Source organism: Pseudorca crassidens, unplaced genomic scaffold (genome assembly GCF_039906515.1).
Source record: "Pseudorca crassidens isolate mPseCra1 unplaced genomic scaffold, mPseCra1.hap1 Scaffold_46, whole genome shotgun sequence".
In the NCBI taxonomy this organism is placed as follows: domain Eukaryota; kingdom Metazoa; phylum Chordata; class Mammalia; order Artiodactyla; family Delphinidae; genus Pseudorca; species Pseudorca crassidens.
Window position 1 is genome coordinate 7,630,227 of NW_027136299.1, and position 72,089 is coordinate 7,702,315.

Consider the following 72,089-nt stretch of genomic DNA (forward strand, 5'->3'; position numbering starts at 1 on the left):
GGCAGCCTTACTTCAGTATATTTTTGGACGATAGCTGTCATTTATAACTCTGCAGGTTTGTGAATTACAGTGCCCCTGAGCTCCTTTCTTCAACTCGCTTTCTTTTGAGCTGGCCGCAACACCGCAGGATGGCTTCAGGCCCTAATCTGGTTCCGGCACGGCATGCTGAGCCTTTGGTTAATTCCTCTTCCTGGTGGGAAATGAGAGTTAAATTTGCCCGTCCAGACACCTCCAGCTAGTCTCTCATTGGTTCTCGCTATTCCTGTTCATCTTCCGCAGAAATTGCAAACTGGGCCAAACAGGAGGTTAAAGGGACTGACTCTCCAAGTCGGGAGGGTGTTAGTAAAGCGTCTGGAATGTTGCACCCGAGTACCAGGGGAGGAAAACTGAGACATATTTGAACACGTCTCCCGTTCACACGGTTGATCATACTCTGGGTTCCACATGCATGTTTTAGCTGAAGGAAGAATACCTTAAACCTGGAGAGTTGAGACCCGTGTAATGGGTACCATGCAATATGACTTCAAAGGGTCTTCATTTGCTCACCGAACTTCTCCAATCCTATCACTGCTGCGTTTATCCCCCTGTACAGACGCTTGATTCTCTTTTGGAGACATAGCAATCCATAGGTTTTAAGATACTTACTAGTCAGGTACATTCTTAGGCGTTTAATATGCGGTGTTGAGTCCATTTCGTTGAGCAAGGAGTAGCTCTTGTCTATTCCATATTTGGCTTAAGGAACTTTATCTGTGCTCATTTCAATCTCTGGTTTTATGCAGCACCCCAACTCACCTTTACCCTTAAGCAAGCATAAGTTGGTTTTCTAAATTTGAGACCCTGTTCTGTTCTGTAATTCAGTTCCTGTGTAGCCAAGTTTACATTCCGTGTATTACTGATATCTTATGATGTTTCTTTTTCTGTGTGACTTATATCAGCTAGAATCATCATACCTGAATCCACTCATTGTGCTGCTAAGGGCCTGATGACATAGATTTCATTGCTGAGTGATATTGCTTTGTAAGTAAATACCACAACTTCTTTATCCATTTTTCACTTTCTGCGATGTTGAACTTGTACTGTAAACGAGGTTCTTGTAAACAGAGGCGTCCCAAATTTTGGGGTGGCTGTGTCTTTTTGATTTTAATTTCCCTAAGCTATAGGACCATAAGTGGAAGTGCCCTAGGCTCTGTTGCTTTGTTTTTTAGATGTTTCAGGAAACACCATACACTTCTCCCGAGTGGCTGTTGGCAATTTACATCCCGCCCATCAGCATAACAAGGCTCCCAGTTCTCCATGGCCTGTCCTGCCTTTCTGGATTTTACACTTTTTTCAGATGGCCCTTTTGACCGGGGGGAAGTGAGACTTCATTGTAGTGCAGATTTCCTTTGCAAGCTTGCTTGGTTGGCCAAAAAGGGCGTATGCGTTTTTTCCTGAATATATTCAGGAAAAAACGCATACGCCCTTTTTGGCCAAGTGCATCATTGTGGACGTTCTGCCTCTTTTCCTATGCTTTCAATGCAATTCCAGTCTACCTCCTGAAATCGGTTTCCTGCAATTCTGCCCCGCTTTCAAGTCCTCTTGGCAGCCTTACTTCAGTATATTTTTGGACGATAGCTGTCATTTATAACTCTGCAGGTTTGTGAATTACAGTGCCCCTGAGCTCCTTTCTTCAACTCGCTTTCTTTTGAGCTGGCCGCAACACCGCAGGATGGCTTCAGGCCCTAATCTGGTTCCGGCACGGCACGCTGAGCCTTTGGTTAATTCCTCTTCCTGGTGGGAAATGAGAGTTAAATTTGCCCGTCCAGACACCTCCAGCTAGTCTCTCATTGGTTCTCGCTATTCCTGTTCATCTTCCGCAGAAATTGCAAACTGGGCCAAACAGGAGGTTAAAGGGACTGACTCTCCAAGTCGGGAGGGTGTTAGTAAAGCGTCTGGAATGTTGCACCCGAGTACCAGGGGAGGAAAACTGAGACATATTTGAACACGTCTCCCGTTCACACGGTTGATCATACTCTGTGTTCCACATGCATGTTTTAGCTGAAGGAAGAATACCTTAAACCTGGAGAGTTGAGACCCGTGTAATGGGTACCATGCAATATGACTTCAAAGGGTCTTCATTTGCTCACCGAACTTCTCCAATCCTATCACTGCTGCGTTTATCACCCTGTACAGACGCTTGATTCTCTTTTGGAGACATAGCAATCCATAGGTTTTAAGATACTTACTAGTCAGGTACATTCTTAGGCGTTTAATATGCGGTGTTGAGTCCATTTCGTTGAGCAAGGAGTAGCTCTTGTCTATTCCATATTTGGCTTAAGGAACTTTATCTGTGCTCATTTCAATCTCTGGTTTTATGCAGCACCCCAACTCACCTTTCCCCTTAAGCAAGCATAAGTTGGTTTTCTAAATTTGAGACCCTGTTCTGTTTTGGAATTCAGTTCCTGTGTAGCCAAGTTTACATTCTGTGTATTAGTGATATCTTATGATGTTTCTTTTTCTGTGTGACTTATTTCAGTTAGAATCATCGTACCTGAATCCACTCATTATGCTGCTACGGGCCTGATGACATAGATTTCATTGTTGAGTGATACTGCATTGTACGTAAGTACCACAACTTCTTTATCCATTTTTCACTTTCTGTGATATTGAACTTGTACGGTAAATGAGGTTCTTGTAAACAGAGGTGTCCCAAACTTTGGGGTGGCTGTGTCTTTTTGATTTTAATTTCCCTAAGCTATAGGACCATAAGTGGAAGTGCCCTAGGCTCTGTTGCTTTGTTTTTTAGATGTTTCAGGAAACACCATACACTTCTCCCGAGTGGCTGTTGGCAATTTACATCCCTCCCATCAGCATAAAAAGGCTCCCAGTTCTCCATGGCCTGTCCTGCCTTTCTGGATTTTACACTTTTTTCAGATGGCCCTTTTGACCGGGGGGAAGTGAGACTTCATTGTAGTGCAGATTTCCTTTGCAAGCTTGCTTGGTTGGCCAAAAAGGGCGTATGCGTTTTTTCCTGAATATATTCAGGAAAAAATGCATACGCCCTTTTTGGCCAAGTGCATCATTGTGGACGTTCTGCCTCTTTTCCTATGCTTTCAATGCAATTCCAGTCTACCTCCTGAAATCGGTTTCCTGCAATTCTGCCCCGCTTTCAAGTCCTCTTGGCAGCCTTACTTCAGTATATTTTTGGACGATAGCTGTCATTTATAACTCTGCAGGTTTGTGAATTACAGTGCCCCTGAGCTCCTTTCTTCAACTCGCTTTCTTGTGACCTGGCCGCAACACTGCAGGATGGCTTCAGGCCCTAATCTGGTTCCGGCACGGCACTCTGAGACTTTGGTTAATTCCTCTTCCTGGTGGGAAATGAGAGTTAAATTTGCCCGTCCAGACACCTCCAGCTAGTCTCTCATTGGTTCTCGCTATTCCTGTTCATCTTCCACAGAAATTGCAAACTGGGCCAAACAGGAGGTTAAAGGGACTGACTCTCAAAGCCGGGAGGGTGTTAGTAAAGCGTCTGGAATGTTGCACCCGAGTACCAGGGTACGAAAACTGAGACATATTTGAACACGTTTCCCGATCACATGGTTGATCATACTCTAGTTTCCACATGCATGTTTTAGCTGAAGGTAGAATACCTTAAACCTGGGTAGTTGAAACCCGTGGAATGGGTACCATGCAATATGACTTCAAAGGGTCTTCATTTGCTCACCGAACCTCTCCAATCCTATCACTGCTGCGTTTATGCCCCTGTACACATGCTTGATTCTCTTTCGGAGACATAGCAATCCATAGGTTTTAAGATACTTACTAGTCAGGTACATTCTTAGGCGTTTAATATGCGGTGTTGAGTCCATTTCGTTGAGCAAGGAGTAGCTCTTGTCTATTCCATATTTGGCTTAAGGAACTTTATCTGTGCTCATTTCAATCTCTGGTTTTATGCAGCACCCCAACTCACCTTTCCCCTTAAGCAAGCATAAGTTGGTTTTCTAAATTTGAGACCCTGTTCTGTTTTGGAATTCAGTTCCTGTGTAGCCAAGTTTACATTCTGTGTATTAGTGATATCTTATGATGTTTCTTTTTCTGTGTGACTTATTTCAGTTAGAATCATCGTACATGAATCCACTCATTATGCTGCTACGGTCCTGATGACATAGATTTCATTGTTGAGTGATACTGCATTGTACGTAAGTACCACAACTTCTTTATCCATTTTTCACTTTCTGTGATATTGAACTTGTACGGTAAATGAGGTTCTTGTAAACAGAGGCGTCCCAAACTTTGGGGTGGCTGTGTCTTTTTGATTTTAATTTCCCTAAGCTATAGGACCATAAGTGGAAGTGCCCTAGGCTCTGTTGCTTTGTTTTTTAGATGTTTCAGGAAACACCATACACTTCTCCCGAGTGGCTGTTGGCAATTTACATCCCTCCCATCAGCATAAAAAGGCTCCCAGTTCTCCATGGCCTGTCCTGCCTTTCTGGATTTTACACTTTTTTCAGATGGCCCTTTTGACCGGGGGGAAGTGAGACTTCATTGTAGTGCAGATTTCCTTTGCAAGCTTGCTTGGTTGGCCAAAAAGGGCGTATGCGTTTTTTCCTGAATATATTCAGGAAAAAACGCATACGCCCCTTTTGGCCAAGTGCATCATTGTGGACGTTCTGCCTCTTTTCCTATGCTTTCAATGCAATTCCAGTCTACCTCCTGAAATCGGTTTCCTGCAATTCTGCCCCGCTTTCAAGTCCTCTTGGCAGCCTTACTTCAGTATATTTTTGGACGATAGCTGTCATTTATAACTCTGCAGGTTTGTGAATTACAGTGCCCCTGAGCTCCTTTCTTCAACTCGCTTTCTTGTGACCTGGCCGCAACACCGCAGGATGGCTTCAGGCCCTAATCTGGTTCCGACATGGCAAGCTAAGCCTTTGGTTAATTCCTCTTCCTGGTGGGAAATGAGAGTTAAATTTGCCCGTCCAGACACCTCCAGCTAGTCTCTCATTGGTTCTCGCTATTCCTGTTCATCTTCCACAGAAATTGCAAACTGGGCCAAACAGGAGGTTAAAGGGACTGACTCTCCAAGTCGGGAGGGTGTTAGTAAAGCGTCTGGAATGTTGCACCCGAGTACCAGGGTACGAAAACTGAGACATATTTGAACACGTTTCCCGATCACATGGTTGATCATACTCTAGTTTCCACATGCATGTTTTAGCTGAAGGTAGAATACCTTAAACCTGGGTAGTTGAAACCCGTGGAATGGGTACCATGCAATATGACTTCAAAGGGTCTTCATTTGCTCACCGAACCTCTCCAATCCTATCACTGCTGCGTTTATGCCCCTGTACACATGCTTGATTCTCTTTCGGAGACATAGCAATCCATAGGTTTTAAGATACTTACTAGTCAGGTACATTCTTAGGCGTTTAATATGCGGTGTTGAGTCCATTTCGTTGAGCAAGGAGTAGCTCTTATCTATTCCATATTTGGCTTAAGGAACTTTATCTGTGCTCATTTCAATCTCTGGTTTTATGCAGCACCCCAACTCACCTTTCCCCTTAAGCAAGCATAAGTTGGTTTTCTAAATTTGAGACCCTGTTCTGTTCTGTAATTCAGTTCCTGTGTAGCCAAGTTTACATTCCGTGTATTACTGATATCTTATGATGTTTCTTTTTCTGTGTGACTTATTTCAGTTAGAATCATCATACCTGAATCCACTCATTGTGCTGCTAAGGGCCTGATGACATAGATTTCATTGCTGAGTGATATTGCTTTGTAAGTAAATACCACAACTTCTTTATCCATTTTTCACTTTCTGCGATGTTGAACTTGTACTGTAAACGAGGTTCTTGTAAACAGAGGCGTCCCAAACTTTGGGGTGGCTGTGTCTTTTTGATTTTAATTTCCCTAAGCTATAGGACCATAAGTGGAAGTGCCCTAGGCTCTGTTGCTTTGTTTTTTAGATGTTTCAGGAAACACCATACACTTCTCCCCAGTGGCTGTTGGCAATTTACATCCCGCCCATCAGCATAACAAGGCTCCCAGTTCTCCATGGCCTGTCCTGCCTTTCTGGATTTTACACTTTTTTCAGATGGCCCTTTTGACCGGGGGGAAGTGAGACTTCATTGTAGTGCAGATTTCCTTTGCAAGCTTGCTTGGTTGGCCAAAAAGGGCGTATGCGTTTTTTCCTGAATATATTCAGGAAAAAACGCATACGCCCTTTTTGGCCAAGTGCATCATTGTGGACGTTCTGCCTCTTTTCCTATGCTTTCAATGCAATTCCAGTCTACCTCCTGAAATCGGTTTCCTGCAATTCTGCCCCGCTTTCAAGTCCTCTTGGCAGCCTTACTTCAGTATATTTTTGGACGATAGCTGTCATTTATAACTCTGCAGGTTTGTGAATTACAGTGCCCCTGAGCTCCTTTCTTCAACTCGCTTTCTTGTGACCTGGCCGCAACACCGCAGGATGGCTTCAGGCCCTAATCTGGTTCCGGCACGGCACGCTGAGCCTTTGGTTAATTCCTCTTCCTGGTGGGAAATGAGAGTTAAATTTGCCCGTCCAGACACCTCCAGCTAGTCTCTCATTGGTTCTCGCTATTCCTGTTCATCTTCCGCAGAAATTGCAAACTGGGCCAAACAGGAGGTTAAAGGGACTGACTCTCCAAGTCGGGAGGGTGTTAGTAAAGTGTCTGGAATGTTGCACCCGAGTACCAGGGTACGAAAACTGAGACATATTTGAACACGTTTCCCGATCACATGGTTGATCGTACTCTAGGTTCCACATGCATGTTTTAGCTGAAGGAAGAATACCTTAAACCTGGGTAGTTGAAACCCGTGGAATGGGTACTATGCAATATGACTTCAAAGGGTCTTCATTTGCTCACCGAACCTCTCCAATCCTATCACTGCTGCGTTTATGCCCCTGTACACATGCTTGATTCTCTTTCGGAGACATAGCAATCCATAGGTTTTAAGATACTTACTAGTCAGGTACATTCTTAGGCGTTTAATATGCGGTGTTGAGTCCATTTCGTTGAGCAAGGAGTAGCTCTTGTCTATTCCATATTTGGCTTAAGGAACTTTATCTGTGCTCATTTCAATCTCTGGTTTTATGCAGCACCCCAACTCACCTTTCCCCTTAAGCAAGCATAAGTTGGTTTTCTAAATTTGAGACCCTCTTCTGTTCTGTAATTCAGTTCATGTGTAGCCAAGTTTACATTCCGTGTATTACTGATATCTTATGATGTTTCTTTTTCTGTGTGACTTATTTCAGTTAGAATCATCATACCTGAATCCACTCATTGTGCTGCTAAGGGCCTGATGACATAGATTTCATTGCTGAGTGATATTGCTTTGTAAGTAAATACCACAACTTCTTTATCCATTTTTCACTTTCTGCGATGTTGAACTTGTACTGTAAACGAGGTTCTTGTAAATAGAGGCGTCCCAAACTTTGGGGTGGCTGTGTCTTTTTGATTTTAATTTCCCTAAGCTATAGGACCATAAGTGGAAGTGCCCTAGGCTCTGTTGCTTTGTTTTTTAGATGTTTCAGGAAACACCATACACTTCTCCCGAGTGTCTGTTGGCAATTTACATCCCGCCCATCAGCATAACAAGGCTCCCAGTTCTCCATGGCCTGTCCTGCCTTTCTGGATTTTACACTTTTTTCAGATGGCCCTTTTGACCGGGGGGAAGTGAGACTTCATTGTAGTGCAGATTTCCTTTGCAAGCTTGCTTGGTTGGCCAAAAAGTGCGTATGCGTTTTTTCCTGAATATATTCAGGAAAAAACGCATACGCCCTTTTTGGCCAAGTGCATCATTGTGGACGTTCTGCCTCTTTTCCTATGCTTTCAATGCAATTCCAGTCTACCTCCTGAAATCGGTTTCCTGCAATTCTGCCCCGCTTTCAAGTCCTCTTGGCAGCCTTACTTCAGTATATTTTTGGACGATAGCTGTCATTTATAACTCTGCAGGTTTGTGAATTACAGTGCCCCTGAGCTCCTTTCTTCAACTCGCTTTCTTTTGAGCTGGCCGCAACACCGCAGGATGGCTTCAGGCCCTAATCTGGTTCCGGCACGGCACGCTGAGCCTTTGGTTAATTCCTCTTCCTGGTGGGAAATGAGAGTTAAATTTGCCCGTCCAGACACCTCCAGCTAGTCTCTCATTGGTTCTCGCTATTCCTGTTCATCTTCCGCAGAAATTGCAAACTGGGCCAAATAGGAGGTTAAAGGGACTGACTCTCCAAGTCGGGAGGGTGTTAGTAAACCGTCTGGAATGTTGCACCCGAGTACCAGGGTACGAAAACTGAGACATATTTGAACACGTCTCCCGTTCACACGGTTGATCATACTCTGGGTTCCACATGCATGTTTTAGCTGAAGGAAGAATACCTTAAACCTGGAGAGTTGAGACCCGTGTAATGGGTACCATGCAATATGACTTCAAAGGGTCTTCATTTGCTCACCGAACTTCTCCAATCCTATCACTGCTGCGTTTATCCGCCTGTACAGACGCTTGATTCTCTTTTGGAGACATAGCAATCCATAGGTTTTAAGATACTTACTAGTCAGGTACATTCTTAGGCGTTTAATATGCGGTGTTGAGTCCATTTCGTTGAGCAAGGAGTAGCTCTTGTCTATTCCATATTTGGCTTAAGGAACTTTATCTGTGCTCATTTCAATCTCTGGTTTTATGCAGCACCCCAACTCACCTTTACCCTTAAGCAAGCATAAGTTGGTTTTCTAAATTTGAGACCCTGTTCTGTTCTGTAATTCTGTTCCTGTGTAGCCAAGTTTACATTCCGTGTATTACTGATATCTTATGATGTTTCTTTTTCTGTGTGACTTATATCAGTTAGAATCATCATACCTGAATCCACTCATTGTGCTGCTAAGGGCCTGATGACATAGATTTCATTGCTGAGTGATATTGCTTTGTAAGTAAATACCACAACTTCTTTATCCATTTTTCACTTTCTGCGATGTTGAACTTGTACTGTAAACGAGGTTCTTGTAAACAGAGGCGTCCCAAACTTTGGGGTGGCTGTGTCTTTTTGATTTTAATTTCCCTAAGCTATAGGACCATAAGTGGAAGTGCCCTAGGCTCTGTTGCTTTGTTTTTTAGATGTTTCAGGAAACACCATACACTTCTCCCGAGTGTCTGTTGGCAATTTACATCCCGCCCATCAGCATAACAAGGCTCCCAGTTCTCCATGGCCTGTCCTGCCTTTCTGGATTTTACACTTTTTTCAGATGGCCCTTTTGACCGGGGGGAAGTGAGACTTCATTGTAGTGCAGATTTCCTTTGCAAGCTTGCTTGGTTGGTCAAAAAGGGTGTATGCGTTTTTTCCTGAATATATTCAGGAAAAAACGCATACGCCCTTTTTGGCCAAGTGCATCATTGTGGACGTTCTGCCTCTTTTCCTATGCTTTCAATGCAATTCCAGTCTACCTCCTGAAATCGGTTTCCTGCAATTCTGCACCGCTTTCAAGTCCTCTTGGCAGCCTTACTTCAGTATATTTTTGGACGATAGCTGTCATTTATAACTCTGCAGGTTTGTGAATTACAGTGCCCCTGAGCTCCTTTCTTCAACTCGCTTTCTTTTGAGCTGGCCGCAACACCGCAGGATGGCTTCAGGCCCTAATCTGGTTCCGGCACGGCACGCTGAGCCTTTGGTTAATTCCTCTTCCTGGTGGGAAATGAGAGTTAAATTTGCCCGTCCAGACACCTCCAGCTAGTCTCTCATTGGTTCTCGCTATTCCTGTTCATCTTCCGCAGAAATTGCAAACTGGGCCAAACAGGAGGTTAAAGGGACTGACTCTCCAAGTCGGGAGGGTGTTAGTAAAGCGTCTGGAATGTTGCACCCGAGTACCAGGGGAGGAAAACTGAGACATATTTGAACACGTCTCCCGTTCACACGGTTGATCATACTCTGGGTTCCACATGCATGTTTTAGCTGAAGGAAGAATACCTTAAACCTGGAGAGTTGAGACCCGTGTAATGGGTACCATGCAATATGACTTCAAAGGGTCTTCATTTGCTCACCGAACTTCTCCAATCCTATCACTGCTGCGTTTATCCCCCTGTACAGACGCTTGATTCTCTTTTGGAGACATAGCAATCCATAGGTTTTAAGATACTTACTAGTCAGGTACATTCTTAGGCATTTAATATGGGGTGTTGAGTCCATTTCATTGAGCAAGGAGTAGCTCTTGTCTATTCCATATTTGGCTTAAGGAACTTTATCTGTGCTCATTTCAATCTCTGGTTTTATGCAGCACCCCAACTCACCTTTCCCCTTAAGCAAGCATAAGTTGGTTTTCTAAATTTGAGACCCTGTTCTGTTTTGGAATTCAGTTCCTGTGTAGCCAAGTTTACATTCTGTGTATTAGTGATATCTTATGATGTTTCTTTTTCTGTGTGACTTATTTCAGTTAGAATCATCGTACCTGAATCCACTCATTATGCTGCTACGGGCCTGATGACATAGATTTCATTGTTGAGTGATACTGCATTGTATGTAAGTACCACAACTTCTTTATCCATTTTTCACTTTCTGTGATATTGAACTTGTACGGTAAATGAGGTTCTTGTAAACAGAGGCGTCCCAAACTTTGGGGTGGCTGTGTCTTTTTGATTTTAATTTCCCTAAGCTATAGGACCATAAGTGGAAGTGCCCTAGGCTCTGTTGCTTTGTTTTTTAGATGTTTCAGGAAACACCATACACTTCTCCCGAGTGTCTGTTGGCAATTTACATCCCGCCCATCAGCATAAAAAGGCTCCCAGTTCTCCATGGCCTGTCCTGCCTTTCTGGATTTTACACTTTTTTCAGATGGCCCTTTTGACCGGGGGGAAGTGAGACTTCATTGTAGTGCAGATTTCCTTTGCAAGCTTGCTTGGTTGGCCAAAAAGGGCGTATGCGTTTTTTCCTGAATATATTCAGGAAAAAACGCATACGCCCTTTTTGGCCAAGTGCATCATTGTGGACGTTCTGCCTCTTTTCCTATGCTTTCAATGCAATTCCAGTCTACCTCCTGAAATCGGTTTCCTGCAATTCTGCCCCGCTTTCAAGTCCTCTTGGCAGCCTTACTTCAGTATATTTTTGGACGATAGCTGTCATTTATAACTCTGCAGGTTTGTGAATTACAGTGCCCCTGAGCTCCTTTCTTCAACTCGCTTTCTTTTGAGCTGGCCGCAACACCGCAGGATGGCTTCAGGCCCTAATCTGGTTCCGGCACGGCACGCTGAGCCTTTGGTTAATTCCTCTTCCTGGTGGGAAATGAGAGTTAAATTTGCCCGTCCAGACACCTCCAGCTAGTCTCTCATTGGTTCTCGCTATTCCTGTTCATCTTCCGCAGAAATTGCAAACTGGGCCAAACAGGAGGTTAAAGGGACTGACTCTCCAAGTCGGGAGGGTGTTAGTAAAGCATCTGGAATGTTGCACCCGAGTACCAGGGGAGGAAAACTGAGACATATTTGAACACGTCTCCCGTTCACACGGTTGATCATACTCTGGGTTCCACATGCATGTTTTAGCTGAAGGAAGAATACCTTAAACCTGGAGAGTTGAGACCCGTGGAATGGGTACCATGCAATATGACTTCAAAGGGTCTTCATTTGCTCACCGAACTTCTCCAATCCTATCACTGCTGCGTTTATCCCCCTGTACAGACGCTTCATTCTCTTTCGGAGACATAGCAATCCATAGGTTTTAAGATACTTACTAGTCAGGTACATTCTTAGGCATTTAATATGTGGTGTTGAGTCCATTTCGTTGAGCAAGGAGTAGCTCTTATCTATTCCATATTTGGCTTAAGGAACTTTATCTATGCTCATTTCAATCTCTGGTTTTATGCAGCACCCCAACTCACCTTTCCGCTTAAGCAAGCATAAGTTGGTTTTCTAAATTTGAGACCCTTTTCTGTTTTCGAATTCAGTTCCTGTGTAGCCAAGTTTACATTCTGTGTATTAGTGATATCTTATGATGTTTCTTTTTCTGTGTGACTTATTTCAGTTAGAATCATCGTACCTGAATCCACTCATTATGCTGCTACGGGCCTGATGACATAGATTTCATTGTTGAGTGATACTGCATTGTACGTAAGTACCACAACTTCTTTATCCATTTTTCACTTTCTGTGATATTGAACTTGTACGGTAAATGAGGTTCTTGTAAACAGAGGCGTCCCAAACTTTGGGGTGGCTGTGTCTTTTTGATTTTAATTTCCCTAAGCTATAGGACCATAAGTGGAAGTGCCCTAGGCTCTGTTGCTTTGTTTTTTAGATGTTTCAGGAAACACCATACACTTCTCCCAAGTGTCTGTTGGCAATTTACATCCCGCCCATCAGCATAACAAGGCTCCCAGTTCTCCATGGCCTGTCCTGCCTTTCTGGATTTTACACTTTTTTCAGATGGCCCTTTTGACCGGGGGGAAGTGAGACTTCATTGTAGTGCAGATTTCCTTTGCAAGCTTGCTTGGTTGGCCAAAAAGGGCGTATGCGTTTTTTCCTGAATATATTCAGGAAAAAACGCATACGCCCTTTTTGGCCAAGTGCATCATTGTGGACGTTCTGCCTCTTTTCCTATGCTTTCAATGCAATTCCAGTCTACCTCCTGAAATCGGTTTCCTGCAATTCTGCCCCGCTTTCAAGTCCTCTTGGCAGCCTTACTTCAGTATATTTTTGGACGATAGCTGTCATTTATAACTCTGCAGGTTTGTGAATTACAGTGCCCCTGAGCTCCTTTCTTCAACTCGCTTTCTTTTGAGCTGGCCGCAACACCACAGGATGGCTTCAGGCCCTAATCTGGTTCCGGCACGGCAAGCTGAGCCTTTGGTTAATTCCTCTTCCTGGTGGGAAATGAGAGTTAAATTTGCCCGTCCAGACACCTCCAGCTAGTCTCTCATTGATTCTCGCTATTCCTGTTCATCTTCCACAGAAATTGCAAACTGGGCCAAACAGGAGGTTAAAGGGACTGACTCTCCAAGTCGGGAGGGTGTTAGTAAAGCGTCTGGAATGTTGCACCCGAGTACCAGGGTACGAAAACTGAGACATATTTGAACACGTCTCCCGTTCACACGGTTGATCATACTCTGGGTTCCACATGCATGTTTTAGCTGAAGGAAGAATACCTTAAACCTGGAGAGTTGAGACCCGTGTAATGGGTACCATGCAATATGACTTCAAAGGGTCTTCATTTGCTCACCGAACTTCTCCAATCCTATCACTGCTGCGTTTATCCGCCTGTACAGACGCTTGATTCTCTTTTGGAGACATAGCAATCCATAGGTTTTAAGATACTTACTAGTCAGGTACATTCTTAGGCGTTTAATATGCGGTGTTGAGTCCATTTCGTTGAGCAAGGAGTAGCTCTTGTCTATTCCATATTTGGCTTAAGGAACTTTATCTGTGCTCATTTCAATCTCTGGTTTTATGCAGCACCCCAACTCACCTTTACCCTTAAGCAAGCATAAGTTGGTTTTCTAAATTTGAGACCCTGTTCTGTTCTGTAATTCTGTTCCTGTGTAGCCAAGTTTACATTCCGTGTATTACTGATATCTTATGATGTTTCTTTTTCTGTGTGACTTATATCAGTTAGAATCATCATACCTGAATCCACTCATTGTGCTGCTAAGGGCCTGATGACATAGATTTCATTGCTGAGTGATATTGCTTTGTAAGTAAATACCACAACTTCTTTATCCATTTTTCACTTTCTGCGATGTTGAACTTGTACTGTAAACGAGGTTCTTGTAAACAGAGGCGTCCCAAACTTTGGGGTGGCTGTGTCTTTTTGATTTTAATTTCCCTAAGCTATAGGACCATAAGTGGAAGTGCCCTAGGCTCTGTTGCTTTGTTCTTTAGATGTTTCAGGAAACACCATACACTTCTCCCGAGTGTCTGTTGGCAATTTACATCCCGCCCATCAGCATAACAAGGCTCCCAGTTCTCCATGGCCTGTCCTGCCTTTCTGGATTTTACACTTTTTTCAGATGGCCCTTTTGACCGGGGGGAAGTGAGACTTCATTGTAGTGCAGATTTCCTTTGCAAGCTTGCTTGGTTGGTCAAAAAGGGTGTATGCGTTTTTTCCTGAATATATTCAGGAAAAAACGCATACGCCCTTTTTGGCCAAGTGCATCATTGTGGACGTTCTGCCTCTTTTCCTATGCTTTCAATGCAATTCCAGTCTACCTCCTGAAATCGGTTTCCTGCAATTCTGCACCGCTTTCAAGTCCTCTTGGCAGCCTTACTTCAGTATATTTTTGGACGATAGCTGTCATTTATAACTCTGCAGGTTTGTGAATTACAGTGCCCCTGAGCTCCTTTCTTCAACTCGCTTTCTTTTGAGCTGGCCGCAACACCGCAGGATGGCTTCAGGCCCTAATCTGGTTCCGGCACGGCACGCTGAGCCTTTGGTTAATTCCTCTTCCTGGTGGGAAATGAGAGTTAAATTTGCCCGTCCAGACACCTCCAGCTAGTCTCTCATTGGTTCTCGCTATTCCTGTTCATCTTCCGCAGAAATTGCAAACTGGGCCAAACAGGAGGTTAAAGGGACTGACTCTCCAAGTCGGGAGGGTGTTAGTAAAGCGTCTGGAATGTTGCACCCGAGTACCAGGGGAGGAAAACTGAGACATATTTGAACACGTCTCCCGTTCACACGGTTGATCATACTCTGGGTTCCACATGCATGTTTTAGCTGAAGGAAGAATACCTTAAACCTGGAGAGTTGAGACCCGTGTAATGGGTACCATGCAATATGACTTCAAAGGGTCTTCATTTGCTCACCGAACTTCTCCAATCCTATCACTGCTGCGTTTATCCCCCTGTACAGATGCTTGATTCTCTTTTGGAGACATAGCAATCCATAGGTTTTAAGATACTTACTAGTCAGGTACATTCTTAGGCATTTAATATGGGGTGTTGAGTCCATTTCATTGAGCAAGGAGTAGCTCTTGTCTATTCCATATTTGGCTTAAGGAACTTTATCTGTGCTCATTTCAATCTCTGGTTTTATGCAGCACCCCAACTCACCTTTCCCCTTAAGCAAGCATAAGTTGGTTTTCTAAATTTGAGACCCTGTTCTGTTTTGGAATTCAGTTCCTGTGTAGCCAAGTTTACATTCTGTGTATTAGTGATATCTTATGATGTTTCTTTTTCTGTGTGACTTATTTCAGTTAGAATCATCGTACCTGAATCCACTCATTATGCTGCTACGGGCCTGATGACATAGATTTCATTGTTGAGTGATACTGCATTGTATGTAAGTACCACAACTTCTTTATCCATTTTTCACTTTCTGTGATATTGAACTTGTACGGTAAATGAGGTTCTTGTAAACAGAGGCGTCCCAAACTTTGGGGTGGCTGTGTCTTTTTGATTTTAATTTCCCTAAGCTATAGGACCATAAGTGGAAGTGCCCTAGGCTCTGTTGCTTTGTTTTTTAGATGTTTCAGGAAACACCATACACTTCTCCCGAGTGTCTGTTGGCAATTTACATCCCGCCCATCAGCATAACAAGGCTCCCAGTTCTCCATGGCCTGTCCTGCCTTTCTGGATTTTACACTTTTTTCAGATGGCCCTTTTGACCGGGGGGAAGTGAGACTTCATTGTAGTGCAGATTTCCTTTGCAAGCTTGCTTGGTTGGCCAAAAAGGGCGTATGCGTTTTTTCCTGAATATATTCAGGAAAAAACGCATACGCCCTTTTTGGCCAAGTGCATCATTGTGGACGTTCTGCCTCTTTTCCTATGCTTTCAATGCAATTCCAGTCTACCTCCTGAAATCGGTTTCCTGCAATTCTGCCCCGCTTTCAAGTCCTCTTGGCAGCCTTACTTCAGTATATTTTTGGACGATAGCTGTCATTTATAACTCTGCAGGTTTGTGAATTACAGTGCCCCTGAGCTCCTTTCTTCAACTCGCTTTCTTTTGAGCTGGCCGCAACACCGCAGGATGGCTTCAGGCCCTAATCTGGTTCCGGCACGGCACGCTGAGCCTTTGGTTAATTCCTCTTCCTGGTGGGAAATGAGAGTTAAATTTGCCCGTCCAGACACCTCCAGCTAGTCTCTCATTGGTTCTCGCTATTCCTGTTCATCTTCCGCAGAAATTGCAAACTGGGCCAAACAGGAGGTTAAAGGGACTGACTCTCCAAGTCGGGAGGGTGTTAGTAAAGCATCTGGAATGTTGCACCCGAGTACCAGGGGAGGAAAACTGAGACATATTTGAACACGTTTCCCGATCACATGGTTGATCATACTCTAGGTTCCACATGCATGTTTTAGCTGAAGGAAGAATACCTTAAACCTGGGTAGTTGAAACCCGTGGAATGGGTACTATGCAATATGACTTCAAAGGGTCTTCATTTGCTCACCGAACCTCTCCAATCCTATCACTGCTGCGTTTATGCCCCTGTACACATGCTTGATTCTCTTTCGGAGACATAGCAATCCATAGGTTTTAAGATACTTACTAGTCAGGTACATTCTTAGGCGTTTAATATGCGGTGTTGAGTCCATTTCGTTGAGCAAGGAGTAGCTCTTGTCTATTCCATATTTGGCTTAAGGAACTTTATCTGTGCTCATTTCAATCTCTGGTTTTATGCAGCACCCCAACTCACCTTTACCCTTAAGCCAGCATAAGTTGGTTTTCTAAATTTGAGACCCTGTTCTGTTCTGTAATTCAGTTCCTGTGTAGCCAAGTTTACATTCCGTGTATTACTGATATCTTATGATGTTTCTTTTTCTGTGTGACTTATATCAGCTAGAATCATCATACCTGAATCCACTCATTGTGCTGCTAAGGGCCTGATGACATAGATTCCATTGCTGAGTGATATTGCTTTGTAAGTAAATACCACAACTTCTTTATCCATTTTTCACTTTCTGCGATGGTGAACTTGTACTGTAAATGAGGTTCTTGTAAACAGAGGCGTCCCCAACTTTGGGGTGGCTGTGTCTTTTTGATTTTAATTTCCCTAAGCTATAGGACCATAAGTGGAAGTGCCCTAGGCTCTGTTGCTTTGTTTTTTAGATGTTTCAGGAAACACCATACACTTCTCCCGAGTGTCTGTTGGCAATTTACATCCCGCCCATCAGCATAACAAGGCTCCCAGTTCTCCATGGCCTGTCCTGCCTTTCTGGATTTTACACTTTTTTCAGATGGCCCTTTTGACCGGGGGGAAGTGAGACTTCATTGTAGTGCAGATTTCCTTTGCAAGCTTGCTTGGTTGGCCAAAAAGGGCGTATGCGTTTTTTCCTGAATATATTCAGGAAAAAATGCATACGCCCCTTTTGGCCAAGTGCATCATTGTGGACGTTCTGCCTCTTTTCCTATGCTTTCAATGCAATTCCAGTCTACCTCCTGAAATCGGTTTCCTGCAATTCTGCCCCGCTTTCAAGTCCTCTTGGCAGCCTTACTTCAGTATATTTTTGGACGATAGCTGTCATTTATAACTCTGCAGGTTTGTGAATTACAGTGCCCCTGAGCTCCTTTCTTCAACTCGCTTTCTTTTGAGCTGGCCGCAACACCGCAGGATGGCTTCAGGCCCTAATCTGGTTCCGGCACGGCATGCTGAGCCTTTGGTTAATTCCTCTTCCTGGTGGGAAATGAGAGTTAAATTTGCCCGTCCAGACACCTCCAGCTAGTCTCTCATTGGTTCTCGCTATTCCTGTTCATCTTCCGCAGAAATTGCAAACTGGGCCAAACAGGAGGTTAAAGGGACTGACTCTCCAAGTCGGGAGGGTGTTAGTAAAGCGTCTGGAATGTTGCACCCGAGTACCAGGGGAGGAAAACTGAGACATATTTGAACACGTCTCCCGTTCACACGGTTGATCATACTCTGGGTTCCACATGCATGTTTTAGCTGAAGGAAGAATACCTTAAACCTGGAGAGTTGAGACCCGTGTAATGGGTACCATGCAATATGACTTCAAAGGGTCTTCATTTGCTCACCGAACTTCTCCAATCCTATCACTGCTGCGTTTATCCCCCTGTACAGACGCTTGATTCTCTTTTGGAGACATAGCAATCCATAGGTTTTAAGATACTTACTAGTCAGGTACATTCTTAGGCGTTTAATATGCGGTGTTGAGTCCATTTCGTTGAGCAAGGAGTAGCTCTTGTCTATTCCATATTTGGCTTAAGGAACTTTATCTGTGCTCATTTCAATCTCTGGTTTTATGCAGCACCCCAACTCACCTTTACCCTTAAGCAAGCATAAGTTGGTTTTCTAAATTTGAGACCCTGTTCTGTTCTGTAATTCAGTTCCTGTGTAGCCAAGTTTACATTCCGTGTATTACTGATATCTTATGATGTTTCTTTTTCTGTGTGACTTATATCAGCTAGAATCATCATACCTGAATCCACTCATTGTGCTGCTAAGGGCCTGATGACATAGATTTCATTGCTGAGTGATATTGCTTTGTAAGTAAATACCACAACTTCTTTATCCATTTTTCACTTTCTGCGATGTTGAACTTGTACTGTAAACGAGGTTCTTGTAAACAGAGGCGTCCCAAATTTTGGGGTGGCTGTGTCTTTTTGATTTTAATTTCCCTAAGCTATAGGACCATAAGTGGAAGTGCCCTAGGCTCTGTTGCTTTGTTTTTTAGATGTTTCAGGAAACACCATACACTTCTCCCGAGTGGCTGTTGGCAATTTACATCCCGCCCATCAGCATAACAAGGCTCCCAGTTCTCCATGGCCTGTCCTGCCTTTCTGGATTTTACACTTTTTTCAGATGGCCCTTTTGACCGGGGGGAAGTGAGACTTCATTGTAGTGCAGATTTCCTTTGCAAGCTTGCTTGGTTGGCCAAAAAGGGCGTATGCGTTTTTTCCTGAATATATTCAGGAAAAAACGCATACGCCCTTTTTGGCCAAGTGCATCATTGTGGACGTTCTGCCTCTTTTCCTATGCTTTCAATGCAATTCCAGTCTACCTCCTGAAATCGGTTTCCTGCAATTCTGCCCCGCTTTCAAGTCCTCTTGGCAGCCTTACTTCAGTATATTTTTGGACGATAGCTGTCATTTATAACTCTGCAGGTTTGTGAATTACAGTGCCCCTGAGCTCCTTTCTTCAACTCGCTTTCTTTTGAGCTGGCCGCAACACCGCAGGATGGCTTCAGGCCCTAATCTGGTTCCGGCACGGCACGCTGAGCCTTTGGTTAATTCCTCTTCCTGGTGGGAAATGAGAGTTAAATTTGCCCGTCCAGACACCTCCAGCTAGTCTCTCATTGGTTCTCGCTATTCCTGTTCATCTTCCGCAGAAATTGCAAACTGGGCCAAACAGGAGGTTAAAGGGACTGACTCTCCAAGTCGGGAGGGTGTTAGTAAAGCGTCTGGAATGTTGCACCCGAGTACCAGGGGAGGAAAACTGAGACATATTTGAACACGTCTCCCGTTCACACGGTTGATCATACTCTGTGTTCCACATGCATGTTTTAGCTGAAGGAAGAATACCTTAAACCTGGAGAGTTGAGACCCGTGTAATGGGTACCATGCAATATGACTTCAAAGGGTCTTCATTTGCTCACCGAACTTCTCCAATCCTATCACTGCTGCGTTTATCACCCTGTACAGACGCTTGATTCTCTTTTGGAGACATAGCAATCCATAGGTTTTAAGATACTTACTAGTCAGGTACATTCTTAGGCGTTTAATATGCGGTGTTGAGTCCATTTCGTTGAGCAAGGAGTAGCTCTTGTCTATTCCATATTTGGCTTAAGGAACTTTATCTGTGCTCATTTCAATCTCTGGTTTTATGCAGCACCCCAACTCACCTTTCCCCTTAAGCAAGCATAAGTTGGTTTTCTAAATTTGAGACCCTGTTCTGTTTTGGAATTCAGTTCCTGTGTAGCCAAGTTTACATTCTGTGTATTAGTGATATCTTATGATGTTTCTTTTTCTGTGTGACTTATTTCAGTTAGAATCATCGTACCTGAATCCACTCATTATGCTGCTACGGGCCTGATGACATAGATTTCATTGTTGAGTGATACTGCATTGTACGTAAGTACCACAACTTCTTTATCCATTTTTCACTTTCTGTGATATTGAACTTGTACGGTAAATGAGGTTCTTGTAAACAGAGGTGTCCCAAACTTTGGGGTGGCTGTGTCTTTTTGATTTTAATTTCCCTAAGCTATAGGACCATAAGTGGAAGTGCCCTAGGCTCTGTTGCTTTGTTTTTTAGATGTTTCAGGAAACACCATACACTTCTCCCGAGTGGCTGTTGGCAATTTACATCCCTCCCATCAGCATAAAAAGGCTCCCAGTTCTCCATGGCCTGTCCTGCCTTTCTGGATTTTACACTTTTTTCAGATGGCCCTTTTGACCGGGGGGAAGTGAGACTTCATTGTAGTGCAGATTTCCTTTGCAAGCTTGCTTGGTTGGCCAAAAAGGGCGTATGCGTTTTTTCCTGAATATATTCAGGAAAAAATGCATACGCCCTTTTTGGCCAAGTGCATCATTGTGGACGTTCTGCCTCTTTTCCTATGCTTTCAATGCAATTCCAGTCTACCTCCTGAAATCGGTTTCCTGCAATTCTGCCCCGCTTTCAAGTCCTCTTGGCAGCCTTACTTCAGTATATTTTTGGACGATAGCTGTCATTTATAACTCTGCAGGTTTGTGAATTACAGTGCCCCTGAGCTCCTTTCTTCAACTCGCTTTCTTGTGACCTGGCCGCAACACTGCAGGATGGCTTCAGGCCCTAATCTGGTTCCGGCACGGCACTCTGAGACTTTGGTTAATTCCTCTTCCTGGTGGGAAATGAGAGTTAAATTTGCCCGTCCAGACACCTCCAGCTAGTCTCTCATTGGTTCTCGCTATTCCTGTTCATCTTCCACAGAAATTGCAAACTGGGCCAAACAGGAGGTTAAAGGGACTGACTCTCAAAGCCGGGAGGGTGTTAGTAAAGCGTCTGGAATGTTGCACCCGAGTACCAGGGTACGAAAACTGAGACATATTTGAACACGTTTCCCGATCACATGGTTGATCATACTCTAGTTTCCACATGCATGTTTTAGCTGAAGGTAGAATACCTTAAACCTGGGTAGTTGAAACCCGTGGAATGGGTACCATGCAATATGACTTCAAAGGGTCTTCATTTGCTCACCGAACCTCTCCAATCCTATCACTGCTGCGTTTATGCCCCTGTACACATGCTTGATTCTCTTTCGGAGACATAGCAATCCATAGGTTTTAAGATACTTACTAGTCAGGTACATTCTTAGGCGTTTAATATGCGGTGTTGAGTCCATTTCGTTGAGCAAGGAGTAGCTCTTGTCTATTCCATATTTGGCTTAAGGAACTTTATCTGTGCTCATTTCAATCTCTGGTTTTATGCAGCACCCCAACTCACCTTTCCCCTTAAGCAAGCATAAGTTGGTTTTCTAAATTTGAGACCCTGTTCTGTTTTGGAATTCAGTTCCTGTGTAGCCAAGTTTACATTCTGTGTATTAGTGATATCTTATGATGTTTCTTTTTCTGTGTGACTTATTTCAGTTAGAATCATCGTACATGAATCCACTCATTATGCTGCTACGGTCCTGATGACATAGATTTCATTGTTGAGTGATACTGCATTGTACGTAAGTACCACAACTTCTTTATCCATTTTTCACTTTCTGTGATATTGAACTTGTACGGTAAATGAGGTTCTTGTAAACAGAGGCGTCCCAAACTTTGGGGTGGCTGTGTCTTTTTGATTTTAATTTCCCTAAGCTATAGGACCATAAGTGGAAGTGCCCTAGGCTCTGTTGCTTTGTTTTTTAGATGTTTCAGGAAACACCATACACTTCTCCCGAGTGGCTGTTGGCAATTTACATCCCTCCCATCAGCATAAAAAGGCTCCCAGTTCTCCATGGCCTGTCCTGCCTTTCTGGATTTTACACTTTTTTCAGATGGCCCTTTTGACCGGGGGGAAGTGAGACTTCATTGTAGTGCAGATTTCCTTTGCAAGCTTGCTTGGTTGGCCAAAAAGGGCGTATGCGTTTTTTCCTGAATATATTCAGGAAAAAACGCATACGCCCCTTTTGGCCAAGTGCATCATTGTGGACGTTCTGCCTCTTTTCCTATGCTTTCAATGCAATTCCAGTCTACCTCCTGAAATCGGTTTCCTGCAATTCTGCCCCGCTTTCAAGTCCTCTTGGCAGCCTTACTTCAGTATATTTTTGGACGATAGCTGTCATTTATAACTCTGCAGGTTTGTGAATTACAGTGCCCCTGAGCTCCTTTCTTCAACTCGCTTTCTTGTGACCTGGCCGCAACACCGCAGGATGGCTTCAGGCCCTAATCTGGTTCCGACATGGCAAGCTAAGCCTTTGGTTAATTCCTCTTCCTGGTGGGAAATGAGAGTTAAATTTGCCCGTCCAGACACCTCCAGCTAGTCTCTCATTGGTTCTCGCTATTCCTGTTCATCTTCCACAGAAATTGCAAACTGGGCCAAACAGGAGGTTAAAGGGACTGACTCTCCAAGTCGGGAGGGTGTTAGTAAAGCGTCTGGAATGTTGCACCCGAGTACCAGGGTACGAAAACTGAGACATATTTGAACACGTTTCCCGATCACATGGTTGATCATACTCTAGTTTCCACATGCATGTTTTAGCTGAAGGTAGAATACCTTAAACCTGGGTAGTTGAAACCCGTGGAATGGGTACCATGCAATATGACTTCAAAGGGTCTTCATTTGCTCACCGAACCTCTCCAATCCTATCACTGCTGCGTTTATGCCCCTGTACACATGCTTGATTCTCTTTCGGAGACATAGCAATCCATAGGTTTTAAGATACTTACTAGTCAGGTACATTCTTAGGCGTTTAATATGCGGTGTTGAGTCCATTTCGTTGAGCAAGGAGTAGCTCTTATCTATTCCATATTTGGCTTAAGGAACTTTATCTGTGCTCATTTCAATCTCTGGTTTTATGCAGCACCCCAACTCACCTTTCCCCTTAAGCAAGCATAAGTTGGTTTTCTAAATTTGAGACCCTGTTCTGTTCTGTAATTCAGTTCCTGTGTAGCCAAGTTTACATTCCGTGTATTACTGATATCTTATGATGTTTCTTTTTCTGTGTGACTTATTTCAGTTAGAATCATCATACCTGAATCCACTCATTGTGCTGCTAAGGGCCTGATGACATAGATTTCATTGCTGAGTGATATTGCTTTGTAAGTAAATACCACAACTTCTTTATCCATTTTTCACTTTCTGCGATGTTGAACTTGTACTGTAAACGAGGTTCTTGTAAACAGAGGCGTCCCAAACTTTGGGGTGGCTGTGTCTTTTTGATTTTAATTTCCCTAAGCTATAGGACCATAAGTGGAAGTGCCCTAGGCTCTGTTGCTTTGTTTTTTAGATGTTTCAGGAAACACCATACACTTCTCCCGAGTGGCTGTTGGCAATTTACATCCCGCCCATCAGCATAACAAGGCTCCCAGTTCTCCATGGCCTGTCCTGCCTTTCTGGATTTTACACTTTTTTCAGATGGCCCTTTTGACCGGGGGGGAGTGAGACTTCATTGTAGTGCAGATTTCCTTTGCAAGCTTGCTTGGTTGGCCAAAAAGGGCGTATGCGTTTTTTCCTGAATATATTCAGGAAAAAACGCATACGCCCTTTTTGGCCAAGTGCATCATTGTGGACGTTCTGCCTCTTTTCCTATGCTTTCAATGCAATTCCAGTCTACCTCCTGAAATCGGTTTCCTGCAATTCTGCCCCGCTTTCAAGTCCTCTTGGCAGCCTTACTTCAGTATATTTTTGGACGATAGCTGTCATTTATAACTCTGCAGGTTTGTGAATTACAGTGCCCCTGAGCTCCTTTCTTCAACTCGCTTTCTTGTGACCTGGCCGCAACACCGCAGGATGGCTTCAGGCCCTAATCTGGTTCCGGCACGGCACGCTGAGCCTTTGGTTAATTCCTCTTCCTGGTGGGAAATGAGAGTTAAATTTGCCCGTCCAGACACCTCCAGCTAGTCTCTCATTGGTTCTCGCTATTCCTGTTCATCTTCCGCAGAAATTGCAAACTGGGCCAAACAGGAGGTTAAAGGGACTGACTCTCCAAGTCGGGAGGGTGTTAGTAAAGTGTCTGGAATGTTGCACCCGAGTACCAGGGTACGAAAACTGAGACATATTTGAACACGTTTCCCGATCACATGGTTGATCGTACTCTAGGTTCCACATGCATGTTTTAGCTGAAGGAAGAATACCTTAAACCTGGGTAGTTGAAACCCGTGGAATGGGTACTATGCAATATGACTTCAAAGGGTCTTCATTTGCTCACCGAACCTCTCCAATCCTATCACTGCTGCGTTTATGCCCCTGTACACATGCTTGATTCTCTTTCGGAGACATAGCAATCCATAGGTTTTAAGATACTTACTAGTCAGGTACATTCTTAGGCGTTTAATATGCGGTGTTGAGTCCATTTCGTTGAGCAAGGAGTAGCTCTTGTCTATTCCATATTTGGCTTAAGGAACTTTATCTGTGCTCATTTCAATCTCTGGTTTTATGCAGCACCCCAACTCACCTTTCCCCTTAAGCAAGCATAAGTTGGTTTTCTAAATTTGAGACCCTCTTCTGTTCTGTAATTCAGTTCATGTGTAGCCAAGTTTACATTCCGTGTATTACTGATATCTTATGATGTTTCTTTTTCTGTGTGACTTATTTCAGTTAGAATCATCATACCTGAATCCACTCATTGTGCTGCTAAGGGCCTGATGACATAGATTTCATTGCTGAGTGATATTGCTTTGTAAGTAAATACCACAACTTCTTTATCCATTTTTCACTTTCTGCGATGTTGAACTTGTACTGTAAACGAGGTTCTTGTAAATAGAGGCGTCCCAAACTTTGGGGTGGCTGTGTCTTTTTGATTTTAATTTCCCTAAGCTATAGGACCATAAGTGGAAGTGCCCTAGGCTCTGTTGCTTTGTTTTTTAGATGTTTCAGGAAACACCATACACTTCTCCCGAGTGTCTGTTGGCAATTTACATCCCGCCCATCAGCATAACAAGGCTCCCAGTTCTCCATGGCCTGTCCTGCCTTTCTGGATTTTACACTTTTTTCAGATGGCCCTTTTGACCGGGGGGAAGTGAGACTTCATTGTAGTGCAGATTTCCTTTGCAAGCTTGCTTGGTTGGCCAAAAAGGGCGTATGCGTTTTTTCCTGAATATATTCAGGAAAAAACGCATACGCCCTTTTTGGCCAAGTGCATCATTGTGGACGTTCTGCCTCTTTTCCTATGCTTTCAATGCAATTCCAGTCTACCTCCTGAAATCGGTTTCCTGCAATTCTGCCCCGCTTTCAAGTCCTCTTGGCAGCCTTACTTCAGTATATTTTTGGACGATAGCTGTCATTTATAACTCTGCAGGTTTGTGAATTACAGTGCCCCTGAGCTCCTTTCTTCAACTCGCTTTCTTTTGAGCTGGCCGCAACACCGCAGGATGGCTTCAGGCCCTAATCTGGTTCCGGCACGGCACGCTGAGCCTTTGGTTAATTCCTCTTCCTGGTGGGAAATGAGAGTTAAATTTGCCCGTCCAGACACCTCCAGCTAGTCTCTCATTGGTTCTCGCTATTCCTGTTCATCTTCCGCAGAAATTGCAAACTGGGCCAAACAGGAGGTTAAAGGGACTGACTCTCCAAGTCGGGAGGGTGTTAGTAAAGCGTCTGGAATGTTGCACCCGAGTACCAGGGGAGGAAAACTGAGACATATTTGAACACGTCTCCCGTTCACACGGTTGATCATACTCTGGGTTCCACATGCATGTTTTAGCTGAAGGAAGAATACCTTAAACCTGGAGAGTTGAGACCCGTGGAATGGGTACCATGCAATATGACTTCAAAGGGTCTTCATTTGCTCACCGAACTTCTCCAATCCTATCACTGCTGCGTTTATCCCCCTGTACAGACGCTTGATTCTCTTTTGGAGACATAGCAATCCATAGGTTTTAAGATACTTACTAGTCAGGTACATTCTTAGGCATTTAATATGGGGTGTTGAGTCCATTTCGTTGAGCAAGGAGTAGCTCTTGTCTATTCCATATTTGGCTTAAGGAACTTTATCTGTGCTCATTTCAATCTCTGGTTTTATGCAGCGCCCCAACTCACCTTTCCCCTTAAGCAAGCATAAGTTGGTTTTCTAAATTTGAGACCCTGTTCTGTTTTGGAATTCAGTTCCTGTGTAGCCAAGTTTACATTCTGTGTATTAGTGATATCTTATGATGTTTCTTTTTCTGTGTGACTTATTTCAGTTAGAATCATCGTACCTGAATCCACTCATTATGCTGCTAAGGGCCTGATGACATAGATTTCATTGTTGAGTGATACTGCATTGTACGTAAGTACCACAACTTCTTTATCCATTTTTCACTTTCTGCGATGTTGAACTTGTACTGTAAACGAGGTTCTTGTAAACAGAGGCGTCCCAAACTTTGGGGTGGCTGTGTCTTTTTGATTTTAATTTCCCTAAGCTATAGGACCATAAGTGGAAGTGCCCTAGGCTCTGTTGCTTTGTTTTTTAGATGTTTCAGGAAACACCATACACTTCTCCCGAGTGGCTGTTGGCAATTTACATCCCGCCCATCAGCATAACAAGGCTCCCAGTTCTCCATGGCCTGTCCTGCCTTTCTGGATTTTACACTTTTTTCAGATGGCCCTTTTGACCGGGGGGAAGTGAGACTTCAATGTAGTGCAGATTTCCTTTGCAAGCTTGCTTGGTTGGCCAAAAAGGGCGTATGCGTTTTTTCCTGAATATATTCAGGAAAAAACGCATACGCCCTTTTTGGCCAAGTGCATCATTGTGGACGTTCTGCCTCTTTTCCTATGCTTTCAATGCAATTCCAGTCTACCTCCTGAAATCGGTTTCCTGCAATTCTGCCCCGCTTTCAAGTCCTCTTGGCAGCCTTACTTCAGTATATTTTTGGACGATAGCTGTCATTTATAACTCTGCAGGTTTGTGAATTACAGTGCCCCTGAGCTCCTTTCTTCAACTCGCTTTCTTTTGAGCTGGCCGCAACACCGCAGGATGGCTTCAGGCCCTAATCTGGTTCCGGCACGGCAAGCTGAGCCTTTGGTTAATTCCTCTTCCTGGTGGGAAATGAGAGTTAAATTTGCCCGTCCAGACACCTCCAGCTAGTCTCTCATTGGTTCTCGCTATTCCTGTTCATCTTCCACAGAAATTGCAAACTGGGCCAAACAGGAGGTTAAAGGGACTGACTCTCCAAGTCGGGAGGGTGTTAGTAAAGCGTCTGGAATGTTGCACCCGAGTACCAGGGTACGAAAACTGAGACATATTTGAACACGTTTCCCGATCACATGGTTGATCATACTCTAGTTTCCACATGCATGTTTTAGCTGAAGGTAGAATACCTTAAAACTGGGTAGTTGAAACCCGTGGAATGGGTACCATGCAATATGACTTCAAAGGGTCTTCATTTGCTCACCGAACCTCTCCAATCCTATCACTGCTGCGTTTATGCCCCTGTACACATGCTTGATTCTCTTTCGGAGACATAGCAATCCATAGGTTTTAAGATACTTACTAGTCAGGTACATTCTTAGGCGTTTAATATGCGGTGTTGAGTCCATTTCGTTGAGCAAGGAGTAGCTCTTGTCTATTCCATATTTGGCTTAAGGAACTTTATCTGTGCTCATTTCAATCTCTGGTTTTATGCAGCACCCCAACTCACCTTTACCCTTAAGCAAGCATAAGTTGGTTTTCTAAATTTGAGACCCTGTTCTGTTCTGTAATTCAGTTCCTGTGTAGCCAAGTTTACATTCCGTGTATTACTGATATCTTATGATGTTTCTTTTTCTGTGTGACTTATATCAGTTAGAATCATCATACCTGAATCCACTCATTGTGCTGCTAAGGGCCTGATGACATAGATTTCATTGCTGAGTGATATTGCTTTGTAAGTAAATACCACAACTTCTTTATCCATTTTTCACTTTCTGCGATGTTGAACTTGTACTGTAAACGAGGTTCTTGTAAACAGAGGCGTCCCAAACTTTGGGGTGGCTGTGTCTTTTTGATTTTAATTTCCCTAAGCTATAGGACCATAAGTGGAAGTGCCCTAGGCTCTGTTGCTTTGTTTTTTAGATGTTTCAGGAAACACCATACACTTCTCCCGAGTGTCTGTTGGCAATTTACATCCCGCCCATCAGCATAACAAGGCTCCCAGTTCTCCATGGCCTGTCCTGCCTTTCTGGATTTTACACTTTTTTCAGATGGCCCTTTTGACCGGGGGGAAGTGAGACTTCATTGTAGTGCAGATTTCCTTTGCAAGCTTGCTTGGTTGGCCAAAAAGGGCGTATGCGTTTTTTCCTGAATATATTCAGGAAAAAACGCATACGCCCTTTTTGGCCAAGTGCATCATTGTGGACGTTCTGCCTCTTTTCCTATGCTTTCAATGCAATTCCAGTCTACCTCCTGAAATCGGTTTCCTGCAATTCTGCCCCGCTTTCAAGTCCTCTTGGCAGCCTTACTTCAGTATATTTTTGGACGATAGCTGTCATTTATAACTCTGCAGGTTTGTGAATTACAGTGCCCCTGAGCTCCTTTCTTCAACTCGCTTTCTCTTCAGCTGGCCGCAACACCGCAGGATGGCTTCAGGCCCTAATCTGGTTCCGGCACGGCACGCTGAGCCTTTGGTTAATTCCTCTTCCTGGTGGGAAATGAGAGTTAAATTTGCCCGTCCAGACACCTCCAGCTAGTCTCTCATTGGTTCTCGCTATTCCTGTTCATCTTCCGCAGAAATTGCAAACTGGGCCAAATAGGAGGTTAAAGGGACTGACTCTCCAAGTCGGGAGGGTGTTAGTAAACCGTCTGGAATGTTGCACCCGAGTACCAGGGTACGAAAACTGAGACATATTTGAACACGTCTCCCGTTCACACGGTTGATCATACTCTGGGTTCCACATGCATGTTTTAGCTGAAGGAAGAATACCTTAAACCTGGAGAGTTGAGACCCGTGTAATGGGTACCATGCAATATGACTTCAAAGGGTCTTCATTTGCTCACCGAACTTCTCCAATCCTATCACTGCTGCGTTTATCCGCCTGTACAGACGCTTGATTCTCTTTTGGAGACATAGCAATCCATAGGTTTTAAGATACTTACTAGTCAGGTACATTCTTAGGCGTTTAATATGCGGTGTTGAGTCCATTTCGTTGAGCAAGGAGTAGCTCTTGTCTATTCCATATTTGGCTTAAGGAACTTTATCTGTGCTCATTTCAATCTCTGGTTTTATGCAGCACCCCAACTCACCTTTACCCTTAAGCAAGCATAAGTTGGTTTTCTAAATTTGAGACCCTGTTCTGTTCTGTAATTCTGTTCCTGTGTAGCCAAGTTTACATTCCGTGTATTACTGATATCTTATGATGTTTCTTTTTCTGTGTGACTTATATCAGTTAGAATCATCATACCTGAATCCACTCATTGTGCTGCTAAGGGCCTGATGACATAGATTTCATTGCTGAGTGATATTGCTTTGTAAGTAAATACCACAACTTCTTTATCCATTTTTCACTTTCTGCGATGTTGAACTTGTACTGTAAACGAGGTTCTTGTAAACAGAGGCGTCCCAAACTTTGGGGTGGCTGTGTCTTTTTGATTTTAATTTCCCTAAGCTATAGGACCATAAGTGGAAGTGCCCTAGGCTCTGTTGCTTTGTTTTTTAGATGTTTCAGGAAACACCATACACTTCTCCCGAGTGTCTGTTGGCAATTTACATCCCGCCCATCAGCATAACAAGGCTCCCAGTTCTCCATGGCCTGTCCTGCCTTTCTGGATTTTACACTTTTTTCAGATGGCCCTTTTGACCGGGGGGAAGTGAGACTTCATTGTAGTGCAGATTTCCTTTGCAAGCTTGCTTGGTTGGTCAAAAAGGGTGTATGCGTTTTTTCCTGAATATATTCAGGAAAAAACGCATACGCCCTTTTTGGCCAAGTGCATCATTGTGGACGTTCTGCCTCTTTTCCTATGCTTTCAATGCAATTCCAGTCTACCTCCTGAAATCGGTTTCCTGCAATTCTGCACCGCTTTCAAGTCCTCTTGGCAGCCTTACTTCAGTATATTTTTGGACGATAGCTGTCATTTATAACTCTGCAGGTTTGTGAATTACAGTGCCCCTGAGCTCCTTTCTTCAACTCGCTTTCTTTTGAGCTGGCCGCAACACCGCAGGATGGCTTCAGGCCCTAATCTGGTTCCGGCACGGCACGCTGAGCCTTTGGTTAATTCCTCTTCCTGGTGGGAAATGAGAGTTAAATTTGCCCGTCCAGACACCTCCAGCTAGTCTCTCATTGGTTCTCGCTATTCCTGTTCATCTTCCGCAGAAATTGCAAACTGGGCCAAACAGGAGGTTAAAGGGACTGACTCTCCAAGTCGGGAGGGTGTTAGTAAAGCGTCTGGAATGTTGCACCCGAGTACCAGGGGAGGAAAACTGAGACATATTTGAACACGTCTCCCGTTCACACGGTTGATCATACTCTGGGTTCCACATGCATGTTTTAGCTGAAGGAAGAATACCTTAAACCTGGAGAGTTGAGACCCGTGTAATGGGTACCATGCAATATGACTTCAAAGGGTCTTCATTTGCTCACCGAACTTCTCCAATCCTATCACTGCTGCGTTTATCCCCCTGTACAGACGCTTGATTCTCTTTTGGAGACATAGCAATCCATAGGTTTTAAGATACTTACTAGTCAGGTACATTCTTAGGCATTTAATATGGGGTGTTGAGTCCATTTCATTGAGCAAGGAGTAGCTCTTGTCTATTCCATATTTGGCTTAAGGAACTTTATCTGTGCTCATTTCAATCTCTGGTTTTATGCAGCACCCCAACTCACCTTTCCCCTTAAGCAAGCATAAGTTGGTTTTCTAAATTTGAGACCCTGTTCTGTTTTGGAATTCAGTTCCTGTGTAGCCAAGTTTACATTCTGTGTATTAGTGATATCTTATGATGTTTCTTTTTCTGTGTGACTTATTTCAGTTAGAATCATCGTACCTGAATCCACTCATTATGCTGCTACGGGCCTGATGACATAGATTTCATTGTTGAGTGATACTGCATTGTATGTAAGTACCACAACTTCTTTATCCATTTTTCACTTTCTGTGATATTGAACTTGTACGGTAAATGAGGTTCTTGTAAACAGAGGCGTCCCAAACTTTGGGGTGGCTGTGTCTTTTTGATTTTAATTTCCCTAAGCTATAGGACCATAAGTGGAAGTGCCCTAGGCTCTGTTGCTTTGTTTTTTAGATGTTTCAGGAAACACCATACACTTCTCCCGAGTGTCTGTTGGCAATTTACATCCCGCCCATCAGCATAAAAAGGCTCCCAGTTCTCCATGGCCTGTCCTGCCTTTCTGGATTTTACACTTTTTTCAGATGGCCCTTTTGACCGGGGGGAAGTGAGACTTCATTGTAGTGCAGATTTCCTTTGCAAGCTTGCTTGGTTGGCCAAAAAGGGCGTATGCGTTTTTTCCTGAATATATTCAGGAAAAAACGCATACGCCCTTTTTGGCCAAGTGCATCATTGTGGACGTTCTGCCTCTTTTCCTATGCTTTCAATGCAATTCCAGTCTACCTCCTGAAATCGGTTTCCTGCAATTCTGCCCCGCTTTCAAGTCCTCTTGGCAGCCTTACTTCAGTATATTTTTGGACGATAGCTGTCATTTATAACTCTGCAGGTTTGTGAATTACAGTGCCCCTGAGCTCCTTTCTTCAACTCGCTTTCTTTTGAGCTGGCCGCAACACCGCAGGATGGCTTCAGGCCCTAATCTGGTTCCGGCACGGCACGCTGAGCCTTTGGTTAATTCCTCTTCCTGGTGGGAAATGAGAGTTAAATTTGCCCGTCCAGACACCTCCAGCTAGTCTCTCATTGGTTCTCGCTATTCCTGTTCATCTTCCGCAGAAATTGCAAACTGGGCCAAACAGGAGGTTAAAGGGACTGACTCTCCAAGTCGGGAGGGTGTTAGTAAAGCATCTGGAATGTTGCACCCGAGTACCAGGGGAGGAAAACTGAGACATATTTGAACACGTCTCCCGTTCACACGGTTGATCATACTCTGGGTTCCACATGCATGTTTTAGCTGAAGGAAGAATACCTTAAACCTGGAGAGTTGAGACCCGTGGAATGGGTACCATGCAATATGACTTCAAAGGGTCTTCATTTGCTCACCGAACTTCTCCAATCCTATCACTGCTGCGTTTATCCCCCTGTACAGACGCTTCATTCTCTTTCGGAGACATAGCAATCCATAGGTTTTAAGATACTTACTAGTCAGGTACATTCTTAGGCATTTAATATGTGGTGTTGAGTCCATTTCGTTGAGCAAGGAGTAGCTCTTATCTATTCCATATTTGGCTTAAGGAACTTTATCTATGCTCATTTCAATCTCTGGTTTTATGCAGCACCCCAACTCACCTTTCCGCTTAAGCAAGCATAAGTTGGTTTTCTAAATTTGAGACCCTTTTCTGTTTTCGAATTCAGTTCCTGTGTAGCCAAGTTTACATTCTGTGTATTAGTGATATCTTATGATGTTTCTTTTTCTGTGTGACTTATTTCAGTTAGAATCATCGTACCTGAATCCACTCATTATGCTGCTACGGGCCTGATGACATAGATTTCATTGTTGAGTGATACTGCATTGTACGTAAGTACCACAACTTCTTTATCCATTTTTCACTTTCTGTGATATTGAACTTGTACGGTAAATGAGGTTCTTGTAAACAGAGGCGTCCCAAACTTTGGGGTGGCTGTGTCTTTTTGATTTTAATTTCCCTAAGCTATAGGACCATAAGTGGAAGTGCCCTAGGCTCTGTTGCTTTGTTTTTTAGATGTTTCAGGAAACACCATACACTTCTCCCAAGTGTCTGTTGGCAATTTACATCCCGCCCATCAGCATAACAAGGCTCCCAGTTCTCCATGGCCTGTCCTGCCTTTCTGGATTTTACACTTTTTTCAGATGGCCCTTTTGACCGGGGGGAAGTGAGACTTCATTGTAGTGCAGATTTCCTTTGCAAGCTTGCTTGGTTGGCCAAAAAGGGCGTATGCGTTTTTTCCTGAATATATTCAGGAAAAAACGCATACGCCCTTTTTGGCCAAGTGCATCATTGTGGACGTTCTGCCTCTTTTCCTATGCTTTCAATGCAATTCCAGTCTACCTCCTGAAATCGGTTTCCTGCAATTCTGCCCCGCTTTCAAGTCCTCTTGGCAGCCTTACTTCAGTATATTTTTGGACGATAGCTGTCATTTATAACTCTGCAGGTTTGTGAATTACAGTGCCCCTGAGCTCCTTTCTTCAACTCGCTTTCTTTTGAGCTGGCCGCAACACCACAGGATGGCTTCAGGCCCTAATCTGGTTCCGGCACGGCAAGCTGAGCCTTTGGTTAATTCCTCTTCCTGGTGGGAAATGAGAGTTAAATTTGCCCGTCCAGACACCTCCAGCTAGTCTCTCATTGATTCTCGCTATTCCTGTTCATCTTCCACAGAAATTGCAAACTGGGCCAAACAGGAGGTTAAAGGGACTGACTCTCCAAGTCGGGAGGGTGTTAGTAAAGCGTCTGGAATGTTGCACCCGAGTACCAGGGTACGAAAACTGAGACATATTTGAACACGTCTCCCGTTCACACGGTTGATCATACTCTGGGTTCCACATGCATGTTTTAGCTGAAGGAAGAATACCTTAAACCTGGAGAGTTGAGACCCGTGTAATGGGTACCATGCAATATGACTTCAAAGGGTCTTCATTTGCTCACCGAACTTCTCCAATCCTATCACTGCTGCGTTTATCCGCCTGTACAGACGCTTGATTCTCTTTTGGAGACATAGCAATCCATAGGTTTTAAGATACTTACTAGTCAGGTACATTCTTAGGCGTTTAATATGCGGTGTTGAGTCCATTTCGTTGAGCAAGGAGTAGCTCTTGTCTATTCCATATTTGGCTTAAGGAACTTTATCTGTGCTCATTTCAATCTCTGGTTTTATGCAGCACCCCAACTCACCTTTACCCTTAAGCAAGCATAAGTTGGTTTTCTAAATTTGAGACCCTGTTCTGTTCTGTAATTCTGTTCCTGTGTAGCCAAGTTTACATTCCGTGTATTACTGATATCTTATGATGTTTCTTTTTCTGTGTGACTTATATCAGTTAGAATCATCATACCTGAATCCACTCATTGTGCTGCTAAGGGCCTGATGACATAGATTTCATTGCTGAGTGATATTGCTTTGTAAGTAAATACCACAACTTCTTTATCCATTTTTCACTTTCTGCGATGTTGAACTTGTACTGTAAACGAGGTTCTTGTAAACAGAGGCGTCCCAAACTTTGGGGTGGCTGTGTCTTTTTGATTTTAATTTCCCTAAGCTATAGGACCATAAGTGGAAGTGCCCTAGGCTCTGTTGCTTTGTTCTTTAGATGTTTCAGGAAACACCATACACTTCTCCCGAGTGTCTGTTGGCAATTTACATCCCGCCCATCAGCATAACAAGGCTCCCAGTTCTCCATGGCCTGTCCTGCCTTTCTGGATTTTACACTTTTTTCAGATGGCCCTTTTGACCGGGGGGAAGTGAGACTTCATTGTAGTGCAGATTTCCTTTGCAAGCTTGCTTGGTTGGTCAAAAAGGGTGTATGCGTTTTTTCCTGAATATATTCAGGAAAAAACGCATACGCCCTTTTTGGCCAAGTGCATCATTGTGGACGTTCTACCTCTTTTCCTATGCTTTCAATGCAATTCCAGTCTACCTCCTGAAATCGGTTTCCTGCAATTCTGCACCGCTTTCAAGTCCTCTTGGCAGCCTTACTTCAGTATATTTTTGGACGATAGCTGTCATTTATAACTCTGCAGGTTTGTGAATTACAGTGCCCCTGAGCTCCTTTCTTCAACTCGCTTTCTTTTGAGCTGGCCGCAACACCGCAGGATGGCTTCAGGCCCTAATCTGGTTCCGGCACGGCACGCTGAGCCTTTGGTTAATTCCTCTTCCTGGTGGGAAATGAGAGTTAAATTTGCCCGTCCAGACACCTCCAGCTAGTCTCTCATTGGTTCTCGCTATTCCTGTTCATCTTCCGCAGAAATTGCAAACTGGGCCAAACAGGAGGTTAAAGGGACTGACTCTCCAAGTCGGGAGGGTGTTAGTAAAGCGTCTGGAATGTTGCACCCGAGTACCAGGGGAGGAAAACTGAGACATATTTGAACACGTCTCCCGTTCACACGGTTGATCATACTCTGGGTTCCACATGCATGTTTTAGCTGAAGGAAGAATACCTTAAACCTGGAGAGTTGAGACCCGTGTAATGGGTACCATGCAATATGACTTCAAAGGGTCTTCATTTGCTCACCGAACTTCTCCAATCCTATCACTGCTGCGTTTATCCCCCTGTACAGACGCTTGATTCTCTTTTGGAGACATAGCAATCCATAGGTTTTAAGATACTTACTAGTCAGGTACATTCTTAGGCATTTAATATGGGGTGTTGAGTCCATTTCATTGAGCAAGGAGTAGCTCTTGTCTATTCCATATTTGGCTTAAGGAACTTTATCTGTGCTCATTTCAATCTCTGGTTTTATGCAGCACCCCAACTCACCTTTCCCCTTAAGCAAGCATAAGTTGGTTTTCTAAATTTGAGACCCTGTTCTGTTTTGGAATTCAGTTCCTGTGTAGCCAAGTTTACATTCTGTGTATTAGTGATATCTTATGATGTTTCTTTTTCTGTGTGACTTATTTCAGTTAGAATCATCGTACCTGAATCCACTCATTATGCTGCTACGGGCCTGATGACATAGATTTCATTGTTGAGTGATACTGCATTGTATGTAAGTACCACAACTTCTTTATCCATTTTTCACTTTCTGTGATATTGAACTTGTACGGTAAATGAGGTTCTTGTAAACAGAGGCGTCCCAAACTTTGGGGTGGCTGTGTCTTTTTGATTTTAATTTCCCTAAGCTATAGGACCATAAGTGGAAGTGCCCTAGGCTCTGTTGCTTTGTTTTTTAGATGTTTCAGGAAACACCATACACTTCTCCCGAGTGTCTGTTGGCAATTTACATCCCGCCCATCAGCATAACAAGGCTCCCAGTTCTCCATGGCCTGTCCTGCCTTTCTGGATTTTACACTTTTTTCAGATGGCCCTTTTGACCGGGGGGAAGTGAGACTTCATTGTAGTGCAGATTTCCTTTGCAAGCTTGCTTGGTTGGCCAAAAAGGGCGTATGCGTTTTTTCCTGAATATATTCAGGAAAAAACGCATACGCCCTTTTTGGCCAAGTGCATCATTGTGGACGTTCTGCCTCTTTTCCTATGCTTTCAATGCAATTCCAGTCTACCTCCTGAAATCGGTTTCCTGCAATTCTGCCCCGCTTTCAAGTCCTCTTGGCAGCCTTACTTCAGTATATTTTTGGACGATAGCTGTCATTTATAACTCTGCAGGTTTGTGAATTACAGTGCCCCTGAGCTCCTTTCTTCAACTCGCTTTCTTTTGAGCTGGCCGCAACACCGCAGGATGGCTTCAGGCCCTAATCTGGTTCCGGCACGGCACGCTGAGCCTTTGGTTAATTCCTCTTCCTGGTGGGAAATGAGAGTTAAATTTGCCCGTCCAGACACCTCCAGCTAGTCTCTCATTGGTTCTCGCTATTCCTGTTCATCTTCCGCAGAAATTGCAAACTGGGCCAAACAGGAGGTTAAAGGGACTGACTCTCCAAGTCGGGAGGGTGTTAGTAAAGCATCTGGAATGTTGCACCCGAGTACCAGGGGAGGAAAACTGAGACATATTTGAACACGTCTCCCGTTCACACGGTTGATCATACTCTGGGTTCCACATGCATGTTTTAGCTGAAGGAAGAATACCTTAAACCTGGAGAGTTGAGACCCGTGGAATGGGTACCATGCAATATGACTTCAAAGGGTCTTCATTTGCTCACCGAACTTCTCCAATCCTATCACTGCTGCGTTTATCCCCCTGTACAGACGCTTCATTCTCTTTCGGAGACATAGCAATCCATAGGTTTTAAGATACTTACTAGTCAGGTACATTCTTAGGCATTTAATATGTGGTGTTGAGTCCATTTCGTTGAGCAAGGAGTAGCTCTTATCTATTCCATATTTGGCTTAAGGAACTTTATCTATGCTCATTTCAATCTCTGGTTTTATGCAGCACCCCAACTCACCTTTCCGCTTAAGCAAGCATAAGTTGGTTTTCTAAATTTGAGACCCTTTTCTGTTTTCGAATTCAGTTCCTGTGTAGCCAAGTTTACATTCTGTGTATTAGTGATATCTTATGATGTTTCTTTTTCTGTGTGACTTATTTCAGTTAGAATCATCGTACCTGAATCCACTCATTATGCTGCTACGGGCCTGATGACATAGATTTCATTGTTGAGTGATACTGCATTGTACGTAAGTACCACAACTTCTTTATCCATTTTTCACTTTCTGTGATATTGAACTTGTACGGTAAATGAGGTTCTTGTAAACAGAGGCGTCCCAAACTTTGGGGTGGCTGTGTCTTTTTGATTTTAATTTCCCTAAGCTATAGGACCATAAGTGGAAGTGCCCTAGGCTCTGTTGCTTTGTTTTTTAGATGTTTCAGGAAACACCATACACTTCTCCCAAGTGTCTGTTGGCAATTTACATCCCGCCCATCAGCATAACAAGGCTCCCAGTTCTCCATGGCCTGTCCTGCCTTTCTGGATTTTACACTTTTTTCAGATGGCCCTTTTGACCGGGGGGAAGTGAGACTTCATTGTAGTGCAGATTTCCTTTGCAAGCTTGCTTGGTTGGCCAAAAAGGGCGTATGCGTTTTTTCCTGAATATATTCAGGAAAAAACGCATACGCCCTTTTTGGCCAAGTGCATCATTGTGGACGTTCTGCCTCTTTTCCTATGCTTTCAATGCAATTCCAGTCTACCTCCTGAAATCGGTTTCCTGCAATTCTGCCCCGCTTTCAAGTCCTCTTGGCAGCCTTACTTCAGTATATTTTTGGACGATAGCTGTCATTTATAACTCTGCAGGTTTGTGAATTACAGTGCCCCTGAGCTCCTTTCTTCAACTCGCTTTCTTTTGAGCTGGCCGCAACACCACAGGATGGCTTCAGGCCCTAATCTGGTTCCGGCACGGCAAGCTGAGCCTTTGGTTAATTCCTCTTCCTGGTGGGAAATGAGAGTTAAATTTGCCCGTCCAGACACCTCCAGCTAGTCTCTCATTGATTCTCGCTATTCCTGTTCATCTTCCACAGAAATTGCAAACTGGGCCAAACAGGAGGTTAAAGGGACTGACTCTCCAAGTCGGGAGGGTGTTAGTAAAGCGTCTGGAATGTTGCACCCGAGTACCAGGGTACGAAAACTGAGACATATTTGAACACGTCTCCCATTCACATGGTTGATCATACTCTGGGTTCCACATGCATGTTTTAGCTGAAGGTAGAATACCTTAAACCTGGGTAGTTGAAACCCGTGGAATGGGTACCATGCAATATGACTTCAAAGGGTCTTCATTTGCTCACCGAACCTCTCCAATCCTATCACTGCTGCGTTTATGCCCCTGTACACATGCTTGATTCTCTTTCGGAGACATAGCAATCCATAGGTTTTAAGATACTTACTAGTCAGGTACATTCTTAGGCGTTTAATATGCGGTGTTGAGTCCATTTCGTTGAGCAAGGAGTAGCTCTTGTCTATTCCATATTTGGCTTAAGGAACTTTATCTGTGCTCATTTCAATCTCTGGTTTTATGCAGCACCCCAACTCACCTTTACCCTTAAGCAAGCATAAGTTGGTTTTCTAAATTTGAGACCCTGTTCTGTTCTGTAATTCAGTTCCTGTGTAGCCAAGTTTACATTCCGTGTATTACTGATATCTTATGATATTTCTTTTTCTGTGTGACTTATATCAGCTAGAACCATCATACCTGAATCCACTCATTGTGCTGCTAAGGGCCTGATGACATAGATTCCATTGCTGAGTGATATTGCTTTGTAAGTAAATACCACAACTTCTTTATCCATTTATCACTTTCTGCGATGTTGAACTTGTACTGTAAATGAGGTTCTTGTAAACAGAGGCGTCCCAAACTTTGGGGTGGCTGTGTCTTTTTGATTTTAATTTCCCTAAGCTATAGGACCATAAGTGGAAGTGCCCTAGGCTCTGTTGCTTTGTTTTTTAGATGTTTCAGGAAACACCATACACTTCTCCCGAGTGTCTGTTGGCAATTTACATCCCGCCCATCAGCATAACAAGGCTCCCAGTTCTCCATGGCCTGTCCTGCCTTTCTGGATTTTACACTTTTTTCAGATGGCCCTTTTGACCGGGGGGAAGTGAGACTTCATTGTAGTGCAGATTTCCTTTGCAAGCTTGCTTGGTTGGCCAAAAAGGGCGTATGCGTTTTTTCCTGAATATATTCAGGAAAAAACGCATACGCCCTTTTTGGCCAAGTGCATCATTGTGGACGTTCTGCCTCTTTTCCTATGCTTTCAATGCAATTCCAGTCTACCTCCTGAAATCGGTTTCCTGCAATTCTGCCCCGCTTTCAAGTCCTCTTGGCAGCCTTACTTCAGTATATTTTTGGACGATAGCTGTCATTTATAACTCTGCAGTTTTGTGAATTACAGTGCCCCTGAGCTCCTTTCTTCAACTCGCTTTCTGTTGAGCTGGCCGCAACACCGCAGGATGGCTTCAGGCCCTAATCTGGTTCCGGCACGGCAAGCTGAGCCTTTGGTTAATTCTTCTTCCTGGTGGGAAATGAGAGTTAAATTTGCCCGTCCAGACACCTCCAGCTAGTCTCTCATTGGTTCTCGCTATTCCTGTTCATCTTCCACAGAAATTGCAAACTGGGCCAAACAGGAGGTTAAAGGGACTGACTCTCCAAGTCGGGAGGGTGTTAGTAAAGCGTCTGGAATGTTGCACCCGAGTACCAGGGTACGAAAACTGAGACATATTTGAACACGTTTCCCGATCACATGGTTGATCATACTCTAGTTTCCACATGCATGTTTTAGCTGAAGGTAGAATACCTTAAACCTGGGTAGTTGAAACCCGTGGAATGGGTACCATGCAATATGACTTCAAAGGGTCTTCATTTGCTCACCGAACCTCTCCAATCCTATCACTGCTGCGTTTATGCCCCTGTACACATGCTTGATTCTCTTTCGGAGACATAGCAATCCATAGGTTTTAAGATACTTACTAGTCAGGTACATTCTTAGGCGTTTAATATGCGGTGTTGAGTCCATTTCGCTGAGCAAGGAGTAGCTCTTGTCTATTCCATATTTGGCTTAAGGAACTTTATCTGTGCTCATTTCGATCTCTGGTTTTATGCAGCACCCCAACTCACCTTTACCCTTAAGCAAGCATAAGTTGGTTTTCTAAATTTGAGACCCTGTTCTGTTCTGTAATTCTGTTCCTGTGTAGCCAAGTTTACATTCCGTGTATTACTGATATCTTATGATGTTTCTTTTTCTGTGTGACTTATTTCAGTTAGAATCATCATACCTGAATCCACTCATTGTGCTGCTAAGGGCCTGATGACATAGATTTCATTGCTGAGTGATATTGCTTTGTAAGTAAATACCACAACTTCTTTATCCATTTTTCACTTTCTGCGATGTTGAACTTGTACGGTACATGAGGTTCTTGTAAACAGAGGCGTCCCAAACTTTGGGGTGGCTGTGTCTTTTTGATTTTAATTTCCCTAAGCTATAGGACCATAAGTGGGAGTGCCCTAGGCTCTGTTGCTTTGTTTTTTAGATGTTTCAGGAAACACCATACACTTCTCCCGAGTGTCTGTTGGCAATTTACATCCCGCCCATCAGCATAACAAGGCTCCCAGTTCTCCATGGCCTGTCCTGCCTTTCTGGATTTTACACTTTTTTCAGATGGCCCTTTTGACCGGGGGGAAGTGAGACTTCATTGTAGTGCAGATTTCCTTTGCAAGCTTGCTTGGTTGGCCAAAAAGGGCGTATGCGTTTTTTCCTGAATATATTCAGGAAAAAACGCATACGCCCTTTTTGGCCAAGTGCATCATTGTGGACGTTCTGCCTCTTTTCCTATGCTTTCAATGCAATTCCAGTCTACCTCCTGAAATCGGTTTCCTGCAATTCTGCCCCGCTTTCAAGTCCTCTTGGCAGCCTTACTTCAGTATATTTTTGGACGATAGCTGTCATTTATAACTCTGCAGTTTTGTGAATTACAGTGCCCCTGAGCTCCTTTCTTCAACTCGCTTTCTTGTGACCTGGCCGCAACACCGCAGGATGGCTTCAGGCCCTAATCTGGTTCCGGCACGGCACGCTGAGCCTTTGGTTAATTCCTCTTCCTGGTGGGAAATGAGAGTTAAATTTGCCCGTCCAGACACCTCCAGCTAGTCTCTCATTGGTTCTCGCTATTCCTGTTCATCTTCCGCAGAAATTGCAAACTGGGCCAAACAGGAGGTTAAAGGGACTGACTCTCCAAGTCGGGAGGGTGTTAGTAAAGCATCTGGAATGTTGCACCCGAGTACCAGGGGAGGAAAACTGAGACATATTTGAACACGTCTCGCGTTCACACGGTTGATCATACTCTGGGTTCCACATGCATGTTTTAGCTGAAGGAAGAATACCTTAAACCTGGAGAGTTGAGACCCGTGGAATGGGTACCATGCAATATGACTTCAAAGGGTCTTCATTTGCTCACCGAACTTCTCCAATCCTATCACTGCTGCGTTTATCACCCTGTACAGACGCTTGATTCTCTTTTGGAGACATAGCAATCCATAGGTTTTAAGATACTTACTAGTCAGGTACATTCTTAGGCATTTAATATGGGGTGTTGAGTCCATTTCGTTGAGCAAGGAGTAGCTCTTGTCTATTCCATATTTGGCTTAAGGAACTTTATCTGTGCTCATTTCAATCTCTGGTTTTATGCAGCACCCCAACTCACCTTTCCCCTTAAGCAAGCATAAGTTGGTTTTCTAAATTTGAGACCCTGTTCTGTTTTGGAATTCAGTTCCTGTGTAGCCAAGTTTACATTCTGTGTATTAGTGATATCTTATGATGTTTCTTTTTCTGTGTGACTTATTTCAGTTAGAATCATCGTACCTGAATCCACTCATTATGCTGCTACGGGCCTGATGACATAGATTTCATTGTTGAGTGATACTGCATTGTACGTAAGTACCACAACTCCTTTATCCATTTTTCACTTTCTGTGATATTGAACTTGTACGGTAAATGAGGTTCTTGTAAACAGAGGCGTCCCAAACTTTGGGGTGGCTGTGTCTTTTTGATTTTAATTTCCCTAAGCTATAGGACCATAAGTGGAAGTGCCCTAGGCTCTGTTGCTTTGTTTTTTAGATGTTTCAGGAAACACCATACACTTCTCCCGAGTGGCTGTTGGCAATTTACATCCCGCCCATCAGCATAACAAGGCTCCCAGTTCTCCATGGCCTGTCCTGCCTTTCTGGATTTTACACTTTTTTCAGATGGCCCTTTTGACCGGGGGGAAGTGAGACTTCATTGTAGTGCAGATTTCCTTTGCAAGCTTGCTTGGTTGGCCAAAAAGGGCGTATGCGTTTTTTCCTGAATATATTCAGGAAAAAACGCATACGCCCTTTTTGGCCAAGTGCATCATTGTGGACGTTCTGCCTCTTTTCCTATGCTTTCAATGCAATTCCAGTCTACCTCCTGAAATCGGTTTCCTGCAATTCTGCCCCGCTTTCAAGTCCTCTTGGCAGCCTTACTTCAGTTATATTTTTGGACGATAGCTGTCATTTATAACTCTGCAGGTTTGTGAATTACAGTGCCCCTGAGCTCCTTTCTTCAACTCGCTTTCTTTTGAGCTGGCCGCAACACCGCAGGATGGCTTCAGGCCCTAATCTGGTTCCGGCACGGCAAGCTGAGCCTTTGGTTAATTCCTCTTCCTGGTGGGAAATGAGAGTTAAATTTGCCCGTCCAGACACCTCCAGCTAGTCTCTCATTGGTTCTCGCTATTCCTGTTCATCTTCCGCAGAAATTGCAAACTGGGCCAAACAGGAGGTTAAAGGGACTGACTCTCCAAGTCGGGAGGGTGTTAGTAAAGCGTCTGGAATGTTGCACCCGAGTACCAGGGTACGAAAACTGAGACATATTTGAACACGTTTCCCGATCACATGGTTGATCGTACTCTAGGTTCCAGATGCATGTTTTAGCTGAAGGAAGAATACCTTAAACCTGGAGAGTTGAGACCCGTGGAATGGGTACCATGCAATATGACTTCAAAGGGTCTTCATTTGCTCACCGAACTTCTCCAATCCTATCACTGCTGCGTTTATCACCCTGTACAGACGCTTGATTCTCTTTTGGAGACATAGCAATCCATAGGTTTTAAGATACTTACTAGTCAGGTACATTCTTAGGCATTTAATATGGGGTGTTGAGTCCATTTCGTTGAGCAAGGAGTAGCTCTTGTCTATTCCATATTTGGCTTAAGGAACTTTATCTGTGCTCATTTCAATCTCTGGTTTTATGCAGCACCCCAACTCACCTTTCCCCTTAAGCAAGCATAAGTTGGTTTTCTAAATTTGAGACCCTGTTCTGTTTTGGAATTCAGTTCCTGTGTAGCCAAGTTTACATTCTGTGTATTAGTGATATCTTATGATGTTTCTTTTTCTGTGTGACTTATTTCAGTTAGAATCATCGTACCTGAATCCACTCATTATGCTGCTACGGGCCTGATGACATAGATTTCATTGTTGAGTGATACTGCATTGTACGTAAGTACCACAACTTCTTTATCCATTTTTCACTTTCTGTGATATTGAACTTCTATGGTAAATGAGGTTCTTGTAAACAGAGGCGTCCCAAACTTTGGGGTGGCTGTGTCTTTTTGATTTTAATTTCCCTAAGCTATAGGACCATAAGTGGAAGTGCCCTAGGCTCTGTTGCTTTGTTTTTTAGATGTTTCAGGAAACACCATACACTTCTCCCGAGTGGCTGTTGGTAATTTACATCCCTCCCATCAGCATAAAAAGGCTCCCAGTTCTCCATGGCCTGTCCTGCCTTTCTGGATTTTACACATTTTTCAGATGGCCTTTTTGACCGGGGGGAAGTGAGACTTCATTGTAGTGCAGATTTCCTTTGCAAGCTTGCTTGGTTGGCCAAAAAGGGCGTATGCGTTTTTTCCTGAATATATTCAGGAAAAAACGCATACGCCCTTTTTGGCCAAGTGCATCATTGTGGACGTTCTGCCTCTTTTCCTATGCTTTCAATGCAATTCCAGTCTACCTCCTGAAATCGGTTTCCTGCAATTCTGCCCCGCTTTCAAGTCCTCTTGGCAGCCTTACTTCAGTATATTTTTGGACGATAGCTGTCATTTATAACTCTGCAGGTTTGTGAATTACAGTGCCCCTGAGCTCCTTTCTTCAACTCGCTTTCTTGTGACCTGGCCGCAACACCGCAGGATGGCTTCAGGCCCTAATCTGGTTCCGGCACGGCACGCTGAGCCTTTGGTTAATTCCTCTTCCTGGTGGGAAATGAGAGTTAAATTTGCCCGTCCAGACACCTCCAGCTAGTCTCTCATTGGTTCTCGCTATTCCTGTTCATCTTCCGCAGAAATTGCAAACTGGGCCAAACAGGAGGTTAAAGGGACTGACTCTCCAAGTCGGGAGGGTGTTAGTAAAGCATCTGGAATGTTGCACCCGAGTACCAGGGGAGGAAAACTGAGACATATTTGAACACGTCTCCCGTTCACACGGTTGATCATACTCTGGGTTCCACATGCATGTTTTAGCTGAAGGAAGAATACCTTAAACCTGGAGAGTTGAGACCCGTGGAATGGTTACCATGCAATATGACTTCAAAGGGTCTTCATTTGCTCACCGAACTTCTCCAATCCTATCACTGCTGCGTTTATCACCCTGTACAGACGCTTGATTCTCTTTTGGAGACATAGCAATCCATAGGTTTTAAGATACTTACTAGTCAGGTACATTCTTAGGCATTTAATATGGGGTGTTGAGTCCATTTCGTTGAGCAAGGAGTAGCTCTTGTCTATTCCATATTTGGCTTAAGGAACTTTATCTGTGCTCATTTCAATCTCTGGTTTTATGCAGCACCCCAACTCACCTTTCCCCTTAAGCAAGCATAAGTTGGTTTTCTAAATTTGAGACCCTGTTCTGTTTTGGAATTCAGTTCCTGTGTAGCCAAGTTTACATTCTGTGTATTAGTGATATCTTATGATGTTTCTTTTTCTGTGTGACTTATTTCAGTTAGAATCATCGTACCTGAATCCACTCATTATGCTGCTACGGGCCTGATGACATAGATTTCATTGTTGAGTGATACTGCATTGTACGTAAGTACCACAACTTCTTTATCCATTTTTCACTTTCTGTGATATTGAACTTGTACGGTAAATGAGGTTCTTGTAAACAGAGGCGTCCCAAACTTTGGGGTGGCTGTGTCTTTTTGATTTTAATTTCCCTAAGCTATAGGACCATAAGTGGAAGTGCCCTAGGCTCTGTTGCTTTGTTTTTTAGATGTTTCAGGAAACACCATACACTTCTCCCGAGTGTCTGTTGGCAATTTACATCCCGCCCATCAGCATAACAAGGCTCCCAGTTCTCCATGGCCTGTCCTGCCTTTCTGGATTTTACACTTTTTTCAGATGGCCCTTTTGACCGGGGGGAAGTGAGACTTCATTGTAGTGCAGATTTCCTTTGCAAGCTTGCTTGGTTGGCCAAAAAGGGCGTATGCGTTTTTTCCTGAATATATTCAGGAAAAAACGCATACGCCCTTTTTGGCCAAGTGCATCATTGTGGACGTTCTGCCTCTTTTCCTATGCTTTCAATGCAATTCCAGTCTACCTCCTGAAATTGGTTTCCTGCAATTCTGCCCCGCTTTCAAGTCCTCTTGGCAGCCTTACTTCAGTTATATTTTTGGACGATAGCTGTCATTTATAACTCTGCAGGTTTGTGAATTACAGTGCCCCTGAGCTCCTTTCTTCAACTCGCTTTCTTTTGAGCTGGCCGCAACACCGCAGGATGGCTTCAGGCCCTAATCTGGTTCCGGCACGGCAAGCTGAGCCTTTGGTTAATTCCTCTTCCTGGTGGGAAATGAGAGTTAAATTTGCCCGTCCAGACACCTCCAGCTAGTCTCTCATTGGTTCTCGCTATTCCTGTTCATCTTCCGCAGAAATTGCAAACTGGGCCAAACAGGAGGTTAAAGGGACTGACTCTCCAAGTCGGGAGGGTGTTAGTAAAGCGTCTGGAATGTTGCACCCGAGTACCAGGGTACGAAAACTGAGACATATTTGAACACGTTTCCCGATCACATGGTTGATCGTACTCTAGGTTCCAGATGCATGTTTTAGCTGAAGGAAGAATTCCTTAAACCTGGAGAGTTGAGACCCGTGGAATGGGTACCATGCAATATGACTTCAAAGGGTCTTCATTTGCTCACCGAACTTCTCCAATCCTATCACTGCTGCGTTTATCACCCTGTACAGACGCTTGATTCTCTTTTGGAGACATAGCAATCCATAGGTTTTAAGATACTTACTAGTCAGGTACATTCTTAGGCATTTAATATGGGGTGTTGAGTCCATTTCGTTGAGCAAGGAGTAGCTCTTGTCTATTCCATATTTGGCTTAAGGAACTTTATCTGTGCTCATTTCAATCTCTGGTTTTATGCAGCACCCCAACTCACCTTTCCCCTTAAGCAAGCATAAGTTGGTTTTCTAAATTTGAGACCCTGTTCTGTTTTGGAATTCAGTTCCTGTGTAGCCAAGTTTACATTCTGTGTATTAGTGATATCTTATGATGTTTCTTTTTCTGTGTGACTTATTTCAGTTAGAATCATCGTACCTGAATCCACTCATTATGCTGCTACGGGCCTGATGACATAGATTTCATTGTTGAGTGATACTGCATTGTACGTAAGTACCACAACTTCTTTATCCATTTTTCACTTTCTGTGATATTGAACTTCTATGGTAAATGAGGTTCTTGTAAACAGAGGCGTCCCAAACTTTGGGGTGGCTGTGTCTTTTTGATTTTAATTTCCCTAAGCTATAGGACCATAAGTGGAAGTGCCCTAGGCTCTGTTGCTTTGTTTTTTAGATGTTTCAGGAAACACCATACACTTCTCCCGAGTGGCTGTTGGTAATTTACATCCCTCCCATCAGCATAAAAAGGCTCCCAGTTCTCCATGGCCTGTCCTGCCTTTCTGGATTTTACACATTTTTCAGATGGCCTTTTTGACCGGGGGGAAGTGAGACTTCATTGTAGTGCAGATTTCCTTTGCAAGCTTGCTTGGTTGGCCAAAAAGGGCGTATGCGTTTTTTCCTGAATATATTCAGGAAAAAACGCATACGCCCTTTTTGGCCAAGTGCATCATTGTGGACGTTCTGCCTCTTTTCCTATGCTTTCAATGCAATTCCAGTCTACCTCCTGAAATCGGTTTCCTGCAATTCTGCCCCGCTTTCAAGTCCTCTTGGCAGCCTTACTTCAGTATATTTTTGGACGATAGCTGTCATTTATAACTCTGCAGGTTTGTGAATTACAGTGCCCCTGAGCTCCTTTCTTCAACTCGCTTTCTTGTGACCTGGCCGCAACACCGCAGGATGGCTTCAGGCCCTAATCTGGTTCCGGCACGGCACGCTGAGCCTTTGGTTAATTCCTCTTCCTGGTGGGAAATGAGAGTTAAATTTGCCCGTCCAGACACCTCCAGCTAGTCTCTCATTGGTTCTCGCTATTCCTGTTCATCTTCCGCAGAAATTGCAAACTGGGCCAAACAGGAGGTTAAAGGGACTGACTCTCCAAGTCGGGAGGGTGTTAGTAAAGCATCTGGAATGTTGCACCCGAGTACCAGGGGAGGAAAACTGAGACATATTTGAACACGTCTCCCGTTCACACGGTTGATCATACTCTGGGTTCCACATGCATGTTTTAGCTGAAGGAAGAATACCTTAAACCTGGAGAGTTGAGACCCGTGGAATGGTTACCATGCAATATGACTTCAAAGGGTCTTCATTTGCTCACCGAACTTCTCCAATCCTATCACTGCTGCGTTTATCACCCTGTACAGACGCTTGATTCTCTTTTGGAGACATAGCAATCCATAGGTTTTAAGATACTTACTAGTCAGGTACATTCTTAGGCATTTAATATGGGGTGTTGAGTCCATTTCGTTGAGCAAGGAGTAGCTCTTGTCTATTCCATATTTGGCTTAAGGAACTTTATCTGTGCTCATTTCAATCTCTGGTTTTATGCAGCACCCCAACTCACCTTTCCCCTTAAGCAAGCATAAGTTGGTTTTCTAAATTTGAGACCCTGTTCTGTTTTGGAATTCAGTTCCTGTGTAGCCAAGTTTACATTCTGTGTATTAGTGATATCTTATGATGTTTCTTTTTCTGTGTGACTTATTTCAGTTAGAATCATCGTACCTGAATCCACTCATTATGCTGCTACGGGCCTGATGACATAGATTTCATTGTTGAGTGATACTGCATTGTACGTAAGTACCACAACTTCTTTATCCATTTTTCACTTTCTGTGATATTGAACTTGTACGGTAAATGAGGTTCTTGTAAACAGAGGCGTCCCAAACTTTGGGGTGGCTGTGTCTTTTTGATTTTAATTTCCCTAAGCTATAGGACCATAAGTGGAAGTGCCCTAGGCTCTGTTGCTTTGTTTTTTAGATGTTTCAGGAAACACCATACACTTCTCCCGAGTGGCTGTTGGCAATTTACATCCCGCCCATCAGCATAACAAGGCTCCCAGTTCTCCATGGCCTGTCCTGCCTTTCTGGATTTTACACTTTTTTCAGATGGCCCTTTTGACCGGGGGGAAGTGAGACTTCATTGTAGTGCAGATTTCCTTTGCAAGCTTGCTTGGTTGGCCAAAAAGGGCGTATGCGTTTTTTCCTGAATATATTCAGGAAAAAACGCATACGCCCTTTTTGGCCAAGTGCATCATTGTGGACGTTCTGCCTCTTTTCCTATGCTTTCAATGCAATTCCAGTCTACCTCCTGAAATCGGTTTCCTGCAATTCTGCCCCGCTTTCAAGTCCTCTTGGCAGCCTTACTTCAGTTATATTTTTGGACGATAGCTGTCATTTATAACTCTGCAGGTTTGTGAATTACAGTGCCCCTGAGCTCCTTTCTTCAACTCGCTTTCTTTTGAGCTGGCCGCAACACCGCAGGATGGCTTCAGGCCCTAATCTGGTTCCGGCACGGCAAGCTGAGCCTTTGGTTAATTCCTCTTCCTGGTGGGAAATGAGAGTTAAATTTGCCCGTCCAGACACCTCCAGCTAGTCTCTCATTGGTTCTTGCTATTCCTGTTCATCTTCCGCAGAAATTGCAAACTGAGCCAAACAGGAGGTTAAAGGGACTGACTCTCCAAGTCGGGAGGGTGTTAGTAAAGCGTCTGGAATGTTGCACCCGAGTACCAGGGTACGAAAACTGAGACATATTTGAACACGTTTCCCGATCACATGGTTGATCATACTCTAGTTTCCACATGCATGTTTTAGCTGAAGGAAGAATACCTTAAACCTGGAGAGTTGAGACCCGTGGAATGGGTACCATGCAATATGACTTCAAAGGGTCTTCATTTACTCACCGAACCTCTCCAATCCTATCACTGCTGCGTTTATGCCCCTGTACACATGCTTGATTCTCTTTCGGAGACATAGCAATCCATAGGTTTTAAGATACTTACTAGTCAGGTACATTCTTAGGCGTTTAATATGCGGTGTTGAGTCCATTTCGTTGAGCAAGGAGTAGCTCTTGTCTATTCCATATTTGGCTTAAGGAACTTTATCTGTGCTCATTTCAATCTCTGGTTTTATGCAGCACCCCAACTCACCTTTACCCTTAAGCAAGCATAAGTTGGTTTTCTAAATTTGAGACCCTGTTCTGTTCTGTAATTCAGTTCCTGTGTAGCCAAGTTTACATTCCATGTATTACTGATATCTTATGATGTTTCTTTTTCTGTGTGACTTATTTCAGTTAGAATCATCACACCTGAATCCACTCATTGTGCTGCTAAGGGCCTGATGACATAGATTTCATTGCTGAGTGATATTGCTTTGTAAGTAAATACCACAACTTCTTTATCCATTTTTCACTTTCTGCGATGTTGAACTTGTACTGTAAACGAGGTTCTTGTAAACAGAGGCGTCCCAAACTTTGGGGTGGCTGTGTCTTTTTGATTTTAATTTCCCTAAGCTATAGGACCATAAGTGGAAGTGCCCTAGGCTCTGTTGCTTTGTTTTTTAGATGTTTCAGGAAACACCATACACTTCTCCCGAGTGTCTGTTGGCAATTTACATCCCGCCCATCAGCATAACAAGGCTCCCAGTTCTCCATGGCCTGTCCTGCCTTTCTGGATTTTACACTTTTTTCAGATGGCCCTTTTGACCGGGGGGAAGTGAGACTTCATTGTAGTGCAGATTTCCTTTGCAAGCTTGCTTGGTTGGCCAAAAAGGGCGTATGCGTTTTTTCCTGAATATATTCAGGAAAAAACGCATACGCCCTTTTTGGCCAAGTGCATCATTGTGGACGTTCTGCCTCTTTTCCTATGCTTTCAATGCAATTCCAGTCTACCTCCTGAAATCGGTTTCCTGCAATTCTGCCCCGCTTTCAAGTCCTCTTGGCAGCCTTACTTCAGTATATTTTTGGACGATAGCTGTCATTTATAACTCTGCAGGTTTGTGAATTACAGTGCCCCTGAGCTCCTTTCTTCAACTCGCTTTCTTTTGAGCTGGCCGCAACACCGCAGGATGGCTTCAGGCCCTAATCTGGTTCCGGCACGGCACGCTGAGCCTTTGGTTAATTCCTCTTCCTGGTGGGAAATGAGAGTTAAATTTGCCCGTCCAGACACCTCCAGCTAGTCTCTCATTGGTTCTCGCTATTCCTGTTCATCTTCCGCAGAAATTGCAAACTGGGCCAAACAGGAGGTTAAAGGGACTGACTCTCCAAGTCGGGAGGGTGTTAGTAAAGCATCTGGAATGTTGCACCCGAGTACCAGGGGAGGAAAACTGAGACATATTTGAACACGTCTCCCGTTCACACGGTTGATCATACTCTGGGTTCCACATGCATGTTTTAGCTGAAGGAAGAATACCTTAAACCTGGAGAGTTGAGACCCGTGGAATGGGTACCATGCAATATGACTTCAAAGGGTCTTCATTTGCTCACCGAACTTCTCCAATCCTATCACTGCTGCATTTATCACCCTGTACAGACGCTTGATTCTCTTTTGGAGTCATAGCAATCCATAGGTTTTAAGATACTTACTAGTCAGGTACATTCTTAGGCATTTAATATGGGGTGTTGAGTCCATTTCGTTGAGCAAGGAGTAGTTCTTGTCTATTCCATATTTGGCTTAAAGAACTTTATCTGTGCTCATTTCAATCTCTGGTTTTATGCAGCACCCCAACTCACCTTTCCCCTTAAGCAAGCATAAGTTGGTTTTCTAAATTTGAGACCCTGTTCTGTTTTGGAATTCAGTTCCTGTGTAGCCAAGTTTACATTCTGTGTATTAGTGATATCTTCTGATGTTTCTTTTTCTGTGTGACTTATTTCAGTTAGAATCATCGTACCTGAATCCACTCATTATGCTGCTACGGGCCTGATGACATAGATTTCATTGTTGAGTGATACTGCATTGTACGTAAGTACCACAACTTCTTTATCCATTTTTCACTTTCTGTGATATTGAACTTGTACGGTAAATGAGGTTCTTGTAAACAGAGGCGTCCCAAACTTTGGGGTGGCTGTGTCTTTTTGATTTTAATTTCCCTAAGCTATAGGACCATAAGTGGAAGTGCCCTAGGCTCTGTTGCTTTGTTTTTTAGATGTTTCAGGAAACACCATACACTTCTCCCGAGTGGCTGTTGGCAATTTACATCCCGCCCATCAGCATAACAAGGCTCCCAGTTCTCCATGGCCTGTCCTGCCTTTCTGGATTTTACACTTTTTTCAGATGGCCCTTTTGACCGGGGGGAAGTGAGACTTCATTGTAGTGCAGATTTCCTTTGCAAGCTTGCTTGGTTGGCCAAAAAGGGCGTATGCGTTTTTTCCTGAATATATTCAGGAAAAAACGCATACGCCCTTTTTGGCCAAGTGCATCATTGTGGACGTTCTGCCTCTTTTCCTATGCTTTCAATGCAATTCCAGTCTACCTCCTGAAATCGGTTTCCTGCAATTCTGCCCCGCTTTCAAGTCCTCTTGGCAGCCTTACTTCAGTTATATTTTTGGACGATAGCTGTCATTTATAACTCTGCAGGTTTGTGAATTACAGTGCCCCTGAGCTCCTTTCTTCAACTCGCTTTCTTTTGAGCTGGCCGCAACACCGCAGGATGGCTTCAGGCCCTAATCTGGGTCCGGCACGGCACGCTGAGCCTTTGGTTAATTCCTCTTCCTGGTGGGAAATGAGAGTTAAATTTGCCCGTCCAGACACCTCCAGCTAGTCTCTCATTGGTTCTCGCTATTCCTGTTCATCTTCCGCAGAAATTGCAAACTGGGCCAAACAGGAGGTTAAAGGGACTGACTCTCCAAGTCGGGAGGGTGTTAGTAAAGCGTCTGGAATGTTGCACCCGAGTACCAGGGGAGGAAAACTGAGACATATTTGAACACGTCTCCCGTTCACACGGTTGATCATACTCTGGGTTCCACATGCATGTTTTAGCTGAAGGAAGAATACCTTAAACCTGGAGAGTTGAGACCCGTGTAATGGGTACCATGCAATATGACTTCAAAGGGTCTTCATTTGCTCACCGAACTTCTCCAATCCTATCACTGCTGCATTTATCCCCCTGTACAGACGCTTGATTCTCTTTTGGAGACATAGCAATCCATAGGTTTTAAGATACTTACTAGTCAGGTACATTCTTAGGCGTTTAATATGCGGTGTTGAGTCCATTTCGTTGAGCAAGGAGTAGCTCTTGTCTATTCCATATTTGGCTTAAGGAACTTTATCTGTGCTCATTTCAATCTCTGGTTTTATGCAGCACCCCAACTCACCTTTACCCTTAAGCAAGCATAAGTTGGTTTTCTAAATTTGAGACCCTGTTCTGTTCTGTAATTCAGTTCCTGTGTAGCCAAGTTTACATTCCGTGTATTACTGATATCTTATGATGTTTCTTTTTCTGTGTGACTTATATCAGTTAGAATCATCATACCTGAATCCACTCATTGTGCTGCTAAGGGCCTGATGACATAGATTTCATTGCTGAGTGATATTGCTTTGTAAGTAAATATCACAACTTCTTTATCCATTTTTCACTTTCTGCGATGTTGAACTTGTACTGTAAACGAGGTTCTTGTAAACAGAGGCGTCCCAAACTTTGGGGTGGCTGTGTCTTTTTGATTTTAATTTCCCTAAGCTATAGGACCATAAGTGGAAGTGCCCTAGGCTCTGTTGCTTTGTTTTTTAGATGTTTCAGGAAACACCATACACTTCTCCCGAGTGGCTGTTGGCAATTTACATCCCGCCCATCAGCATAACAAGGCTCCCAGTTCTCCATGGCCTGTCCTGCCTTTCTGGATTTTACACTTTTTTCAGATGGCCCTTTTGACCGGGGGGAAGTGAGACTTCATTGTAGTGCAGATTTCCTTTGCAAGCTTGCTTGGTTGGCCAAAAAGGGCGTATGCGTTTTTTCCTGAATATATTCAGGAAAAAACGCATACGCCCTTTTTGGCCAAGTGCATCATTGTGGACGTTCTGCCTCTTTTCCTATGCTTTCAATGTAATTCCAGTCTACCTCCTGAAATCGGTTTCCTGCAATTCTGCCCCGCTTTCAAGTCCTCTTGGCAGCCTTACTTCAGTATATTTTTGGACGATAGCTGTCATTTATAACTCTGCAGGTTTGTGAATTACAGTGCCCCTGAGCTCCTTTCTTCAACTCGCTTTCTTTTGAGCTGGCCGCAACACCGCAGGATGGCTTCAGGCCCTAATCTGGTTCCGGCACGGCAAGCTGAGCCTTTGGTTAATTCCTCTTCCTGGTGGGAAATGAGAGTTAAATTTGCCCGTCCAGACACCTCCAGCTAGTCTCTCATTGGTTCTCGCTATTCCTGTTCATCTTCCGCAGAAATTGCAAACTGGGCCAAACAGGAGGTTAAAGGGACTGACTCTCCAAGTCGGGAGGGTGTTAGTAAACCGTCTGGAATGTTGCACCCGAGTACCAGGGGAGGAAAACTGAGACATATTTGAACACGTCTCCCGATCACATTGTTGATCATACTCTAGTTTCCACATGCATGTTTTAGCTGAAGGTAGAATACCTTAAACCTGGGTAGTTGAAACCCGTGTAATGGGTACCATGCAATATGACTTCAAAGGGTCTTCATTTGCTCACCGAACTTCTCCAATCCTATCACTGCTGCGTTTATCCCCCTGTACAGACGCTTGATTCTCTTTTGGAGACATAGCAATCCATAGGTTTTAAGATACTTACTAGTCAGGTACATTCTTAGGCATTTAATATGGGGTGTTGAGTCCATTTCGTTGAGCAAGGAGTAGCTCTTGTCTATTCCATATTTGGCTTAAGGAACTTTATCTGTGCTCATTTCAATCTCTGGTTTTATGCAGCACCCCAACTCACCTTTCCGCTTAAGCAAGCATAAGTTGGTTTTCTAAATTTGAGACCCTGTTCTGTTTTGGAATTCAGTTCCTGTGTAGCCAACTTTACATTCTGTGTATTAGTGATATCTTATGATGTTTCTTTTTCTGTGTGACTTATTTCAGTTAGAATCATCGTACCTGAATCCACTCATTATGCTGCTACGGGCCTGATGACATAGATTTCATTGTTGAGTGATACTGCATTGTACGTAAGTACCACAACTTCTTTATCCATTTTTCACTTTCTGTGATATTGAACTTCTATGGTAAATGAGGTTCTTGTAAACAGAGGCGTCCCAAACTTTGGGGTGGCTGTGTCTTTTTGATTTTAATTTCCCTAAGCTATAGGACCATAAGTGGAAGTGCCCTAGGCTCTGTTGCTTTGTTTTTTAGATGTTTCAGGAAACACCATACACTTCTCCCGAGTGGCTGTTGGTAATTTACATCCCTCCCATCAGCATAAAAAGGCTCCCAGTTCTCCATGGCCTGTCCTGCCTTTCTGGATTTTACACATTTTTCAGATGGCCTTTTTGACCGGGGGGAAGTGAGACTTCATTGTAGTGCAGATTTCCTTTGCAAGCTTGCTTGGTTGGCCAAAAAGGGCGTATGCGTTTTTTCCTGAATATATTCAGGAAAAAACGCATACGCCCTTTTTGGCCAAGTGCATCATTGTGGACGTTCTGCCTCTTTTCCTATGCTTTCAATGCAATTCCAGTCTACCTCCTGAAATCGGTTTCCTGCAATTCTGCCCCGTTTTCAAGTCCTCTTGGCAGCCTTACTTCAGTATATTTTTGGACGATAGCTGTCATTTATAACTCTGCAGGTTTGTGAATTACAGTGCCCCTGAGCTCCTTTCTTCAACTCGCTTTCTTTTGAGCTGGCCGCAACACCGCAGGATGGCTTCAGGCCCTAATCTGGTTCCGGCACGGCAAGCTGAGCCTTTGGTTAATTCCTCTTCCTGGTGGGAAATGAGAGTTAAATTTGCCCGTCCAGACACCTCCAGCTAGTCTCTCATTGGTTCTCGCTATTCCTGTTCATCTTCCGCAGAAATTGCAAACTGGGCCAAACAGGAGGTTAAAGGGACTGACTCTCCAAGCCGGGAGGGTGTTAGTAAAGCGTCTGGAATGTTGCACCCGAGTACCAGGGTACGAAAACTGAGACATATTTGAACACGTTTCCCGATCACATGGTTGATCATACTCTAGTTTCCACATGCATGTTTTAGCTGAAGGTAGAATACCTTAAACCTGGGTAGTTGAAACCCGTGGAATGGGTACCATGCAATATGACTTCAAAGGGTCTTCATTTGCTCACCGAACCTCTCCAATCCTATCACTGCTGCGTTTATGCCCCTGTACACATGCTTGATTCTCTTTCGGAGACATAGCAATCCATAGGTTTTAAGATACTTACTAGTCAGGTACATTCTTAGGCGTTTAATATGCGGTGTTGAGTCCATTTCGTTGAGCAAGGAGTAGCTCTTGTCTATTCCATATTTGGCTTAAGGAACTTTATCTGTGCTCATTTCAATCTCTGGTTTTATGCAGCACCCCAACTCACCTTTACCCTTAAGCAAGCATAAGTTGGTTTTCTAAATTTGAGACACTGTTCTGTTCTGTAATTCAGTTCCTGTGTAGCCAAGTTTACATTCCGTGTATTACTGATATCTTATGATGTTTCTTTTTCTGTGTGACTTATTTCAGTTAGAATCATCGTACCTGAATCCACTCATTGTGCTGCTAAGGGCCTGATGACATAGATTTCATTGCTGAGTGATATTGCTTTGTAAGTAAATACCACAACTTCTTTATCCATTTTTCACTTTCTGCGATGTTGAACTTGTACTGTAAACGAGGTTCTTGTAAACAGAGGCGTCCCAAACTTTGGGGTGGCTGTGTCTTTTTGATTTTAATTTCCCTAAGCTATAGGACCATAAGTGGAAGTGCCCTAGGCTCTGTTGCTTTGTTTTTTAGATGTTTCAGGAAACACCATACACTTCTCCCGAGTGGCTGTTGGCAATTTACATCCCGCCCATCAGCATAACAAGGCTCCCAGTTCTCCATGGCCTGTCCTGCCTTTCTGGATTTTACACTTTTTTCAGATGGCCCTTTTGACCGGGGGGAAGTGAGACTTCATTGTAGTGCAGATTTCCTTTGCAAGCTTGCTTGGTTGGCCAAAAAGGGCGTATGCGTTTTTTCCTGAATATATTCAGGAAAAAACGCATACGCCCTTTTTGGCCAAGTGCATCATTGTGGACGTTCTGCCTCTTTTCCTATGCTTTCAATGCAATTCCAGTCTACCTCCTGAAATCGGTTTCCTGCAATTCTGCCCCGCTTTCAAGTCCTCTTGGCAGCCTTACTTCAGTATATTTTTGGACGATAGCTGTCATTTATAACTCTGCAGGTTTGTGAATTACAGTGCCCCTGAGCTCCTTTCTTCAACTCGCTTTCTTTTGAGCTGGCCGCAACACCGCAGGATGGCTTCAGGCCCTAATCTGGTTCCGGCACGGCACGCTGAGCCTTTGGTTAATTCCTCTTCCTGGTGGGAAATGAGAGTTAAATTTGCCCGTCCAGACACCTCCAGCTAGTCTCTCATTGGTTCTCACTATTCCTGTTCATCTTCCGCAGAAATTGCAAACTGGGCCAAACAGGAGGTTAAAGGGACTGACTCTCCAAGTCGGGAGGGTGTTAGTAAAGCATCTGGAATGTTGCACCCGAGTACCAGGGGAGGAAAACTGAGACATATTTGAACACGTCTCCCGTTCACACGGTTGATCATACTCTGGGTTCCACATGCATGTTTTAGCTGAAGGAAGAATACCTTAAACCTGGAGAGTTGAGACCCGTGGAATGGGTACCATGCAATATGACTTCAAAGGGTCTTCATTTGCTCACCGAACTTCTCCAATCCTATCACTGCTGCGTTTATCCCCCTGTACAGACGCTTGATTCTCTTTTGGAGACATAGCAATCCATAGGTTTTAAGATACTTACTAGTAAGGTACATTCTTAGGCATTTAATATGGGGTGTTGAGTCCATTTCGTTGAGCAAGGAGTAGCTCTTGTCTATTCCATATTTGGCTTAAGGAACTTTATCTGTGCTCATTTCAATCTCTGGTTTTATGCAGCACCCCAACTCACCTTTCCCCTTAAGCAAGCATAAGTTGGTTTTCTAAATTTGAGACCCTGTTCTGTTTTGGAATTCAGTTCCTGTGTAGCCAAGTTTACATTCTGTGTATTAGTGATATCTTATGATGTTTCTTTTTCTGTGTGACTTATTTCAGTTAGAATCATCGTACCTGAATCCACTCATTATGCTGCTACGGGCCTGATGACATAGATTTCATTGTTGAGTGATACTGCATTGTACGTAAGTACCACAACTTCTTTATCCATTTTTCACTTTCTGTGATATTGAACTTCTATGGTAAATGAGGTTCTTGTAAACAGAGGCGTCCCAAACTTTGGGGTGGCTGTGTCTTTTTGATTTTAATTTCCCTAAGCTATAGGACCATAAGTGGAAGTGCCCTAGGCTCTGTTGCTTTGTTTTTTAGATGTTTCAGGAAACACCATACACTTCTCCCGAGTGGCTGTTGGTAATTTACATCCCTCCCATCAGCATAAAAAGGCTCCCAGTTCTCCATGGCCTGTCCTGCCTTTCTGGATTTTACACATTTTTCAGGTGGCCTTTTTGACCGGGGGGAAGTGAGACTTCATTGTAGTGCAGATTTCCTTTGCAAGCTTGCTTGGTTGGCCAAAAAGGGCGTATGCGTTTTTTCCTGAATATATTCAGGAAAAAACGCATACGCCCTTTTTGGCCAAGTGCATCATTGTGGACGTTCTGCCTCTTTTCCTATGCTTTCAATGCAATTCCAGTCTACCTCCTGAAATCGGTTTCCTGCAATTCTGCCCCGCTTTCAAGTCCTCTTGGCAGCCTTACTTCAGTATATTTTTGGACGATAGCTGTCATTTATAACTCTGCAGGTTTGTGAATTACAGTGCCCCTGAGCTCCTTTCTTCAACTCGCTTTCTTGTGACCTGGCCGCAACACCGCAGGATGGCTTCAGGCCCTAATCTGGTTCCGGCATGGCACGCTGAGCCTTTGGTTAATTCCTCTTCCTGGTGGGAAATGAGAGTTAAATTTGCCCGTCCAGACACCTCCAGCTAGTCTCTCATTGGTTCTCGCTATTCCTGTTCATCTTCCGCAGAAATTGCAAACTGGGCCAAACAGGAGGTTAAAGGGACTGACTCTCCAAGTCGGGAGGGTGTTAGTAAAGCATCTGGAATGTTGCACCCGAGTACCAGGGGAGGAAAACTGAGACATATTTGAACACGTCTCCCGTTCACACGGTTGATCATACTCTGGGTTCCACATGCATGTTTTAGCTGAAGGAAGAATACCTTAAACCTGGGTAGTTGAAACCCGTGGAATGGGTACCATGCAATATGACTTCAAAGGGTCTTCATTTGCTCACCGAACTTCTCCAATCCTATCACTGCTGCGTTTATGCCCCTGTACACATGCTTGATTCTCTTTCGGAGACATAGCAATCCATAGGTTTTAAGATACTTACTAGTCAGGTACATTCTTAGGCGTTTAATATGCGGTGTTGAGTCCATTTCGTTGAGCAAGGAGTAGCTCTTGTCTATTCCATATTTGGCTTAAGGAACTTTATCTGTGCTCATTTCAATCTCTGGTTTTATGCAGCACCCCAACTCACCTTTACCCTTAAGCAAGCATAAGTTGGTTTTCTAAATTTGAGACCCTGTTCTGTTCTGTAATTCAGTTCCTGTGTAGCCAAGTTTACATTCCGTGTATTACTGATATCTTATGATGTTTCTTTTTCTGTGTGACTTATTTCAGTTAGAATCATCATACCTGAATCCACTCATTGTGCTGCTAAGGGCCTGATGACATAGATTTCATTGCTGAGTGATATTGCTTTGTAAGTAAATACCACAACTTCTTTATCCATTTTTCACTTTCTGCGATGTTGAACTTGTACTGTACACGAGGTTCTTGTAAACAGAGGCGTCCCAAACTTTGGGGTGGCTGTGTCTTTTTGATTTTAATTTCCCTAAGCTATAGGACCATAAGTGGAAGTGCCCTAGGCTCTGTTGCTTTGTTTTTTAGATGTTTCAGGAAACACCATACACTTCTCCCGAGTGTCTGTTGGCAATTTACATCCCGCCCATCAGCATAACAAGGCTCCCAGTTCTCCATGGCCTGTCCTGCCTTTCTGGATTTTACACTTTTTTCAGATGGCCCTTTTGACCGGGGGGAAGTGAGACTTCATTGTAGTGCAGATTTCCTTTGCAAGCTTGCTTGGTTGGCCAAAAAGGGCGTATGCGTTTTTTCCTGAATATATTCAGGAAAAAACGCATACGCCCTTTTTGGCCAAGTGCATCATTGTGGACGTTCTGCCTCTTTTCCTATGCTTTCAATGCAATTCCAGTCTACCTCCTGAAATCGGTTTCCTGCAATTCTGCCCCGCTTTCAAGTCCTCTTGGCAGCCTTACTTCAGTATATTTTTGGACGATAGCTGTCATTTATAACTCTGCAGGTTTGTGAATTACAGTGCCCCTGAGCTCCTTTCTTCAACTCGCTTTCTTTTGAGCTGGCCGCAACACCGCAGGATGGCTTCAGGCCCTAATCTGGTTCCGGCACGGCAAGCTGAGCCTTTGGTTAATTCCTCTTCCTGGTGGGAAATGAGAGTTAAATTTGCCCATCCAGACACCTCCAGCTAGTCTCTCATTGGTTCTCGCTATTCCTGTTCATCTTCCGCAGAAATTGCAAACTGGGCCAAACAGGAGGTTAAAGGGACTGACTCTCCAAGTCGGGAGGGTGTTAGTAAAGCGTCTGGAATGTTGCACCCGAGTACCAGGGGAGGAAACCTGAGACATATTTGAACACGTCTCCCGTTCACACGGTTGATCATACTCTGGGTTCCACATGCATGTTTTAGCTGAAGGAAGAATACCTTAAACCTGGAGAGTTGAGACCCGTGTAATGGGTACCATGCAATATGACTTCAAAGGGTCTTCATTTGCTCACCGAACTTCTCCAATCCTATCACTGCTGCGTTTATCCCCCTGTACAGACGCTTGATTCTCTTTTGGAGACATAGCAATCCATAGGTTTTAAGATACTTACTAGTCAGGTACATTCTTAGGCATTTAATATGGGGTGTTGAGTCCATTTCGTTGAGCAAGGAGTAGCTCTTGTCTATTCCATATTTGGCTTAAGGAACTTTATCTGTGCTCATTTCAATCTCTGGTTTTATGCAGCACCCCAACTCACCTTTCCGCTTAAGCAAGCATAAGTTGGTTTTCTAAATTTGAGACCCTGTTCTGTTTTGGAATTCAGTTCCTGTGTAGCCAAGTTTACATTCTGTGTATTAGTGATATCTTATGATGTTTCTTTTTCTGTGTGACTTATTTCAGTTAGAATCATCGTACCTGAATCCACTCATTATGCTGCTACGGGCCTGATGACATAGATTTCATTGTTGAGTGATACTGCATTGTACGTAAGTACCACAACTTCTTTATCCATTTTTCACTTTCTGTGATATTGAACTTCTATGGTAAATGAGGTTCTTGTAAACAGAGGCGTCCCAAACTTTGGGGTGGCTGTGTCTTTTTGATTTTAATTTCCCTAAGCTATAGGACCATAAGTGGAAGTGCCCTAGGCTCTGTTGCTTTGTTTTTTAGATGTTTCAGGAAACACCATACACTTCTCCCGAGTGGCTGTTGGTAATTTACATCCCTCCCATCAGCATAAAAAGGCTTCCAGTTCTCCATGGCCTGTCCTGCCTTTCTGGATTTTACACATTTTTCAGATGGCCTTTTTGACCGGGGGGAAGTGAGACTTCATTGTAGTGCAGATTTCCTTTGCAAGCTTGCTTGGTTGGCCAAAAAGGGCGTATGCGTTTTTTCCTGAATATATTCAGGAAAAAACGCATACGCCCTTTTTGGCCAAGTGCATCATTGTGGACGTTCTGCCTCTTTTCCTATGCTTTCAATGCAATTCCAGTCTACCTCCTGAAATCGGTTTCCTGCAATTCTGCCCCGCTTTCAAGTCCTCTTGGCAGCCTTACTTCAGTATATTTTTGGACGATAGCTGTCATTTATAACTCTGCAGGTTTGTGAATTACAGTGCCCCTGAGCTCCTTTCTTCAACTCGCTTTCTTTTGAGCTGGCCGCAACACCGCAGGATGGCTTCAGGCCCTAATCTGGTTCCGGCACGGCAAGCTGAGCCTTTGGTTAATTCCTCTTCCTGGTGGGAAATGAAAGTTAAATTTGCCCGTCCAGACACCTCCAGCTAGTCTCTCATTGGTTCTCGCTATTCCTGTTCATCTTCCACAGAAATTGCAAACTGGGCCAAACAGGAGGTTAAAGGGACTGACTCTCCAAGTCGGGAGGGTGTTAGTAAAGCGTCTGGAATGTTGCACCCGAGTACCAGGGTACCAAAACTGAGACATATTTGAACACGTTTCCCGATCACATGGTTGATCATACTCTAGTTTCCACATGCATGTTTTAGCTGAAGGTAGAATACCTTAAACCTGGGTAGTTGAAACCCGTGGAATGGGTACCATGCAATATGACTTCAAAGGGTCTTCATTTGCTCACCGAACCTCTCCAATCCTATCACTGCTGCGTTTATGCCCCTGTACACATGCTTGATTCTCTTTCGGAGACATAGCAATCCATAGGTTTTAAGATACTTACTAGTCAGGTACATTCTTAGGCGTTTAATATGCGGTGTTGAGTCCATTTCGTTGAGCAAGGAGTAGCTCTTGTCTATTCCATATTTGGCTTAAGGAACTTTATCTGTGCTCATTTCAATCTCTGGTTTTATGCAGCACCCCAACTCACCTTTACCCTTAAGCAAGCATAAGTTGGTTTTCTAAATTTGAGACCCTGTTCTGTTCTGTAATTCAGTTCCTGTGTAGCCAAGTTTACATTCCGTGTATTACTGATATCTTATGATGTTTCTTTTTCTGTGTGACTTATATCAGTTAAAATCATCATACCTGAATCCACTCATTGTGCTGCTAAGGGCCTGATGACATAGATTTCGTTGCTGAGTGATATTGCTTTGTAAGTAAATACCACAACTTCTTTATCCATTTTTCACTTTCTGCGATGTTGAACTTGTACTGTAAACGAGGTTCTTGTAAACAGAGGCGTCCCAAACTTTGGGGTGGCTGTGTCTTTTTGATTTTAATTTCCCTAAGCTATAGGACCATAAGTGGAAGTGCCCTAGGCTCTGTTGCTTTGTTTTTTAGATGTTTCAGGAAACACCATACAATTCTCCCGAGTGTCTGTTGGCAATTTACATCCCGCCCATCAGCATAACAAGGCTCCCAGTTCTCCATGGCCTGTCCTGCCTTTCTGGATTTTACACTTTTTTCAGATGGCCCTTTTGACCGGGGGGAAGTGAGACTTCATTGTAGTGCAGATTTCCTTTGCAAGCTTGCTTGGTTGGCCAAAAAGGGCGTATGCGTTTTTTCCTGAATATATTCAGGAAAAAACGCATACGCCCTTTTTGGCCAAGTGCATCATTGTGGACGTTCTGCCTCTTTTCCTATGCTTTCAATGCAATTCCAGTCTACCTCCTGAAATCGGTTTCCTGCAATTCTGCCCCGCTTTCAAGTCCTCTTGGCAGCCTTACTTCAGTATATTTTTGGACGATAGCTGTCATTTATAACTCTGCAGGTTTGTGAATTACAGTGCCCCTGAGCTCCTTTCTTAAACTCTCTTTCTTTTCAGCTGGCCGCAACACCGCAGGATGGCTTCAGGCCCTAATCTGGTTCCGGCACGGCAAGCTGAGCCTTTGGTTAATTCCTCTTCCTGGTGGGAAATGAGAGTTAAATTTGCCCGTCCAGACACCTCCAGCTAGTCTCTCATTGGTTCTCGCTATTCCTGTTCATCTTCCGCAGAAATTGCAAACTGGGCCAAACAGGAGGTTAAAGGGACTGACTCTCCAAGTCGGGAGGGTGTTAGTAAAGCGTCTGGAATGTTGCACCCGAGTACCAGGGGAGGAAAACTGAGACATATTTGAACACGTCTCCCGTTCACACGGTTGATCATACTCTGGGTTCCACATGCATGTTTTAGCTGAAGGAAGAATACCTTAAACCTGGAGAGTTGAGACCCGTGTAATGGGTACCATGCAATATGACTTCAAAGGGTCTTCATTTGCTCACCGAACTTCTCCAATCCTATCACTGCTGCGTTTATCCCCCTGTACAGACGCTTGATTCTCTTTTGGAGACATAGCAATCCATAGGTTTTAAGATACTTACTAGTCAGGTACATTCTTAGGCATTTAATATGGGGTGTTGAGTCCATTTCGTTGAGCAAGGAGTAGCTCTTGTCTATTCCATATTTGGCTTAAGGAACTTTATCTGTGCTCATTTCAATCTCTGGTTTTATGCAGCACCCCAACTCACCTTTCCCCTTAAGCAAGCATAAGTTGGTTTTCTAAATTTGAGACCCTGTTCTGTTTTGGAATTCAGTTCCTGTGTAGCCAAGTTTACATTCTGTGTATTAGTGATATCTTATGATGTTTCTTTTTCTGTGTGACTTATTTCAGGTAGAATCATCGTACCTGAATCCACTCATTATGCTGCTACGGGCCTGATGACATAGATTTCATTGCTGAGTGATACTGCATTGTACGTAAGTACCACAACTTCTTTATCCATTTTTCACTTTCTGTGATATTGAACTTGTACGGTAAATGAGGTTCTTGTAAACAGAGGCGTCCCAAACTTTGGGGTGGCTGTGTCTTTTTGATTTTAATTTCCCTAAGCTATAGGACCATAAGTGGAAGTGCCCTAGGCTCTGTTGCTTTGTTTTTTAGATGTTTCAGGAAACACCATACACTTCTCCCGGGTGGCTGTTGGCAATTTACATCCCGCCCATCAGCATAACAAGGCTCCCAGTTCTCCATGGCCTGTCCTGCGTTTCTGGATTTTACACTTTTTTCAGATGGCCCTTTTGACCGGGGGGAAGTGAGACTTCATTGTAGTGCAGATTTCCTTTGCAAGCTTGCTTGGTTGGCCAAAAAGGGCGTATGCGTTTTTTCCTGAATATATTCAGGAAAAAACGCATACGCCCTTTTTGGCCAAGTGCATCCTTGTGGACGTTCTGCGTCTTTTCCTATGCTTTCAATGCAATTCCAGTCTACCTCCTGAAATCGGTTTCCTGCAATTCTGCCCCGCTTTCAAGTCCTCTTGGCAGCCTTACTTCAGTATATTTTTGGACGATAGCTGTCATTTATAACTCTGCAGGTTTGTGAATTACAGTGCCCCTGAGCTCCTTTCTTCAACTCGCTTTCTTTTGAGCTGGCCGCAACACCGCAGGATGGCTTCAGGCCCTAATCTGGTTCCGGCACGGCAAGCTGAGCCTTTGGTTATTTCCTCTTCCTGGTGGGTAATGAGAGTTAAATTTGCCCGTCCAGACACCTCCAGCTAGTCTCTCATTGGTTCTCGCTATTCCTGTTCATCTTCCACAGAAATTGCAAACTGGGCCAAACAGGAGGTTAAAGGGACTGACTCTCCAAGTCGGGAGGGTGTTAGTAAAGCGTCTGGAATGTTGCACCCGAGTCCCAGGGTACGAAAACTGAGACATATTTAAACACGTCTCCCGATCACATGGTTGATCATACTCTAGGTTCCACATGCATGTTTTAGCTGAAGGAAGAATACCTTAAACCTGGGTAGTTGAAACCCGTGGAATGGGTACCATGCAATATGACTTCAAAGGGTCTTCATTGGCTCACCGAACCTCTCCAATCCTATCACTGCTGCGTTTATGTCCCTGTACACATGCTTGATTCTCTTTCGGAGAAATAGCAATCCATAGGTTTTAAGATACTTACTAGTCAGGTACATTCTTAGGCGTTTAATATGGGGTGTTGAGTCCATTTCGTTGAGCAAGGAGTAGCTCTTGTCTATTCCATATTTGGCTTAAGGAACTTTATCTGTGCTCATTTCAATCTCTGGTTTTATGCAGCACCCCAACTCACCTTTCCCCTTAAGCAAGCATAAGTTGGTTTTCTAAATTTGAGACCCTGTTCTGTTCTGTAATTCAGTTCCTGTGTAGCCAAGTTTACATTCCGTGTATTACTGATATCTTATGATGTTTCTTTTTCTGTGTGACTTATTTCAGTTAGAATCATCATACCTGAATCCACTCATTGTGCTGCTAAGGGCCTGATGACATAGATTTCATTGCTGAGTGATATTGCTTTGTAAGTAAATACCACAACTTCTTTATCCATTTTTCACTTTCTGCGATGTTGAACTTGTACTGTAAACGAGGTTCTTGTAAACAGAGGCGTCCCAAACTTTGGGGTGGCTGTGTCTTTTTGATTTTAATTTCCCTAAGCTATAGGACCATAAGTGGAAGTGCCCTAGGCTCTGTTGCTTTGTTTTTTAGATGTTTCAGGAAACACCATACACTTCTCCCGAGTGTCTGTTGGCAATTTACATCCCGCCCATCAGCATAACAAGGCTCCCAGTTCTCCATGGCCTGTCCTGCCTTTCTGGATTTTACACTTTTTTCAGATGGCCCTTTTGACCGGGGGGAAGTGAGACTTCATTGTAGTGCAGATTTCCTTTGCAAGCTTGCTTGGTTGGCCAAAAAGGGCGTATGCGTTTTTTCCTGAATATATTCAGGAAAAAACGCATACGCCCTTTTTGGCCAAGTGCATCATTGTGGACGTTCTGCCTCTTTTCCTATGCTTTCAATGCAATTCCAGTCTACCTCCTGAAATCGGTTTCCTGCAATTCTGCCCCGCTTTCAAGTCCTCTTGGCAGCCTTACTTCAGTATATTTTTGGACGATAGCTGTCATTTATAACTCTGCAGGTTTGTGAATTACAGTGCCCCTGAGCTCCTTTCTTCAACTCGCTTTCTTTTGAGCTGGCCGCAACACCGCAGGATGGCTTCAGGCCCTAATCTGGTTCCGGCACGGCAAGCTGAGCCTTTGGTTAATTCCTCTTCCTGGTGGGAAATGAGAGTTAAATTTGCCCGTCCAGACACCTCCAGCTAGTCTCTCATTGGTTCTCGCTATTCCTGTTCATCTTCCACAGAAATTGCAAACTGGGCCAAACAGGAGGTTAAAGGGACTGACTCTCCAAGTCGGGAGGGTGTTAGTAAAGCGTCTGGAATGTTGCACCCGAGTACCAGGGTACGAAAACTGAGACATATTTGAACACGTCTCCCGATCACATTGTTGATCATACTCTAGTTTCCACATGCATGTTTTAGCTGAAGGTAGAATACCTTAAACCTGGGTAGTTGAAACCCGTGGAATGGGTACCATGCAATATGACTTCAAAGGGTCTTCATTTGCTCACCGAACCTCTCCAATCCTATCACTGCTGCGTTTATGCCCCTGTACACATGCTTGATTCTCTTTTGGAGACATAGCAATCCATAGGTTTTAAGATACTTACTAGTCAGGTACATTCTTAGTCGTTTAATATGCGGTGTTGAGTCCACTTCGTTGAGCAAGGAGTAGCTCTTGTCTATTCCATATTTGGCTTAAGGAACTTTATCTGTGCTCATTTCAATCTCTGGTTTTATGCAGCACCCCAACTCACCTTTCCCCTTAAGCAAGCATAAGTTGGTTTTCTAAATTTGAGACCCTGTTCTGTTTTGGAATTCAGTTCCTGTGTAGCCAAGTTTACATTCTGTGTATTAGTGATATCTTATGATGTTTCTTTTTCTGTGTGACTTATTTCAGTTAGAATCATCGTACCTGAATCCACTCATTATGCTGCTACGGGCCTGATGACATAGATTTCATTGTTGAGTGATACTGCATTGTACGTAAGTACCACAACTTCTTTATCCATTTTTCACTTTCTGTGATATTGAACTTGTACGGTAAACGAGGTTCTTGTAAACAGAGGCGTCCCAAACTTTGGGGTGGCTGTGTCTTTTTGATTTTAATTTCCCTAAGCTATAGGACCATAAGTGGAAGTGCCCTAGGCTCTGTTGCTTTGTTTTTTAGATGTTTCAGGAAACACCATACACTTCTCCCGAGTGTCTGTTGGCAATTTACATCCCGCCCATCAGCATAACAAGGCTCCCAGTTCTCCATGGCCTGTCCTGCCTTTCTGGATTTTACACTTTTTTCAGATGGCCCTTTTGACCGGGGGGAAGTGAGACTTCATTGTAGTGCAGATTTCCTTTGCAAGCTTGCTTGGTTGGCCAAAAAGGGCGTATGCGTTTTTTCCTGAATATATTCAGGAAAAAACGCATACGCCCTTTTTGGCCAAGTGCATCATTGTGGACGTTCTGCCTCTTTTCCTATGCTTTCAATGCAATTCCAGTCTACCTCCTGAAATCGGTTTCCTGCAATTCTGCACCGCTTTCAAGTCCTCTTGGCAGCCTTACTTCAGTATATTTTTGGACGATAGCTGTCATTTATAACTCTGCAGGTTTGTGAATTACAGTGCCCCTGAGCTCCTTTCTTCAACTCGCTTTCTTGTGACCTGGCCGCAACACCGCAGGATGGCTTCAGGCCCTAATCTGGTTCCGGCACGGCACGCTGAGCCTTTGGTTAATTCCTCTTCCTGGTGGGAAATGAGAGTTAAATTTGCCCGTCCAGACACCTCCAGCTAGTCTCTCATTGGTTCTCGCTATTCCTGTTCATCTTCCGCAGAAATTGCAAACTGGGCCAAACAGGAGGTTAAAGGGACTGACTCTCCAAGTCGGGAGGGTGTTAGTAAAGCGTCTGGAATGTTGCACCCGAGTACCAGGGGAGGAAAACTGAGACATATTTGAACACGTCTCCCGTTCACACGGTTGATCATACTCTGGGTTCCACATGCATGTTTTAGCTGAAGGAAGAATACCTTAAACCTGGAGAGTTGAGACCCGTGTAATGGGTACCATGCAATATGACTTCAAAGGGTCTTCATTTGCTCACCGAACTTCTCCAATCCTATCACTGCTGCGTTTATCCCCCTGTACAGACGCTTGATTCTCTTTTGGAGACATAGCAATCCATAGGTTTTAAGATACTTACTAGTCAGGTACATTCTTAGGCGTTTAATATGCGGTGTTGAGTCCATTTCGTTGAGCAAGGAGTAGCTCTTGTCTATTCCATATTTGGCTTAAGGAACTTTATCTGTGCTCATTTCAATCTCTGGTTTTATGCAGCACCCCAACTCACCTTTCCCCTTAAGCAAGCATAAGTTGGTTTTCTAAATTTGAGACCCTGTTCTGTTCTGTAATTCAGTTCCTGTGTAGCCAAGTTTACATTCCGTGTATTACTGATATCTTATGATGTTTCTTTTTCTGTGTGACTTATTTCAGTTAGAATCATCATACCTGAATCCACTCATTGTGCTGCTAAGGGCCTGATGACATAGATTTCATTGCTGAGTGATATTGCTTTGTAAGTAAATACCACAACTTCTTTATCCATTTTTCACTTTCTGCGATGTTGAACTTGTACTGTAAACGAGGTTCTTGTAAACAGAGGCGTCCCAAACTTTGGGGTGGCTGTGTCTTTTTGATTTTAATTTCCCTAAGCTATAGGACCATAAGTGGAAGTGCCCTAGGCTCTGTTGCTTTGTTTTTTAGATGTTTCAGGAAACACCATACACTTCTCCCGAGTGTCTGTTGGCAATTTACATCCCGCCCATCAGCATAACAAGGCTCCCAGTTCTCCATGGCCTGTCCTGCCTTTCTGGATTTTACACTTTTTTCAGATGGCCCTTTTGACCGGGGGGAAGTGAGACTTCATTGTAGTGCAGATTTCCTTTGCAAGCTTGCTTGGTTGGCCAAAAAGGGCGTATGCGTTTTTTCCTGAATATATTCAGGAAAAAACGCATACGCCCTTTTTGGCCAAGTGCATCATTGTGGACGTTCTGCCTCTTTTCCTATGCTTTCAATGCAATTCCAGTCTACCTCCTGAAATCGGTTTCCTGCAATTCTGCCCCGCTTTCAAGTCCTCTTGGCAGCCTTACTTCAGTATATTTTTGGACGATAGCTGTCATTTATAACTCTGCAGGTTTGTGAATTACAGTGCCCCTGAGCTCCTTTCTTCAACTCGCTTTCTTTTGAGCTGGCCGCAACACCGCAGGATGGCTTCAGGCCCTAATCTGGTTCCGGCACGGCAAGCTGAGCCTTTGGTTAATTCCTCTTCCTGGTGGGAAATGAGAGTTAAATTTGCCCGTCCAGACACCTCCAGCTAGTCTCTCATTGGTTCTCGCTATTCCTGTTCATCTTCCACAGAAATTGCAAACTGGGCCAAACAGGAGGTTAAAGGGACTGACTCTCCAAGTCGGGAGGGTGTTAGTAAAGCGTCTGGAATGTTGCACCCGAGTACCAGGGTACGTAAACTGAGACATATTTGAACACGTCTCCCGATCACATTGTTGATCATACTCTAGTTTCCACATGCATGTTTTAGCTGAAGGTAGAATACCTTAAACCTGGGTAGTTGAAACCCGTGGAATGGGTACCATGCAATATGACTTCAAAGGGTCTTCATTTGCTCACCGAACCTCTCCAATCCTATCACTGCTGCGTTTATGCCCCTGTACACATGCTTGATTCTCTTTTGGAGACATAGCAATCCATAGGTTTTAAGATACTTACTAGTCAGGTACATTCTTAGTCGTTTAATATGCGGTGTTGAGTCCACTTCGTTGAGCAAGGAGTAGCTCTTGTCTATTCCATATTTGGCTTAAGGAACTTTATCTGTGCTCATTTCAATCTCTGGTTTTATGCAGCACCCCAACTCACCTTTCCCCTTAAGCAAGCATAAGTTGGTTTTCTAAATTTGAGACCCTGTTCTGTTTTGGAATTCAGTTCCTGTGTAGCCAAGTTTACATTCTGTGTATTAGTGATATCTTATGATGTTTCTTTTTCTGTGTGACTTATTTCAGTTAGAATCATCGTACCTGAATCCACTCATTATGCTGCTACGGGCCTGATGACATAGATTTCATTGTTGAGTGATACTGCATTGTACGTAAGTACCACAACTTCTTTATCCATTTTTCACTTTCTGTGATATTGAACTTGTACGGTAAACGAGGTTCTTGTAAACAGAGGCGTCCCAAACTTTGGGGTGGCTGTGTCTTTTTGATTTTAATTTCCCTAAGCTATAGGACCATAAGTGGAAGTGCCCTAGGCTCTGTTGCTTTGTTTTTTAGATGTTTCAGGAAACACCATACACTTCTCCCGAGTGTCTGTTGGCAATTTACATCCCGCCCATCAGCATAACAAGGCTCCCAGTTCTCCATGGCCTGTCCTGCCTTTCTGGATTTTACACTTTTTTCAGATGGCCCTTTTGACCGGGGGGAAGTGAGACTTCATTGTAGTGCAGATTTCCTTTGCAAGCTTGCTTGGTTGGCCAAAAAGGGCGTATGCGTTTTTTCCTGAATATATTCAGGAAAAAACGCATACGCCCTTTTTGGCCAAGTGCATCATTGTGGACGTTCTGCCTCTTTTCCTATGCTTTCAATGCAATTCCAGTCTACCTCCTGAAATCGGTTTCCTGCAATTCTGCACCGCTTTCAAGTCCTCTTGGCAGCCTTACTTCAGTATATTTTTGGACGATAGCTGTCATTTATAACTCTGCAGGTTTGTGAATTACAGTGCCCCTGAGCTCCTTTCTTCAACTCGCTTTCTTGTGACCTGGCCGCAACACCGCAGGATGGCTTCAGGCCCTAATCTGGTTCCGGCACGGCACGCTGAGCCTTTGGTTAATTCCTCTTCCTGGTGGGAAATGAGAGTTAAATTTGCCCGTCCAGACACCTCCAGCTAGTCTCTCATTGGTTCTCGCTATTCCTGTTCATCTTCCGCAGAAATTGCAAACTGGGCCAAACAGGAGGTTAAAGGGACTGACTCTCCAAGTCGGGAGGGTGTTAGTAAAGCGTCTGGAATGTTGCACCCGAGTACCAGGGGAGGAAAACTGAGACATATTTGAACACGTCTCCCGTTCACACGGTTGATCATACTCTGGGTTCCACATGCATGTTTTAGCTGAAGGAAGAATACCTTAAACCTGGAGAGTTGAGACCCGTGTAATGGGTACCATGCAATATGACTTCAAAGGGTCTTCATTTGCTCACCGAACTTCTCCAATCCTATCACTGCTGCGTTTATCCCCCTGTACAGACGCTTGATTCTCTTTTGGAGACATAGCAATCCATAGGTTTTAAGATACTTACTAGTCAGGTACATTCTTAGGCGTTTAATATGCGGTGTTGAGTCCATTTCGTTGAGCAAGGAGTAGCTCTTGTCTATTCCATATTTGGCTTAAGGAACTTTATCTGTGCTCATTTCAATCTCTGGTTTTATGCAGCACCCCAACTCACCTTTACCCTTAAGCAAGCATAAGTTGGTTTTCTAAATTTGAGACCCTGTTCTGTTCTGTAATTCAGTTCCTGTGTAGCCAAGTTTACATTCCGTGTATTACTGATATCTTATGATGTTTCTTTTTCTGTGTGACTTATATCAGTTAGAATCATCATACCTGAATCCACTCATTGTGCTGCTAAGGGCCTGATG